This window comes from Rhododendron vialii, chromosome 9a (assembly GCF_030253575.1).
Source record: "Rhododendron vialii isolate Sample 1 chromosome 9a, ASM3025357v1".
Classification (NCBI taxonomy): domain Eukaryota; kingdom Viridiplantae; phylum Streptophyta; class Magnoliopsida; order Ericales; family Ericaceae; genus Rhododendron; species Rhododendron vialii.
Window position 1 is genome coordinate 29,812,992 of NC_080565.1, and position 70,572 is coordinate 29,883,563.

A 70,572-nucleotide genomic window follows, 5' to 3' on the forward strand; every position below is an offset into this window, starting at 1 on the left:
TGATGTGAGACCTATTTCGGGGCCCAAACAAACAATCTGAGTTGTTCATTAAATTTTAAACATTTTTTAAGGGCTCTCGCAAAAAATCAGCTCAATCCGATATCTTTAGGTGCTCGATCCAATCATCTAACTTTTCATTTAGATTTTAGGATCCTGAAAAAGTTAAATGATTGGATCGAACGCTTATAGGTATCTGATTGAGCTGATTTTTGGCGAGGGCTTTCAAATTTTTTTTTTAGATTTAACGAACGGCTCGGATCTTTTGTGTGAAACCCAAAGTGGGCCTCCCATAGTGATCTGTGCACAATTGTTGTGCACAAAATTTGTTTGAGTAGACTTTCTGTAATTTGATGATTGATGTAACGAATTAATAGGCTCTGTTCAAAAAACAGGGCAAGGGTCCCTGCAGTGCTTTCCGATTTTTCTTTGTTATTAAGTACTGTAGTTTATAAATCACTTTTCAGTTAAAAAACAACTAATGTAATAGTGATGTTGAATCATTAATTCTTTTACAGTATGGAGTTAAGTAATGGATGATTTTCTGGTTTCAACGTCAGAAATTTTCGTTTTGATGCTTTTCCATTTTTTTTTCTCACTTACTGGTAAAATAAGATGGTGCAAGCTCAAAAAAGACAACTCAAAGTTATGAATTTCTGTAGTGTTATTTATGAATTTTTGTGGTTTAATACCAATTTTTTGGATTTGCATTTACGAGATTTTGTGGTGATTTTCGAATTTTTGTGGCTCAATATACAAATGGGCATGTTGACCAATTTTTAGGGGTTTTTATCCTAGCCTTGTCCTCTACTTTAATTGGAACGAAGTACTAATTAGATCCCTAGTTGTACGTTGGATTCAACACATTTGGCCAGCTCTCATACCAATTGATAAGTCGCCAGAAATGGAGTAAGCTGAATTACACCTTAGCTCTTGAGCTACAAACACTTCACACTAGTTAGTCTTGGTAACACTTTTTTTTTGGTTATGTAGGGTGTCTTGAGCCAACTTGCGCGCACCTCGAACTAATCCCTATAGGCCCTCCCACAGCCGTTTTACATGCTTACGCGTGGGGGTGACATGACCCTAAGAGTTGTTGGCCAGAAGAATTGAACCTAAGACTTTAGGATGGAGCTCCTATCAGCTTCCCATACTTACTACACTGCAATTGCATGTGTCAAAGTTACCAATATGAGGTGGAGACTAAACCTTAATTCGTATTAAACCAACCATGTTCCTTTAAATAGAACTTAGAAAAAGACCTTGACTTTTTAAGCAGGAGAAAACCTAAGGTGGGTGCAGTATATGCATGTGAAGCCAAGTGCGATTACAGGGATCTCATGTAAGATTGGTGGTCCTTAATTGATAGTTTTGATAGAGGGATAAATTTTGAGTATTAGTCCTAAGACTTCTTTGTATAACAAAATTGCGTGGTTAGACGGGAAAAAATGATAAATAGTAGATGGCCACCAAAATATTTTGTGCATTTTAGTCACATGAAGATTGTTAAACCATACACAAACCACTTACGCTACAAGTTGACATGTTTGTGCGGCCCCCCATCATGTGAGTGTGTGTATTAGTGTTTTCGTGTGATGTTAGCAAAATTGTTTAGTCCATTCCTCCTATCATCACCTAATTAACTAAAGATCCGCGTAAGTGAAATAAGGGTCTTACTTTGAAATAAAGGGTTAGCCTGGTGGTCAAGACTTGGAAGATAGAGGTTTGTTTCTACTAATGTTTCAGGTTTGATACCTCTCATGTGCTACCAATTATGATGGGACCTCTCTATAAGGAGCCTTTTCCTAACTTTATGTGAATTACTGCCAGTGGACGGCGAGATTTGAGTCATCGGAAATTTATTAAGATGGGCGTAAGTTAATTCGGGCACCCTAATTAATTAAGTTGTAAAAAGGAATAGGAGGCTTAATTTGATAGGATGACAACAATCTCACCTTTGAAATTACAGACCCAATAACGGGAGAACTTAATAAATTGATCTTGAAATCGTCTCATCCTCAGAGAAAACGTGACTTTAATCCATTGGTTGATGAGTCTTATAGAGAGATCAGAATACTATTGTGGTCATTCATGAAGAAATAAATTAGGAGATCCCAAAAAAGAAAAAGAAAAAGAAAAGATAGAACCAGTCACATGCATGCTCTGGCTCTTCTCTTTAAAGCCACAGGTCAATTGGCAGTAACATCAACAATTACTAATGCAAAGGGTTTTCAAATTTTCACGGTCTAAGTCACCTATAGTACTCACCTATAAATATGGGCACGGAAGCAAAAGAAATGAGAAACAAAGAGAGATAAAAGAAAGGCTTGATGAGTACTACTCAAGAAACAATGAGACTCCTCATGATATTGATCATCTGTATACTAGTCTTGATCCCATTTGGGACTCCGCAAGATAATGTTCCAATTGTGCCGGCCGTTTATGTTTTTGGGGACTCAACCGTAGATCCTGGCAACATGATTGGCATCCGTGATCCGATTTATGGCAACAATATAGCTGACTCCATGGGTATTCGTTTCTAAAATCCTGTATTTTATTTTTCCTTTGATCTCATCTTAAAAAGCCTAATTAGATTTGCAAGATTTCTTTTCCGAAATTAAATCATTTCTTCTTGTCGTTGCAGCTTCTTATCTCGGAATTCCAATAGTTCCGGGTTACATCAGTATATACCGAGATCACTCCAAAATGAGTAACGCGACTGGAGTCAATTACGCCTACCCGGATGCGGGCATTCTTCCCGAAACTCCATACCCGGGCAAGAATATTGTAAGGAGCAAGAATCAACTTCATTTTCCGCCATCTTGTGTATGCTAGTTGAACTAAAATATTGTTTCGCTTTACAGTTTGAGGAGGACTGGAGCTTCGATGGACAGTTGTCCAAGTTTAACCAAACTTTGCGGAATGATCTGCCCCAGATCATGGACCAAGAGGATCTTCTTTACCACATGTCCCATTCCATATTCATCGTTTCCTTTGGAAACAATGATTTTATGGCTAACTACCTACCCCCGAGCAACGGCACGTTCAGCACTTTGTTGCCGGAAACATTTGGGAAAGTGCTTCTGGATGCATTCTCAATTCGGCTAACGGTAGTTCACCTCTGAAATGAATAATTTAAACATCTTGCAGGTATAAAAACATCTATCGGTTTTATGAATTAATGCATCATTTTTAAACTTGCAGGCTCTCTACAAGTTGGGAGCGAGGAAGATGGTCGTAAACAACGTTTGGCCACTTGGATGCACACCACATTACATCAAATCATCAGACGCCTTGGACAGCTGCAACATGACAGTGAATCGATATCTGCTACCTTATAGCACCGGTATTCCCGGAATGCTTAGCGGTCTGGCCTCCTCTCTCGCCGGTTCGTCTTTCTCAAACTCGGATAATTTCGAGTTTGTGAGAGATTTGAAGAAAAACCCGGCAACCTACGGTAATCAGTCTAACAATGATCAAATCTGATATATGCTTAGTTAAGTTTTTGCCTCATAACCTTTATGGCACGCGTAACATATGTGTGTTTATTTTTGTATGCAGGCATAACAGACACTACGGGACAATGTAGGGGGACAAATTGTGAACACTTTTTGTACATCGATGATGTACGAACAACAGGGGCAGCGAACCGTGTGTTCGCCGAAAAGTGCTTCAAGGGGAGTCTGTGCTCCCCGGTGAACCTGATTGGGTTGGTGAATGGGCCTCCCACGCCTAGCTGATTAATCATTCGAGGAATAACTTCAGTGGTCTACTGCCGGTCGTGCTGTTTTTGTGTTTTCTAGTGTTGGTTGTTAATAAGGGTCATTAAGGAGTGTTTAGTTTACAGTTAGCTGGGAAAAATAGTCAGTTGTTTATTCTGTTGCAGAGCTGCATGTAGCTTGTGTGGTTAGACCTTAGTGGCCTTGATTAAAAGTTTGTTAAGAAGATGTGAGCTGAGCCTGGCCTTATAATGTGGCAGTTGTACCATTGTAACTCAAGCAGTTAAGAAATCAATGAGAAGAGATCTCCGTTTCTGTTACTCATTCATTCTTTGATCTACATTGACATTGCTTTTTTGCCTGATGTGGTACGTAGTTATAAATGCTTTTAGTCTTAACTGGAGTTAAGAAATATTTTCTCACGCTTTGTATTGATCTATACAATCCATTAAATAGGCTACAGGAGATGCAGATTACAAGTGATGCATGCAATACATTTGAAAAACTATCCTTAGCTATATCTACATCTAGTTGAAAGGGTTTGTTATGAAGGAGGGTTTCTTTTATATCCTTACCATTTACACGCCCCCCGGCCCAAGATGGTGCTCCCATTGGAGACACCAATATTGGACCTCAGAAGAGAAAGGTGGTGGTCGAGACGATGGTTTGGTGAGGGCATCAGCGAGCTGGTCCGTGGTGGCCGGCCACATGCGACACATGAAGTAGTCCCTTGGAAACCAAATCACGCATGAAATGGAAGTCGATAGAAATATGTTTCATGTGAGTTGCACAGACATAAGTGGCCCCAAATAGATCACCGGAGCTTTGGTGAGAGAGACCCCAAGCTCACCAAGTAAAAGACAGTAGCCAAAATAGCTCAGCAGCGGTGGCTGCCACGGCGCGATATTCAGCCTCGGTAGATGATCGAGCAACAGAACGTTGTTTGCAAGAGCTCCACCAAGATAAACAATAATGAGCTGTAGTGGAAGTGTGATCGTCATGATTTTCGGCCCAATTGGCATCTGAGTAGGCATGTAAAAATGGAGTAGTTTGACGTCTTAGAAAAATTTTGCTCTGAGATAACAGAGGAGTCTTTCGGCCGCTGTCCAATGCTTTTTAGATGGTTTGTGCATAAACTGCACGCCAAGAAAGATAATTTATTGGTGTTGGCTTTATGGGGTTGGGCTAACACAAGGATTTCTGAATGTCATGCTTGTGCTACTGAACTTGAAGGACTCAATAACATCACTTATATATGATGGTTTGTCCCATAAAACAGTGGGCTTGAGGAAAACTGGGACTTCTCAACTGAGAATTTTTAAAGAGATTATAAGGTTGGACCCTTTTCCATAGGTAATTTTAGGCACCAAAAAAAAAAAAACTGCCAGCTTCTCTTGACCCTTAAAATGGGCTTGATTAGTCCAGTTGGAAGCTTGATTTAGCTCCAGCTGCAATATGAACAAATGTAAGATGCAGTTTGCATTACTTTTTTCCTGCTCTGTAGGATGTTGACATGCACTTGAAACAAATCAACTTAGAAGGATGAAAATGGAAACAAATCAAGTAGGTCTTGACCATTTTCTGCTATTCTTGGAACGCTCTTCAACTTCCATGAAGATTTCTAAACCCGAAAACCACTCTAAGTAGGATGAAAAGGTAATTAATATATACAAGTCCTGCGTGCTGTCTGGAATGATAATCCGATATTTTTACTGAACTTTGGACCACAACAATTTTATCAAATCTCAACTATTTTGGGTGATTCTTGTGTTGAAATTGAAGCACTCGATGCCCTCTATAACTTCTATGAATAAACCGAAGCCTAAAAACGACTTTGGCTAGGAAGAAACCGAAATCCAAGAGTCTACTGCCTTTACCTTATTGTATGGTGAAAATCATATGGCCATAACACTAAGTAAATGTCGTGAAAAAACGTACTGGCATGGCTAGTCGTCATTAATTTAGGACGTTAATTTTTGCACTCCAAAATTTACCATCTGCACTATATAAGAGGAGTGTGAAAATCAATCCACATATGCAATTGATTTTCGTACTCCACTTTCGAAGTATTGATGATACATTTTCGAGTGCAAAAATCAATTTTCTTTTATACATCTGTTAATTTTTATCATTGGATTTTAGGATAGCTGGTGATAATATGAATCCAAGTTAAGGGTTTGATGGTAAAAACTAAAACATCACGGTAAATTGGTGATCTGGTCCAGTAGTGCCTCCATGCATCAACGGAGAGACGATCGAACAAAAATATACCAATGAGATGTAATTGAAAGAAGAAAGAAAAAAAAAAACGAAAAAACAAAGCTGGCACAAAATAAGCCTAGCTAGTACTAACCAGGGAGACAGATGGCAATAAATGAAGGGCGCTGCTATTCGCAGCTCTCTATTTTCTCCCATAACCCGTTAAAAATTTTCAATTATACTCGACAGTTAGTTACCGAAATTGAGATATATTTTCAGTATCCAATTACCGAAATATAATTTTTTTTTCAACAGCTATTTACCGAAAATGTATGTTTGGCAGTTGTTTAATTACGAAAGTTGAACATATTTTCGCCATGTAGTAACCGAAATATAATCTTGTTTTCAACAGCAATTTACCGAAATGTTATTTATGATTTTCAACAACCATTTACTGAAATGTAGTGGGCTATGGGAGAAATAAAGGGCGGCGAATAGCAGCGCCCTAAATGAAATACCCTTGTATTTATTTGCGGGGAAATTACAATAACCCCCCTTTAACTACCACTCGGCAACACATTGCCCCCTTCACCTATAAAATCCAACACTTAACCCCCTTTCAACTACCATTTCGATGAAATCATGAGGATGTCGTTTGAAGTCTGTTAATTATTTCGAAGGAACTCAAATAGTGGACTGCTTTGCCCTCATCTCCCCTTTCATATTAAAAACCCATCTCTCTCTCATCAACTCACCAACTCCCCCTTCAAACCCCACCTTAAGCTGCGCAAACAAAACACGCCCTCGGTAAAAGCGGCGGCACCATCGAGAAAACCTACCTGTCTGACCGGCCCCTGCTGCTACTCCCTTCCCCCATCCTCCTCTCCTTGAACTCCCTTCTGACGTCGACAAAATGACGACGTAGCTAATCGTCCGTTTCAATCTTCCACCGGACCGACGACTCATCTCTCTCTCTCTACGGAGGACCTGCTTGATCTTCCACAACTTGCGTGAGCCCAAGCACTGTTCTAGCATTTTGGGAGCTGAATCGAAGGAGCGAAGCTCGTACAGACCTCGCTGGGTGTGGCGAGGTTTTTGAGCATCGTTAGACCATCTCTCTCTCTCTCTCTCTCTCTCTCTCTCTCTCTCTCTCGTTGCTATGGAGGCTAATTCGAACGGTTCTACATCGTCACAGTTCTACCTCGTCGGCGTCATCATCATCGCCGTTGTCGACATCATCAACGTTTATGGGTTTGTGCTTCAATTTCTGATTGGGTTTTGTTGTAGTGTTTCCGATTGGTTTCCAATGGGGCGGGATTCAGATTGGGCTGGTTTCAGCCTTTCATGGATGGTTATTTTTTTTATCAAAAGAATTTTGTGATTTGAATAGTCATTTGGTTAGGCTGTTGGGTGGTGAAATTATTTGGAGTCTAGACAAAGGAAAAATTTGCACTTTTTCTTGCCAATTTGCTTAGAATCTAATTGAAATCTGCGTCTCATCTTGTATTTGATTTCGTGCTCCATCCGAGTCACTTGATTGAGTCGATTCATGTCCTGGTCTTCACAATACCAAACAACTGCAGCGGATTCTCCCCTCTCCTTCTCACTCCCCGCTTAGTAAACCCTAATTTCACAAACCCTAGCTGTCAAATTAGAACACACATTGATAAACTATCGTAGTCTATCACAGCTGATTTCTTCACGTTTGTGAAATCCGTGTTTCCTTATGCCTTTGACATGTGAGAGTTTTCGGAGAGTGGTGAGGTTGAAATCCTGCGCATTCCCCAGTTTGTACAATGCAGAGTAGGTATATGTAATGCAAAAGAAAATGGGTAATAAGGTAAATCCAACACTTCTGTTAACGGCATCCTCACGATTTCAACGAAATGGTAGTTAAAGGGGGTTAAATGTTGGATTTTATAGTTGAAGGGGGCAATGTGTGGCCAAATGGTAGTTAAAGGGGGGTTATTGTAATTTCCCCTTTATCTGCACGTGGACTACAAAAACTAAATTAGCAATATGATCGATGGTACTAATGTATTTCGTGAAATTTTCTCCATATTTAAGAGATCATTTCTCTTTAAGGTAGTCACTCAATTTTGCATCATTTCTCGGCACAACCAAGGTGATCAGCCTGCATCCCATTAGATATGTGTAAAGGAGAAGGAGAAGGACACAGCTGCAGCTGATCTCAACTCTTCTTCAATTGATAAAGAGGTGTCCACGTCAGCTGGTCCTAGTGGGTCTGTTTTGTAGTTAACAAAGTTGGTTAAGTGAGGTTGGTTAGTGAGTGAGTGGAGAGGAGAGTTGGTTAGTGGAGAAAATAGTTTGTTAGCTTTATATTGGTTGTAATCAGTTGCCGAGAACATCAAAGCAGATATGAATTGGGAAAACCCTGAGATTCCTCTTCTCTCTTTACGTTTACTTTGTTCTCTCTTGTTTCTCAAACCTCCTTTGTCCAAGATCCTGTTTTTCAGCTTTCTACTTTTTCTATCCCTCTTACTAGTTTTTTAGACATCATATAGACTGTAAATCCAATTATTCCATCATCTCCTGTTCATAATTCTTTTGTTCCTACTCCTGTTCCTGTGTTTGATTCTGTACCCTTTACAGTTAGTGTTGGTACTGATCTTCTTAGTTTACCTCCTCCTTGTTCTGTTCCTGTTTCTTCCCATTCAGTTCTACCTTCTTCTTCTCTTTCTTTGAGTATTCCTTCTCCTCCTGAGTCTCTTCCTTCTGTAGGTCCATCTCATTCTATGAGAACACGGTCTCAAAATGGTATCTTTAAGCCTCGACAGCCTCTTACCTTACTTACTTCAACTTCTTCATCTTCTTCTTTACCTACTATTGAACCTACACATTTTTATGAGGCAATACGTCACTATGTGTGGCAAAAGGCTATGGCAGAGGAATATAAGGCCTTAGTTAAGCAGGGAACCCGGGTTCTTGTTCCTCCACCTTCACATGGGAATGTTATAGGGTGTCAATGGATTTTTAAAATCAAGAAACACTCAAATGGCACAGTGGCACGATATAAAGCTCGGCTTGTAGCTAATGGAAACCAACAAACAGAGGGCATGGATTTCTCTGAGACTTTTAGTCCTGTTATTAAATAGCCCACACAGCGAGTTATCCTTAGTCTAGCTGTACATCATCAGTGGCCTCTTAGACAATTGGATGTTTCTAATGCATTTTTACATGGGATGATTTATGAGGATGTTTATATGAAACAACCACTGGGGTACAAAGATTCAGTCCATCCTGATTATGTCTGTAAGCTTTCCAAAGCTCTTTATGGTCTACAACAGGCACCTAGAGCATGGTATTCTATGTTCTCTAGTTATCTGGTTCAACTTGGTTTTCAGTCAAGCAAAGCAGCCACTTCTCTGTTTATTTTCACTCAAGGGATACATATTACTTTAGTATTGATCTATTTAGATGACATAGTCATCACAGGAAGCGATTCTTCTTACATCACATCTCTTATTAACAAGCTCAGTCAAAGGTTTGTTATGAAGGACTTGGGACCAGTTCATTATTTTCTGGGTATTGAAGTTACCACTTTACCTTATGGTCTTTTTCTTTCCCAAGCTAAATATGCCTCTGATGTTCTTAGAGCTGGCATGATAGACTGTAAAGTTGTTGGTTCTCCTGCCTCAGTTAAGCCTAGCATACCAGATTGTGATTCTTTTTTTCAAGACGTTTCCTTATATAGACCTTTGGTGGGTTCTTTACAATATTTGACATTGACTAGGCCTAAAATATCCTTTTCTGTGAATGTGGCTTGTCAACATATGCATGCTCTTAAGCTGAATCACTTTAAGGCTGTCAAACGCATACTTCGATACATAGAAGGGTCTGTTCATCAAGGGTTGCACTTTGTTCCAGGGCCCTTAACCCTCACAGCTTTTGCAGATGCTGACTGGGCAAGGGATCCAGTCGATAGAAGGTCCACAACAGGTTTTGGGGTTTTCATGGGGCATAATTTAGTCTCTTGGTGTGCCAAGAAACAGCACACCGTGGCTCGCTCTTCTACTAAGGCCGAGTATAGAGCCATGGCACAAACGGCCAGTGATTTGGTTTGGTTGCAACAGTTATTTTCTGAATTGCATATTCCATCTTCTACTCCACATGTCTTATGGTGTGATAACAAGTCTGCCATTGCATTAGCTTGCAATCCCGTTTACCATGCTAGGACTAAACACATAGAGATTGATTATCATTTCATTCGTGAACAAGTGCTGAATAGGCAGATTGTGTTATATCACATTAGTTCCGAAGCTCAACTAGCTGACATTTTCACCAAGGCTTTGTCTGTATCCAGGTTTCAGCTTCTAAAGTCCAAACTCATGGTAGCTAATCTTCCCATTCGTTTGCGGGGAGGTGTAAAGGAGAAGGAGAAGGACACAGCTGCAGCTGATCTCAACTCTTCTTCAACTGATAAAGAGGTGTCCACGTCAGCTGGTCCTAGTGGGTCTATTTTGTAGTTAACAAAGTTGGTTAAGTGAGGTTGGTTAGTGAGTGAGTGGAGAGGAGAGTTGGTTAGTGGAGAAAATAGTTTGTTAGCTTTATATTGGTTGTAATCAGTTGCCGAGAACATCAAAACAGAAATGAATTGGGAAAATCCTGAGATTCCTCTTCTCTCTCTACATTTACTTTGTTCTCTCTTTCTTGATCTTGATTTGATTTCTTAAAGGTGAAACCCTAACAATTTCACAAATTCTTCAATATGATCACCCGATTCAAAACCGTTCCATCTTGCATAAATACAAACTACGAATTCCCCAAATTAATCTGAAGTCTAGTAGTCCAATTTGTTTTCCACTCTGTAAACGACAAGCCGGGAACATGCCAATTAAGCCAATTGCTTGCATTATTTCTGATTTGCCAAGATCAAGAGGGAAATCATATGTTGGCCAGTTGATTGATATCGTACGGAGAACAAATGCCCCCTGAAGTAGGATGAACACATTTATCAACTATGATTTTGTTAGCAGCTTTGGTCAGGTGGAGCTCGTCCCAGAAGAGATAAGATGTCCGGTCCTCACACAAACCTTCTGTGGTCTTTCCGCTCGAGCTCTTTGGCTGGATAAATTCGGGCGGAGTAGGAGCGTTTTCTGGACAAAAAGGATTCCTGGGGGGCAACAACCCTGTTTTATCGACTTTGCATAGCCCGTTTTCTTGAGTTGCACAACATGGCCATCTCGTTTCTTTTAGCCCTGAAGATTGACAATATAACACTAGCTTGAAGACTTATTCTATTCATGTAGTTAACGAACACAATCATTTAAATTGGAAAGGTCCAAACTAGGGTGACTATTAATTGCTTTTGTTGATATTGTCTTGTGTTTATTCTTTCTTAAAAATAGGAAATAATTACAAAATGACATGGTGCTATACTATTTCAATGTTAAATGAATAGTACTGGTAAATGGTAATGAAGACATTACTATCTTTTGACTTAAGCGGGGATGGATTGGACAGGTTAGTCCTATTTCACATTTCTCTTATTCGATCTCTTTCAAAAGGAAATCTTTTGATTGCGAATGAGAGATGGAAAATAGGATTAACCAAAAGAACAACAAATTAGAGGTTGACTTACTTACCGTAACCGATAGGATTTTCAATCATGCTCTTAATGAGATCAAAGATTCTGGTTATCACAAAAGTTGATCCTTTCAGCATGTCACCCAATTCTTTAACCTTAACCTTCAGCTTGTTGTTGAAAATGGAAGCCAACTTGTTTGCATCGTCGACGCATGATCTGCTTCTTGGTTTAAGGCCGTTTATTACGTACGGGAAACAACCTAGTGGACCAAGTTCAGAAATAACCATCTTCCTTGCACCAAGGTTGTATAGATCCTGCACCAGTATATGGAAATTTGAAGTACAACAAAGAGGAAGCTGCAAAACATTACTATTTACTACTGTATTATCTTTACCCTTGGAAAACATCCTAAAGAAAACAAAAAAAAAAAAAAAAATGAAAACATCCTAAAGAATTTGGAGGTACCTTTAAGTTGTTTCCAAGCTTGTTTATAAGAAGGTCAGCAAAAGCTTCACCATTGTACTGACGACTGCTATTATAGTCTTCAGGCTGAAGATAGTTGTGGCTGTAATCTCTACTACCTATATTAATGAAAAATACCGCATTCGACAAGTATTCGGATAGGTTTTGCTTGGATTGAAATTTTGGCCGCAAATATTTTTCCAACGTCTCGTTGAAAAAACCCACTTGTTTCTCCATACAATGGTTCTTTCCCTACACAATTAAGCCGATTAATTTGTAACCCACACCTTGAAAACATTTATGTAGCAGACTTGCGCTTAAGGTGTCGCAATAAGTCGCTGGTCGAAGGTTTAGACGTTGTTTAAAAGAATAAAAGCTAAAATTTACCACACTTTATCTCCACGTTTTTAGTTTTTCTCCTTCATTTTTCTATACGATGGAGATAAAGTGTAGGTGGCAACGACAGATAGTAGAGGTGTACTTTTGGTTGATAAACAAGGAGGATGTGCTAGCTGGTGGATGTGGTGGAGAAATGGTGGTGGGATGGTGGCAGTGGTGCATAACTGGTGGATGTGGTGGCATATATTTTGCTGGCAGCTAGCTGCATGTGGTGGCGAAAATGATGGTGGTAGTGCTGCTTTGGGGCACAACTGCTGTGGTGGAGGTGGAGGTATTTAGTGAACATGGTGTGATGTCCAAAATAAATTTTGAACCTGCCGTTTATATTGTTAATATCAAATTTTAGAATGAAGGGGATCAACTTACTAATGCACTTTCGGTCTCAGGAAGAATGCCTGCTGATGGAGATGCATAGGTAACTCCGAATTTAGGATATAACCCCGATTCATCAAATGATTTTGGCATCCTTAAATATTCGAATGAGTTAGCTGCAAAATGTTGTTAATTATGACATTGTTTAGTCCCAAAATATGAAGAGATGTCTGTGGCGCACAAAGGGTATTAAAGAATTATCTATTTTATTTTACGAATATCGTTGTTAATTACTTGAAATGGGTCAAAAGGAAACTGTGTAATATTCTTTCCCACGACTAAGCAATATATAGTATCTACTTCCTTTTTGAAAAAAAATAAAATCAATGGAAGACTAAGATGTTGGTGATAGTTACCTATCATTTCCGGAACTGTCCTTCCATTTGAGTATCTGCAAGGGGTGTACCATATGCATTCCATGCCATAAGGCCCATAACATGTATTCATTCCGGATAATTCATCACTCCATTGGACGCCGTTGTCAACCGTTGAATCTCCAAATACATATATATTCGAGATATTCTTCGCATGGCATGTCTTGATGAAGAGCAGAAAATGCACAGTAAGCAGTACACATTGGAAAACAACTAATATGGAGAACGCCCTCGCCCTCGCCCGCGCCATCTTAATTTGCTTCAATTTATTCCTACAAAAAGTACAGTATTTCAATGCATGATACAGAAACCTCCGTTGTTGTTTTTCTAACTGGGAACTTGCTATTTTATCAGATGGCAGGCAGCAAACAGAGGATTATTACGCAAGTTGTTTACTTTTTCATGATCCTAGGCCTAGCTAGCAAGCAAAAAGATGTAAAAGTCCCTTGGAAGTATAGTCATGATAGTAGATTTTTAGATTGAATGTAAAAACTTAACGGTCAAAATATTCATGCCTAGAAAGAAAAACAGAGATGTAAGGAACAAATTAATAAGATGAAAAAAACTTAACTGAAAAGAATGATAGAAGATGATTTTTATTTTTATTTTTTTTTGGGGGTGGGGGCATATTTTATAGTTAACTGAAATCCCAAACCCCGCCCCTCATGGGGATTGGGCCTTGGTTTCCACCGAGGGGAGACATGAGCAAACCATCTCACTAAGCATGGTTTCTCGATAGAAAAAAACTTACCTTAAAAGAATGATAGAAGATGAAATTAACCTGGTTGTTCACGTACAATCTCTAAAATGAATGTGGGAAACCTATCTTATAAATAGTTACTATAAGCTAAGTTTCTGCCATTGTGCTTAGTTAAAACTGTCATCTTCAATTTTAGAGATTTAATTAATTTAATTCTGAGATTAAATGTAATTAAGGAGAATTCCTAGTGGTATTGGTTCTATTCAAATCGACTTCTTCTGTTACATACTTAGAATTAACTTCACGTAACTATAGTTTTAAACTTTTAATATTGAAGAATTCTCACCTGGTCTTTATAGCAATATTCTAATTCCTCGGCTAATAAAAATTGCAAACAACTCCAAATATTGTGCGAGGAGCAACATGAAAAATGAAAATGAAAACGTCTATGCCATCCATAGGATACAATGTATCGTCGGTTGTTTAATATCTTTTAGAGCTTAAAATTAACAGCCAGATATTCTTTGAGGAATTTATCAAAAGCGAAAGTTTTTAAGTTCGTGATGAGCATTTACTTAGTAAGAAATTAGTAGATGTCAAGACTTCTGAATTCTATAGGTAAATATTTTACGACAGATATAAATAATGAATTGCAAAATCTTAATACACATATAAAATAGTTCTTAATTAGTTATTATGTCACGTATTTCTGGATAAAAAGATATGAAAAATCGGGAGTTCTCCTCTTAGATGTTGTGGGCCTGTTTTCTCGGCAGGCTTACAGGTTACAAGGTAGATCAAACAATAGCCCATCTAGAAGGCCCAAGTTTTGTAAAATATATACCGGATTGCAGACTTGGTTCAGGAATGTTGGGCCAATCTCACTGCACGTAAAAATTTTACTTTGTTATCAAAAGGGCTGCAAATGAGTCGAGCTGTTCGTGAACTGTTTGAGGCTTGACTCGGCAAAAACTCGTTTGAATTCAATTTGGGTGCTAAACAAGATGAACCTGAACCTCAATTTTAGGCTCATTTAATAAATGAGCATAACTTAAACCAGACAGTATTCGGTTTGATTAAGCTCGCGAACCTGGAGTATATGTTACTCTTTAGCAGAGTCATTAGGATGCTATAACTTAGTAAGTAAGAAAACTAGATAGATAATCCATTGAGCTTTTACTATGTGATGGAAACTGTCGCAATATGTTTTGTTAATTGGAAGACATTTAGAATCCCTACCTCTATTTCTATTAATCACCATGAATGTCTCTTAGGGTTCCTTCTTATATTTAATTAATCGTTGGATTGGATCTAATCAATTTTATTAATCTGTAATTGATGTGGCAGTTTAATTTACATAGAGAGATGCTACATACACTACTATTCATCTACTACACCGTCCATATACCCATCAACCAATACCGTCAACCAATATACCCATCAACCAATACCGTCACATAAATACCGGACCTGAAATAACTCATGATCATTTAAGACTCAAAAAATCATAATCACCACACATATACCCATCAATCAATACCGTCACATGCACTACTGTTGCACACATCCCTCAGCCAAATCTTCTCTCTATTTCGCTTTCCTACATAGTTTAAGAGGCATTCCACTTTCTTTCTAAAAGTGCTTTTGAAAAATAAAGTAATTTCAAGTTTAAAAATTATGTATTTACACAAATAATTTTTTTACCAATATGTATTTTATTTGATAGATTTTATTAAGATTTTTTAAACGGTGCAAAAAAATCAAAAAATTATTTTTCATTTTCATAATATGTGAGTTTGAAATTACCTTCTTTTTAAAAAAGATGGTTTAGAAAGAAAGCAAAACGGACTCTAAATACCTCGAATCAACTCATCATCATTTAAGGCTCAAACAATCATAGTCGCCAAACAATGCCATCACATGCACTGTTGCTTGCACCTCACACCCTACGTACTCTCTCTCTATCTCATCAACCAATACCATCACATGCACTGTTCTTTTCTCCCTCTAAGTTCGTTTACATGTCATTGTTGCATTTATATATGCATGACCAATGTATAACTCTTTGATTAAGAATTCAACTTGAGCCCTGTATCCCGGAGTTCCCATTTTGTCCCTCAATCCATAAATGATACTACTCAAAACACCAAAGAAACTCATGTGCCACTATTAAAGTACATACCATGTTGCTTGACGTCGAAATAAAAAAGAGAGTACATACCATGTAATTGAATTTAAATTTCTGCATCATTTTTTAAATTGACAAATATAAACACATAAATCAGAGTCCTATTGTTCAGGGATGTACTACATCGAGCGCTGTAGAACATCATCCAAATTGTCCAAAAGTGTTTCAATATCCGAATTTAAATTTAAAAAAAAATCCTTCTTTTTAAAATCGTAAGAAAAATATTTTGTTTCATTACTTCCTTACTAGCAAAAACCCGTGCTATGCACGAAATGAATTTGTATATGTGCAACTAATATAAATTCATGAAGCACATGTATTTGCTTTATATAATCATCAAAACATAAAAAATTATTCACAACAACATGCTAATTGTCATAAATGGTTAATGAATTTTTTTTTTATCACTCATGATGAATGAAATTTTTTAGTGTCTCTCCCGTGCATTGTCCCCAATTACCATCTAAACAAAGCAAACGTGTTTGGTTGATGGTCAACAAACTTGCATTCAGTGAATGGTTTTGTATTTCGAAGCAGTTTTTGACAAGGGTTAAGAACTCATTTTGAGAACAACCAAACGTTACCCACATAGATTGTTAGCCCATTGATTCATTTCAAACCTTTGCGAACATTCCCAAATGTACCAAGTAAGGATAGAACATACCAAAATGTACCAAATAATACCAAGTAAAGCAACAAATAGTCAATATAATTTTATTGGAATCCTAGAAGCCAAACCAAAAAAATCATGAAATACCAAACCGAGCAGCAGAGAGGCAAGCAAAAATCTCAGTTCACGAAGTTAACTAGCCCCTCAAAATTAAGAAATTGGGTACTATTTCATTTGATAAACAAAAACGACTAGCTTAATGCCATTTATAATAAAACAATTATATGATGTACGTTAATAAACTTGAGCACCAACAAGGTTTATAATGTTTCTAGGATAGCATAGTGTGCCATTGAAGCAGTTCAACAAAAACACGTAGTTTGCGGCTTGGGTGGCGTGAACCACATCAAAATAGAGGTATCTATTCCTATCGGTGCATGGTATCCCACCAAAATATTATGAAAGGCAACTTCATGTGGTGTTGCTTATCCCTGGAAGCACCTAACAACAAACACATGAAGTTAGCCTATAAACAATAGAATGATGAGACACCAAAATATAATAAAGCTTCAAAAATGGTGCTAACAATGATTATAATTCACTTACAACCCTTACCATATCTTCCGACATTTCACTACAAGAAAAATGAAAATTAGTAACGAAAAAGTGGCGACGAAATTTAATTTTGTCACTAAAAGAGTATATTTGGCGACGAAAAAATAAATTCGTCACTATTTTGATAACTTTCGTGACGAAATAATTTCGTCACAAATTATGCCTGTTTAGCGACGAAAAAAATATTTTCGTCACTAAAGGTACCCATTTAGCGATAAAATACATTTTTCGTCGCCGAAAGCTTAAAAAAGGTGACAAAATTATTTTTTGTCGCCAAAGATAATCATTTGGTGACAAAAAATATATTTCGTCGCCAAATGTGAGCAATTTAGTAACGAAATATTTTTTTTGTCACCAAATGCTTAACTTTGGTGACGAAAAATAATTTCGTCACCATTTTAACGCTTTCAGCGACAAAAAACATATTTCGTTGTCAAATGGGTACCTTTCGTGACGAAATTTATGAATTGCGCTTTGTCACTAAATGTATTTCGGACATAACTCTTTACTAAAATTTCCGATTGAGATAATTCAAATTGGGTTTGAACAATAACTCAATTGCCTACAACTTTCATGTTTATCAAAATTGCTAATTTTAATATTTAAAGGTCCAAAATTACATTCGAAATATATTTTCATGTTAAGCATATGTGTTATATATTAGATATTTCAAATATTTACTGAAAAGTGTGTGTAGTGCAGTTGGTTGGAGCTTGCGCGAAAAACTCAAGGGACTCGGGTTCGAAACCCAGCAGGAGCAAGAAAGATAGATTTCTTTTCTCATATGAAAACATCTTTCGCAACGAAAAATTTCGTCACCGATTTCCTATATTAGTGACAAAAAATTTCGTCACCAATTTGACCCATCGGTGACGAATTTTTTCGTCGTCAAAAAGCACAATAAGTGAGGAAAAAAATTTCGTCACCAATTATTCACTTTTTGGTGACGAAATATTTCGTCATCAAAAGGCACTATAGGTGACGAAAAATAGATTTCGTCACCAGGTAGGAATCCTCGACAACCGTTAGTCGACAAATTTTTTTTCGTCACCTATATTATTTGTGACGAAAAACATGCAATTTGTGACGATTTTCATTCGTCACCCAATTGAATTTTTCTTGTAGTGTTTGACTTCAAGTCGGAAACAAAACGGAAGTCATTGGAGTTTGAAAAAACGGACTCAGGTAGATTAGATTGTAACTTCATCAGAGTGGTGGGGAGGCTATTGTTGTACATCATCAGCAGTAGCTTGATGCTCTTGTTGTAGCAAATAGCCAATGGGTCAGACTGATTCGTGTACATTGGTGTGCACCCCATGGGGACAAATATTGTCCACTACAAACTTTTTCGCTCCCAATTTGTACAAGGTCTATCCAAACAGAAAATGTTTGTTAATCCATTTACTTATATGCAATAAACTAATCATGTACAAGACAAATGATTTGGGAGGAGAGCTCGCTAGTCGATTACCGTCACACGAAAGTTCATTCAATAGAAACTGCGCAAAGACCTCAGGCGTCAATGTCCATAGTGTTCCATTATTGGGTTGAATGTAGTTCAGGTTGTAGCCATTGACAAACTAAAATTAGGAAGATGAAATGTTGTAGATATTGTTGAAGCTCTACTTGGTTGAACATTTTGCTCAAATCATTACTCAAGGTGGGATTGATTTTACTGATTTGGACATCAAATATATCCAACTGCCCTGAAAAAATTAAAAAATGTAAAAGTCAAAAGCAATTTGAAAACACATGTATATTTGGAGAAGACGAGATAAAGTACTACTAACACTTATATTTTCAATTCGTGGTAGAATCCTACACCCAGCATACCCGTAGTTCACTCCAATTGTGGAACTGCTAGCTTGTGGAAGGTTCTTGTACGAAGGGACAAGTGGAAGCCCAAAAGAGTGGCTGCTAATTTAACACAAGTTATTACTGTTTTGTTAGGAAGATTTTACATCAGTACATTAAATGGCCAAAAAATGAATGATGGGAACAACATTTACCAATATTGTAGTTGGGCTGTCGGCAATGCTTTCCATTACTACACCGTCTAGGGACCGAGGAATTGGGCCCAAAAATACTCTATGGTATACTTGTAAATTTGAGAACTAAATGGTCCATTTTGATCAGCAAATTTATCTTACTAATTCGAATCAAGTTTTCCACAGCAAAGACCATTGACTAAGAAGGTTTTTGTTTTGCTCGGCAAAACAAAATTATTAATCGTTGAAAGTAATTTACACAAAATATCAAAAAATAAATATGACAACTTGTCCCATTATATTAATTTACTCATGTTGTTCCGTGCCCGTGCTTTTTTTGTGCTCGTGCTTATTCCGTGCCTTTGTTGTGCTTGTTCCGTGCCTTTGTCGTGCTTTTTTCGTGCCCGTGCGTGTTCCATGCCGTTGTCTTGCACGTGCCATGTTTTTCAAAACAACACATTAACCACATCCACCTAGAGTTATTGGTGACACGCTTTATTCACTGACTTCATCGAGTAAGTTCTTGATATAATATTTCAATATCTCATTTTAAATTTAGGATCCTAATTTTCAATAAAAATTTATATAACTAAATAAAGCAGTATAGTTACTGATTGAGTTGATTTTTTTAATGTCATTCAAAAAAATATTCTAACATTAATAAACACCTCGAAAAATTATTCAAACATTAATTAACGCCTCGATGTGCATGAGATGAGGTTTTACAGCGCTTCCAAAGATTCTCATCATAATCCCAAAGCCTAAATTAGGTTAATTGTATTTACTACTTGTCCAAGGAATTAGCTTACCATATGCATTGTTTGAAATTTTAGGAGGGAATTCAATTTAATTAGTACCTCAGACAGGCATGCATGTGCTTTTCGTTTCTTGAGCCATTTTTACCACCCTAGTTATATAGCTCTCAAATGCATATTTGTGTGCATTAATTTGCAATATTGATATAGCTAGGAACAAACAGCTCACACGCACATTTGTGTGCATTAATTAATTTGTTTTAATGGTTGATGTTGATATATAGTGAATGAGATCGGTGATAAACTCTGAGAATGTTATTGATAAAAAGTTAATCACAAAATTAGGTTACAACCCCTTTTATAAGGCCTAACCCTAAAAACAGACTGAAAAATAAAGAATCCCGAAAATAGGAAAACTACCAAAATTGAAAAATAAAAACAAAAATAAGACTTTCCCAACTGAAACCAACCTTTACAGAATTATACACTAAGGGTTATTAACAACAGATTAAATTCTTTTCACTGGCTGTGAAAAATCCCCCTTTTCCACCACCACTTTTTTTTCGGTCCTACAGTGTGGGGTTGATGTGAACTGCTCATCTTGTAGACCCCACATAGTAGTATGTCTATGTAAAAAATAAACTTCATCGGACATCTATAAGAGTATCAAAAATTGAATTTTGTTTTGTAAAATGGACAATTTATCTTTATTATTATTGATAGAAATCAGATTATTCATTTTATAAACCAAAATTCAACCTTCAACCGTAGATAGTTCCTGTAGTTTGTTGCAATCCTATGTAATATTTCGAACCTGACTATAGGTAGCGAAAATAGAGGTAGCGAAAATGAACATATGGCACACGGGGCCCATTTTTTGGGTCCAACCCGAATAATCAGAACCGTTTATTAATTTAAAAATATTTTATGAGTGGTCTTGTAAAAATCAGCTGAACTTGATGTGTTTAAGTTTGTTGATCTTATCTTCAAACTTTTCAATCAAAATTCAAGAAATGAAACTTGGATCTGCAGCTTCGTTTATCAATAATTTGTAATAATTTTCCACCCCAATTAAAAGAACTCAATTAAATCTTTTAAAAAAGAGTAACAAATGTAAAATAAATATCAGTGCAATATATATTTTGTAAATTTGGGTGAGTTCACACTATTGTATAAACGGTATTTTTGTCCAAAATACTCACTAGTATCCATGACAACTCATTTTTCTTAGCTTTATTCTTTGAATGATATTTTTTTGCAAAAACAAGTGGTATATTTGAAGACAAAAATACGTATAGCGTGAACTGAATCACTATTACACGTTCTATATTACGCATTAGTAAATCAATCTAACACCTCACCGTTTGCAACTACACACCTCGTAGCTACCACAACAACATATTATTTGTATATATAAGAGAGCTCATATAGTTGGAAAAGCATGAGAAGGCTATAGGCTTAAGGCCTTATTAATATCTTTCCAGATATCGTAAGTCGACCGTACCCTTTATTTTTGGGAAGTGTAAGAAATTTTGTTGTTATTTAGTGTTGAACCCAAGCCCCTTTAAGACCCTTTTGGACTAATTATGCACACATTAATGCATTGGGAGAGCGATATATTCAAGTTTTGGGTACAATAATAAATTGTAGTTTTCCCACAATAGTTCTGTCGAACTTCAACTTTTCAAATAACAGACCATCTTAATCAACAGTACAGGATAAACGCCTAGGAGAGGAAATTGAACATCTAAAACATTTAACCACCATAAATACTAGTTGGGGCCTTAACATGCATGCAACGGCCTAACACAGGCAAAGTTCTTGGAAAACAAATTAAATAAAATTACCCTATTCAAGAGTACTTAAAAGGAACCCTGTACAACGACACCTCCTTTTGGCAAAAAGCCTAGGCTGCTCCAACAACAAGTCCCAACACATTTGGCAAGCACATTGTGCGGTTGAAGCATGCGAACGGGAACACCCGGCTTGCGGCCTCGGTGAGATGCAACGAGTCAACGTACAGGTAGTGATCCACCTCCACGCCACACTGCCAATTACATGCATCCCTGGTGTTCGTTATCCCTACGCATGAAGGGAAAAAAACCAAAGTGATCAAGTTTTTTCTTTGGATGGAATTACGCAAATCAAGTTGAAGAATAAAATCTTGTGCAATTTCATAAGTGAATGTTTAAACTTACCAGAAGTTGGGCTTTGCTTAAGGTTTGCCATGAAGGCAAATTAACTTATCCAAGAAAGAGAACGATGTGCCAGTTATGTTTGACTTCAGCCCGTTTAGCAGTTGTGGGAGCCCCGTGCTATATGGGAGCACCTTTTGATTGACAATTTCGTTATAGCAAGCGGAGGAATTAAAAAATATCGGGTTGCATCCCAAGGGCCATATATTGTTGATCAGCATTTTGCGGGCTCCAAGCCCGTGCAACATCTTTCCGAAAGCAAAAAAACAAAACAAAAATAGTTGTTAGAATAACAGAAAACAAAAAATTATCCTTGTTAGTTTTCTCTGCTTTTCAAAAAATAAAAAACAAATAGAAAATAATACCTTCTTTTTGTACCTTCAAGCGTTGAGCAAGAGCTTCCAAGAGGAGTTCGGAAAACACTTGGGGACCCAATTGGTTTAACGTCCCCTTGCTTGGTGGGAGAAAATTCAAGTTAAAGTCGTTTATACCGAATGACACAAAAATAATCAATTTGGATAGATGATTCCCAATCTGCTGTTGATTCAAGAGTTTGGACAAATGCATCGTCATTGTGACATTGAACAACTCGATTTGACTGTCGAAGTCCTAGTAACTCGTCTGATTGGGGGGGGGGGGGGGGGGGATTGTACGAAAATGTTATTTTCAGTAGACCGAAAAGAGAAGGAAAAAAACAACCAGAGAGTAAAAGCTAATGTAACAAATTATCCCTGATTACATACATTGTTTCTGTAGTAGATCTCAGTTTCACGCAAAATTCCAGTTCCAGCCATGGTGTAGTTGATTCCAGTTATGGTCGTAGCATTCAACGAAATGGTAATTAAAGGGGGTTAGGTGTTGGATTTTATAGTTGAAGGGGGCAATGTGTGGCCGAATGGTAGTTAAAGGGGGTTTACTGTAATTTCCCCTTTATCTGCACATGGACTACAAAAACTAAATTAGCAATATGATCGATGGTACTAATGTATTTCGTGAATTTTTCTCCATATTTAAGAGATCATTTCTCTTTAAGGTAGTCACTCAATTTTGCATCATTTCTCGGCACAGCCAAGGTGATCAGCCTGCATCCCATTAGACATGTATAAAGGAGAAGGAGAAGGAGAAGGACATAGCTGCAGCTGATCTCAACTCTTTTTCAACTGATAAAGAGGTGTCCACGTCAGCTGGTCCTAGTGGGTCTGTTTTGTAGTTAACAGAGTTGGTTAAGTGAGGTACGTTAGTGAGTGAGTAGAGAGGAGAGTTGGTTAGTGGAGAAAATAGTTTGTTAGCTTTATCTTGGTTGTAATCAGTTGCCGAGAACATCAAAACAGAAATGAATTGGGAAAACCCTGAGATTCCTCTTCTCTATCTACGTTTACTTTGTTCTTTCTTGTTTCTCAAACCTCCTCTGTCCAAGATCCTGTTTTTCAGCTTTCTACTTTTTCTATCCCGCTTACTAGTTTTTCAGACATCATAGTGACTGTAAATCCAATTATTCCATCATCTCCTGTTCAGAATTCTTTTGTTCCTACTCCTGTTCCTGTGTTTTATTCTGTACCCTTTACAGTTAGTGTTGGTACTGATCTTCTTAGTTTACCTCATCCTTGTTCTATTCCTATTTCTTCCCATTCAGTTCTACCTTCTTTTTCTCCTTCTTTGAGTATTCCTTCTCCTCCTGAGTCTCTTCCTTCTGCAAGTCCATCTCATTCTATGAGAACACGGTCTCAAAATGGTATCTTTAAGCCTCGACAGCCTCTTACCTTACTTCAACTTCTTCTTCATCTTCTTCTTTACCTACTATTGAACCTACACATTTTTCTGAGGTAATACGTCACTATGTGTGGCAAAAGGCTATGGCAGAGGAATATGAGGCCTTAGTTAAGCAGGCAACCTGGGTTCTTATTCCTCCACCTTCACATGGGAATGTTATAGGGTGTCAATGGATTTTTAAAATCAAGAAACACTCAAATGGCACAGTGGCACGATATAAAGCTCGGCTTGTAGCTAATGGAAACCAACAAACAGAGGGCATGGATTTCTCTGAGACTTTTAGTCTTGTTATTAAATAGCCCACACTACGAGTTATCCTTAGACTAGCTGTACATCATCAGTGGCCTCTTAGACAATTGGATGTTTCTAATGCATTTTTACATGGGATGATTTATGAGGATGTTTATATGAAACAACCACTGGGGTACAAAGATTCAGTCCATCCTGATTATGCCTGCAAGCTTTCCAAAGCTCTTTATGGTCTACGACAGGCACCTAGAGCATGGTATTCTATGTTCTCTAGTTATCTGGTTCAACTTGGTTTTCAATCAAGCAAAGCAGACACTTCTCTGTTTATTTTCACTCAAGGGATACATATTACTTTAGTATTGATCTATGTAGATGACATAGTCATCACAGGAAGCGATTCTTCTTACATCACATCTCTTATTAACAAGCTCAGTCAAAGGTTTGTTATGAAGGACTTGGGACCACTTCATTATTTTCTGGGTATTGAAGTTACCACTTTACTTTCTGGTCTTTTTCTTTCCCAAGCTAAATATGCTTCTGATGTTCTCTTTAGAGCTGGCATGATAGACTGTAAAGCTGTTGATTCTCCTGCCTAAGTTAAGCCTAACATACCAGATTGTGATTCTTTTTTTCAAGACGTTTCCTTATATAGACCTTTGGTGGGTTCTTTACAATATTTGACATTGACTAGGCCGGAAATATCCTTTTCTGTGAATGTGGCATGTCAACATATGCATGCTCCTAAGCTGAGTCACTTTATGGTTGTCAAACGCATACTTCGATACATCGAAGAGTCTGTTCATCAAGGGTTGCACTTTGTTTCAGGGCCCTTAACCCTCACAGCTTTTGCAGATACTGACTGGGCAGGGGATCCAGTCGATAAAAGGTCCACAACAGGTTTTGGGGTTTTCATGGGGCATAATTTAGTCTCTTGGTGTGCCAAGAAACAGCACACCGTGGCTCGCTCTTCTACTGAGGCCGAGTATAGAGCCATGGCACAAATGGCCAGTGATTTGGTTTGGTTGCAATAGTTATTTTCTGAATTGCATATTCCATCTTCTACTCCACATGTCTTATGGTGTGACAACAAGTTTGCCATTGCATTAGCTTGCAATCCCATTTTCCATGCTAGGACTAATTAAACACATAGAGATTGATTATCATTTCATTCGTGAACAAGTGCTGAATAGGCAGATTGTGTTATATCACATTAGTTCCGAAGCTCAACTAGCTGACATTTTCACCAAGGCTTTGTCTGTATCCAGGTTTCAGCTTCTAAAGTCCAAACTCATGGTAGCTAATCCTCCCATTCGTATGCGGGGAGGTGTAAAGGAGAAGGAGAAGGACACAGCTGCAGCTGATCTCAACTCTTCTTCAACTGATAAAGAGGTGTCCACGTCAGCTGGTCCTAGTGGGTCTGTTTTGTAGTTAACAAAGTTGGTTAAGTGAGGTTGGTTAGTGAGTGAGTGGAGAGGAGAGTTGGTTAGTGGAGAAAATAGTTTGTTAGCTTTATATTGGTTGTAATCAGTTGCCGAGAACATCAAAACAGAAATGAATTGGGAAAACCCTGAGATTCCTCTTCTCTCTCTACATTTACTTTGTTCTCTCTTTCTTGATCTTGATTTGATTTCTTAAAGGTGAAACCCTAACAATTTCACAAATTCTTCAATATGATCACCCCATTCAAAACTGTTCCATCTTGCATAAATACAAACTACGAATTCCCCAGATTAATCTGAAGTCTAGTAGTCCAATTTGTTTTCCACTCTGTAAACGGCAAGCCGGGAACACGCCAATTAAGCCAATTGCTTGCATTATTTCTGATTTGCCAAGATCAAGATGGAAATCATATGTTGGCCAGTTGATTGATATCGTACGGAGAACAAATGCCCCCTGAAGTAGGATGAACACATTTATCAACTATGATTTTGTTAGCAGCTTTGGTCAGGTGGAGCTCGTCCCAGAAGAGATAAGATGTCCGGTCCTCACACAAACCTTCTGTGGTCTTTCCGCTCGAGCTCTTTGGCTGGATAAATTCGGGCGGAGTAGGAGCGTTTTCTGGACAAAAAGGATTCCTGGGGGGCAACAGCCCTGTTTTATCGACTTTGCATAGCCCGTTTTCTTGAGTTGCACAACATGGCCATCTCGTTTCTTTTAGCCCTGAAGATTGACAATATAACACTAGCTTGAAGACTTATTCTATTCATGTAGTTAACGAACACAATCATTTAAATTGGAAAGGTCCAAACTAGGGTGACTATTAATTGCTTTTGTTGATATTGTCTTGTGTTTATTCTTTCTTAAAAATAGGAAATAATTACAAAATGACATGGTGCTATACTATTTCAATGTTAAATGAATAGTACTGGTAAATGGTAATGAAGACATTACTATCTTTTGACTTAAGCGGGGATGGATTGGACAGGTTAGTCCTATTTCACATTTCTCTTATTCGATCTCTTTCAAAAGGAAATCTTTTGATTGCGAATGAGAGATGGAAAATAGGATTAACCAAAAGAACAACAAATTAGAGGTTGACTTACTTACCGTAAGCGATAGGATTTTCAATCATGCTCTTAATGAGATCAAAGATTCTGGTTATCAAAGTTGATCCTTTCAGCATGTCACCCAATTCTTTAATCTTAACCTTCAGCTTGTCGTTGAAAATGAAAGCCAACTTGTTTGCATCGTCGACGCATGATCTGCTTCTTGGTTTAAGGCCGTTTATTACGTACGGGAAACAACCTAGTGGACCAAGTTCAGAAATAACCATCTTCCTTGCACCAAGGTTGTATAGATCCTGCACCAGTATATGGAAATTTGAAGTACAACAAAGAGGAAGCTGCAAAACATTACTATTTACTACTGTATTTTCTTTACCCTTGGAAAACATCCTAAAGAAAACAAAAAAAAAAAATGAAAACATCCTAAAGAATTTGGAGGTACCTTTAAGTTGTTTCCAAGCTTGTTTATAAGAAGGTCAGCAAAAACTTCACCATTGTGCTGACGACTGCTATTATAGTCTTGTTTCTCCACAAAAAGTGTCAAAACCAAATTGGCTTGGAATGCGAGGGCGTGCCAGGACAAGTCTGTCCGAATTGCTTTTAAGGCCTTCGTGCCTCAAAGTTTGACTTCTATCGAGTGATCGTGCTCGGCCTAAAGGGTAAGGCCTCGTGATGGTTCGTTGGTTGCCTTGTCGGGCTAAGGACTTAAAGTATTTCTCCCTTGTTGTTAGAACAATGGAAAGAAAGACAATGCAGTAAAAAGGATCAAACGAACTCCATTAATCGATTCAATGAAGCTTGGGTACAAGAAATGTGATAAAACTTAAACTACTTTGAAGTGAATACATGAAATGCTTGAAAGAAATGGGAATATAGGTGCATAAGCTGTGAGCTTTTGAGGTCGTGGACCCTTTGCAAGGCCTCAAAAACTGAGAATTATAGGGACTACAGGCCTTGAGCTGCTTCAAAATGCTCCACTGCATGGCTGCCAAGTGGCCTTCTAGCAAAGGCTTGGGTTTGAGCAGCTTCAAAATGCTCCAATGAGGGGGTTGCCTCCTGAACAAAACGTGCCTTACACTCCAAGAATATGGCAAAGGCCTGAGGAGTCCTCCTTCTCTGTGCAAATCTTCTGAAAAAGCAAAAAGAATTTCAGACCCTGCAGTACCCAGACCATGTTGAGCTGCTTGGACACTCAAGCTAATGCTTGTATGGCTATCTTCCGGGCCCACCATAGCTGCAGGGCAAAAAATACCCCAGGCCCCCCTTTATTTCATTGGGCCTTCAACTCCTCGTGGGTCCCAAAAAACCCTTTGAACCTAATTCTTTACGGAAGAAGGATCGGGAAAAAGATTAAGCAGGCCTGGGAGAGCTGCTTGTGAGCAGCTTGCTTAGGTCTGCAGGAGTCACTCACTAGAATCTCCAAGGGCTGACTGCATGCCACTTGTTGCTGGTCTCTGCATCATCCTGAAGAATGGGGTCCCACCACTACAGACCTTGAGCTGCTTGTGAGTAGCTTACCCAGTCTTGTCCAGCAAGAATATTCTAGGCCACAAGCAGCTTCGAGGCCTTTGAGCTGCTTGTGAGCAGCTTCAAGGCCTTAGAGCTCCTTGTGAGCAGCTTCGAGGCCTTAGAGCTCCTAGTGAGCAGCTTCGAGGCCTTTGAGCTCCTTGTGAGCAGCTTCGAGGCCTTAGAGCTCCTTGTGAGCAGCTTCGAGGCCTTTGAGCTGCTTGTGAGCAGCTTGAGGCCTTCAAGCCGCTTGTTGAGGGCTTTTAACGATGTTTTCTTGAAGTAATGGGCCTATTTCCTGGTCAAGCCTGAACTTGTTTGGTAAGTCATGGGCTTTTTGCCCATTGTAAGCCTTCTGAGCCCAAGTCCGGCGAGCATGAACCAGGGTTTTTATCGATTCGGGCTTATTTCGTGGGCTTTGCTACTCTTAGGCACTTGGATTAGGCCTGGATGAAACATCCAAGCAAGTTATTTTAATCCTTGGACCCTTTAACTAATTTGGGCCATGATGGGAGGCCCATCATTTTTTAAGAGACAACCTTAATTCGTGAGCGGCCGGTCGTAAGGCCTTTCAAGGCTAGAGCTGCGACCTTCAAGGCCACCTTTTAACCAGTAAATCTACTTCCTGATTTTTGGCCAAAAATGGGTGTAAACAAGTCTTCAGGCTGAAGATAGTTGTGGCTGTAATCTCTACTACCTATATTAATGAAAAATACCGCATTCGACAAGTATTCGGATAGGTTTTGCTCGGATTGAAATTTTGGCCGCAAATATTTTTCCAACGTCCCCTTGAAAAAACCCACTTGTTTCTCCATACAATGGTTCTTTCCCTGCACAATTAAGCCGATTAATTTGTAACCAACACCTTGAAAACATTTATGTAGCAGACTTGCGCTTAAGGTGTCATAATAAGTCGCTGGTCGAAGGTTTAGACATTGTTTAAAAGAATAAAAGCTAAAATTTACCACACTTTATCTCCACGTTTTTAGTTTTTCTCCTTCATTTTTCTATACGATGGAGATAAAGTGTAGGTGGCAACGACAGATAGTAGAGGTGTACTTTTGGTTGATAAACAAGGAGGATGTGCTAGCAATGTGGTGGAGAAATGGTGGTGGGATGGTGGCAGTGGTGCATAACTGGTGGATGTGGTGGCATATATTTTGCTAGCAGCTAGCTGCATGTGGTGGCGAAAATGGTGGTGGTAGTGCTGCTTTGGGGCACAACTGCTGTGGTGGAGGTGGAGGTATTTAGTGAACATGGTGTGATGTCCAAAATAAATTTTGAACCTGCCGTTTATATTATTAATATCAAACTTTAGAATGAAGGGGATCAACTTACTAATGCACTTCCGGTGTCACGCCCCAAATCCGGGAGCATGACCGGCCGTGTACCATGAAGCAATCATGGGACACGAAGCCTAATTAAAAAATAGTTTTAGCAACTTAAACCAAATAAAGTAAAAATTGGATATTTTATTAAAGCAAAATGTGCAAACCCAAAATCAATATTTTTCCATAACAAGATGGCCACAATATCCGATATTCGAATCTCCAAATTCCCCAAGAATTGCCAAGAAATAAAAGTGCGGAAGTTAATAAATAAACGTTCGAAAGTATTTAGACACGATAAAAGAAATAAAAATGCAAACACCCTAGAGGTCCAATCACAAGGTCCCGACAACGCCGCAGAGTCCACTATAATGCTCCATGAACTAACCTGAAAAATAATGTGGAATAAATCCGTCAGCTGACGAGCTCAGTGAGTAGTTAAGCATGCTAAGGGTAATAATATAAAGCAAAGTTGTCAATACCGTACCGGCCAGCGTACCGTTTTCACTACTGGAATGGTACGTACCGGTACCGGGCTGTATCCCGGTACCGTTCCGGATTTACCGCAATTAATATTTTATATATATATTTAATATATATCTACCATATTTTAAGTATAAACATAAATAAAATGTAAAAAAAAAAAAAGAGGGTAATTTTGTACCGGCTGGAACACCGGAATATGTCCGGAACAGGCCGGTATTGTCCGGTACACCCGGTATTGGCCGGAACAGGCCGGTATTTCAACCGGAACGGAACATGACTTTTTGCGTTCCGTTTACGCACCGGTACGGTACGTACCGGCCGGTACCGGCCGGTACGGAACGGATTTGACAACTTTGATATAAAGTGACATACTTTTGAATGAACGATAATGAGGGTTCCAAAGAAATGGTGTCAAATTAAGGAGGGTCGACGGTTCAACGAAGAATACCAACAAACTAACGAAGTCAATGGCTCAACAAATAGTATCCACAAGACGAATACAGATTAATGAATAATATGAACAATAATCAAATCACCACAATAATTATACCAAACAATGAGTCCAATAATATCCGAATGATGAACGACGATAACCGGGAGTTTAAACCAAAGTGGGAACCATAATCACCAAGTATCAAATGCCAAATATTTTCTCAGGGCTTCGCCCGTTGGATCCAACACCTTACTTAGAGTCACCACAGGATGGTGCCTGGGACCTTTTCCCTAAGCCGATCCGGAATAGGGTCACAGGGTATTTCACAAGTCTTTTCCCTATCCGTTGAGCACTAGAGTCACAGGGTATTTCACAAGTCTTTTCCCTAGTGGCCAAAGTCACCACGATATCTCACGGGTCTTTTCCTTGGACTTTAATAAATATCAACACAGTCTATGGTCCCCAACACAAATAGAACAACGGCGAGCCGGAGGCACCTGCACCAGAATTATTCTCCGTGCCGTTGCAGAGTCACAATAATATTATGGAGCAACAAGAAAAATATGGGCAATCCAACAATCCTATTAATTTTTATCAATGAACCTTGTATGCCAAAGGGTACGTCAATTGCCAATAACTATGAGAGCAACGAGTAGGAATAATTATCATCGAATCACAACCAATAACAAACTGTAAAGAATCGATAGGCTCAAGAGAATTTCAAAAGAAGGGATCACATGCTTAACCACTCACCTGGGCCCAAAGATAATACAACTCGAACGCGCAAAAAGAATTAACCTGTACAAAATTGCAACGTACGTATGAAGTCACTGCCTATGTGAAATATAATAATAATGTCTATACAAACCTAGCAATACCATTTATTATGTACATGAACCTAGATCTAAACCAAGTCAGTAGAACCTCCCGCATCTAACCACGTAGCAGCATCACACCATTTGTCCACCACCAATTTCTCCTTCCTAATTCACACACGGCACACACACATGCACGCACACCTCTCTCTCTCTTTCTCATACAGTAACCCAATCCTCATAAACAAGTAATCCTACTGTCATGGATACTCATTCACCACCAAACGAAAAAAAAAGAGATGAAACAGGATGAATATTGATTACCTGATTAGCAGTCAAACTCGATCAAACCACGCGGCTTCTACCTCGCCGTCTAAGCAAAAGAAAACCTATCTCAATTTTCTCTTTAAGCTGTAGCACCCACTTCACAAATATAATCCTACCTTAAACGTTTCCTCACTCCAATAACTACTATCCACGTTCAAACTTAAAACTTATCTAGTCTAATTACACAATCAACCCAACATTATTCTTTACGTTAACTAATCACTTGCGGGGACCCATTCCCAGTTTAACCAAACTTAGCATTTTAATCGATACGTGTAACTAATGCCAAAAAAATAAGCAGCCAACATATTTTTTTTTAGCAAAAAAGTTTGAAAAGAAAAATAAAAGATTTAATTATTTGCGTTAAAAAATAATAATAATAATATTATTATTTTAACTGAAAAAGTGGAACGTCACATCCGGTCTCAGGAAGAATGCCTGCTGATGGAGATGCATAGGTAACTCCGAATTTAGGATATAACCCCGATTCATCAAATGATTTTGGCATCCTTAAATATTCGAATGAGTTAGCTGCAAAATGTTGTTAATTATGACATTGTTTAGTCCCAAAATATGAAGAGATGTCTGTGGCGCACAAAGGGTATTAAAGAATTATCTATTTTATTTTACGAATATCGTTGTTAATTACTTGAAATGGGTCAAAAGGAAACTGTGTAATATTCTTTCCCACGACTAAGCAATATATAGTATCTACTTCCTTTTTGAAAAAAAATAAAATCAATGGAAGACTAAGATGTTGGTGATAGTTACCTATCATTTCCGGAACTGTCCTTCCATTTGAGTATCTGCAAGGGGTATACCATATGCATTCCATGCCATAAGGCCCGTAACATGTATTCATTCCTGATAATTCATCACTCCATTGGACGCCATTGTCAACTGTTGAGTCTCCAAATACATATATATTCGAGATATTCTTCGCATGGCATGTCTTGATGAAGAGCAGAAAATGCACAGTAAGCAGTACACATTGGAAAACAACTAATATGGAGAACGCCCTCGCCCTCGCCCTCGCCATCTTAATTTGCTTCAATTTATTCCTACAAAAAGTACAGTATTTCAATGCATGATACAAAAACCTCCATTGTTGTTTTCTAACAGGAAACTTAATATTTTATCAGATGGTAGCAAACAGAGGATTATTACACAAGTTATTTACTTTTTCATGGTCCTAGGCCTAGCTAGCAATTACGCAAAAATATGTACAAGTCCCTCGGAAGTATAGTCATGATAGTAGATTGGTAGAATTATTTTTGGGAGATCTGATTATACCTCAAATAATCCCTCCGCGAATTCGAAACACAGTTGATTTTTAGATTGAATGTAAAAACTTAACTGTCAAAATATTCATGCCTAGAAAGAAAAACAGAGATGTAAGGAACAAATTAATAAGATGAAGAAAACTAAACTGAAAAGAATTATAGAAGAGGAATTTTTTATTTTTTTTGGCCATATTTTATAGTTAGTGGGAAGTTAGTCAACGAGGGGCTCAGAAGTTATCCATAGCCCTAAATCCCCAAACCCCGCCCCTCGTGGGATTCCAACCTTGGTCTCCACAGAGGAGGGATATGAGCAAACCATCTCACTAAGTATGGTTTCTCGATAGAAGAAAACTTACCTGAAAAGAATGATAGAAGATGAAATTAACTTGGTTGTTCCCGTACAATTTCTAAAATGAATGTGCGAAACCTATCTTATAAATAGTTACTATAAGCTAAGTTTCTGCCATTGTGCTTAGTTAAAACTGTCATCTTCAATTTTAGAGATTTAATTAATTTAATTCGGAGATTAAATGTAATTAAGGAAAATTCCTAGTGGTATTGGTTCTATTCAAATCGACTTCTTCTGTTACATACTTAGAATTAACTTCACGTAGCTATAGTTTTAATATTGAAGAATTCTCGCCTGGTCTTTATAGCATTCTAGTTCCTCAGCTAATAAAAATTGCAAAGAACTCCAGATATTGTGAGAGGAGCAACATGAAAAATGAAAATGAAAACGTCTATGCCATCCAAAGGATACAATGTATCGGCCATTGTTTAATATCTTTGGAGCTTAAAATTAACAGCCAGATATTTTTTGAAGAATTTATCGAAAGCGAAAGTTTTTAAGTTCGTGATGAGCATTTACTTAGTAAGAAATTAGGAGATGTCAAGACTTCTGAATTCTATAGGTAAATATTTTACGACAGATATAAATAATGAATTGCAAAATCTTAATACACATATAAAATAGTTCTAATTAGTTAGTATACATGTCACATATTTCCTGGATAAAAAGATATGAAAAATCGGGAGTTCTACTCTTAGACTGGCCTTCTCATGGAAGCTAGTATGTTGGATCCGTTCTCTGAAGCTAAAGGGCGTGTGGCTGGCCCGGAACAGCCACCCCCCCAATGCTAATCCTAACTTGGAAATGTCAAGGAGTTGGGCGTACTTTGACAATTCAGGCTTTAGGTGATATAGTGCGTAAAAATCGCCCCTCCATTGTCTTCCTGATGGAGACAAAAAATAATAAGGTCACTTTGGAGACCATCCGCCGGAGGTTAGGCTTTGATTTTGGTAGTTATGTTGATCCGGTCAGGCTTTCAGGGGGTCTGGCCTTATGGTGGAAAACTGAAGTGGAGATTGATATCGAGACTTCAACCAAAAATATTGTTCATACAGTAATTTCGGATAAGCTTAATTCCAATGTCTGGGCAGCCTCTTTCATCTGTGGTTGCCCTAATAGAGAGGGGAGGGAACAAGTTTGGGAAGATCTCATGTATATTGGTCGATCAGAACTACTCCAATGGCTGTGTATGGGAGATTTCAACGAAATTCTGAGTACTAGGGACAAGATGGGAGGGATTATTCCCAACCCGTGAAGATTGGCCTCTTTTCAGGGGAATGTCAGCTGCTTGTGGCCTTGTAGACCTGGAATTTAAGGGCCAAGGTTTACCTGGAGAAATAATAGAGGAAGTGGGGATTTTATAATGGAAAGGATAGATATCGCCTTTGCAAATGCTAAATGGTGGGAGCTGTACCCCCAAGCCATCGTTTTGGTAGAAGCTGCAATTGGTTCAGACCACAACCCTCTCTTACTGAATACTGTCTTCCCTTTGAAGAAAGTAGAGGAACCATTTCGTTTCGAGTCTTTTTGGACAACTGAGGAGAGCTGTAAACCAGTAATAGAACAAGCCTGGGCCTTAGAGTGTACAGGGTCTGGTCAGGAAAAGGTGTGCAAGAAGTTAAGGGGCTGCAAAGATAAGTTGAAGATTTGGCATCACCAGAATTTCGGGGATATTCGTCTTCAAATTGCGGTTCTCAAGGATCAGTTGGTGGAGATTCAGAAAAGGATTGAGGCTGGGCCTAACCCTGGCTTTATAGTGGAAGAGAAAGTGATCAAGAGTAAGCTGGAGGATCTTTGGCAAAAAGATGCCATGTATTGGCACCAGCGTTCAAGAATAAAATGGGTGCAAATGGGGGACAAGAACTCTCGCTTTTTCCATCTCACTACTATTCATCGGTGGCATAGAATCCAACTTGTGAAGCTCAAAGAAGGAAATGGTGATTGGAAAACGGAGGAGAAGGATATCTCAGGTATCATTAAATCTCATTTTCAAGCCCTTTATTCTGCCCCTCCCTCTAGAAATTTTGATGACATGCTAAGTTTAATTGATCCTATTGTTACTCCTGCCATTAATGCTTCTCTAACTAGCCCTATCTTTGATGATGAAATTCGTTTGGCTACCTTCCAACTGGGCCCTCTTAAAGCCCCAGGATCTGATGGTTTTCCAGGCCTTTTCTTTCAAAAGTATTGGGAAATTGTGGGTACTGATATCACCAAGGCTGTGAATTCTTTTTTTCAGAATGGTGTGTTGCATAAAGAGCTTAATCATACAAATGACACCTTGATTCCTAAAGTGAACAATCCTGAATCTATGACTCATCTTCGCCCTATCAGTCTTTGCCGCTTTGTTTACAAAATTGTTTCAAAAATTTTAACAAATCGTCTTCAGCCTTTTATTCATGGTTTGATATCGAAGCAATAGTCTGCTTTTATCCCTGGTTGTCAAATCCAAGATAATATCATTGTCGCTCACGAAGTCTTTCATTACCTTAAGCATAATAAGGTTGGGCCTACAGCTTACGTTGCCATTAAACTTGATTTAAACAAGGCGTATGATCGAGTTTGCTTAGATTTCCTTTTCAAAGTCCTGGATCGTTTGGGTTTTGATAGTGTCTGGATTGATTGGGTTAAACAATGTGTGTGCACTGTAAAATATTCTATCTATGCGAATGGGGCTCAAGTTTGCAATGTGATCCCTTATCGTGGCCTTAGACAGGGGGATCCTTTATCCCCATATCTCTTCCTCTTTGTGGCGGATGTGCTTTCTATCATAATTCAAAAAGCCATTCAAAACAAGTCCTTGAGAGGTATACAAATGAAGAGAGAATGCCTTGTGGTTTCTCATCTCCTTTTTGTAGATGACTCTATGGTCTTCCTGGAAGCTGAAGTTCCCTTCTGTTCCAATTTCAAGTATTTGGCCTCATGCTTCAGTGAAGCTTCTGGCTTGTCCATCAATGTTCATAAGTCAAGCCTTTACTTCTCAGCAAATGCCAATGATAATGTGAAGGATGCAATTAAGGGGATTCTTGGCATGCAAGAGATGGACCCTAAAGCAAAGTATCTTGGTCTGCCTGCGGATTGGGGGAAATCAAAGAAGGAAGCTATGGGTTTTATCAACGATAAAGTTACATGAAAAGTCCAAGGATGGGGAGGTAAAAGTCTTAATCATGCAAGCAAGGAAACTCTTATTAAATCTGTTATTCAGAATATTCCTGCCTATCCTTTCATGTGTTTCAAAGCCCCACTTTCACTTTGCTCCAGTCTAAATTCTATTGTTAGCAACTTCTGGTGGAAAAATTCTGAGTCAAAGTCTGGTATTCACTGGGGAGCTTGGAGTAAATTGAATGCCCCAAAATGAGAGGTTGGGCTAGGATTCAAAGATTTTGCAACTTTCAATAATGCTCTCCTTGCTAAACAGTTCTGGAGAATTAGTGAGAACCCAAATGCTCTTTGGGCCAAGATTCTGAAAGGGAAATAATTCCCCAAAACCTCATGCTGGGAGGCAAAGAAAGGGCATTCCCCATCTTGGGTTTGGTGCAGCTTGTTGGTTGGAAAAAAAGCTGTGGAGGAAGGTTTAAGATGGAGTATTGACAATGGAAAGTCTGTTCAATTCTGGACTGATGTTTGGGTCTGCAACCTCCCCCAGTGCAGAATTCAAAGTATCCCTCCCCCAAATTGTAATTGGAACAAATTGGCAGACTTTATCAATCAAGACACTCAAGCGTGGGATTTGGGAAGGCTATCTGTATGTGTTTCGGCAGAAGAAATGAAAGCAATATCCTTAATTCCAATAAACTTGATGAAGAAAGAGGACAAACGCATTTGGTCTCATAATAAGTCAGGGCAATACACAGTGAAATCTGGCTACAATCAAGAATATAAGAACAATGTCTCAGCAAATCCAGAACAGGCCTCAACCTCTCATTCTCCTTCCAAATCTATGTGGAAGAAACTTTGGTCTGTCCCCACAATGCCTAAGGTCTGTCATTTCATGTGGAAAGTGGTTAAGAATTGGGTTGCATGCAAAGCCAATCTGTTCAAGCGAAAATGTGCCCCTTCCCCAATTTGTCCTATCTGTGAGAGTGAACCTGAAACTATTGAGCACACCCTTTTTCATTGTCCTTAGACAAGGGCGGTGTGGTTCGGGAGTGGGAAAACATACTGGACTACGGACCATGATACATCTTCTGCTATCAAATGGATGGAGGAGCTACTTTGTGGCAATATGGCTAAGGAAACAACTTTGGAAACCATGGCTGCCATCTTTCAGGTGTGTTGGGCCATTTGGAAGGCTAGGACTGCTTACATTTTCTCTGCAAAGTATCCCAATCCTGTGGAGATCATTGAATTAGCAACAAAGGCGAATCGTGATTACTTATTAGCAATTTTCAGGAGTCCAAAGGTCAGCCCTCCCCAGCAAATCTTGGAAAGGAATTGGTCCCCACCTCCTTCTTCTGTGCTGAAGTTCAATTGTGACGGAGAGTACAAATCCTCCTGCAGCCTAGCTGCCTTTGGCGTGATCGCCAGAGACTATGGTGGAGTAGCTCAACACTGGAGGTCCGGAAAAACGATGGCTGCTTCAGCAATTGCAATAGAGGCATGGGCTTTAAGAATTGCTTGTGGAGCTGCTTTGAATTTGGGCCTCTTTCAAGTTATTTTTGAATCAGATTGCTTGGAATTGGTCAATTGTTTCAATCATCCCAATGTCAGTGGTCCTTGGGACATTCGAGCTATGGTTGAAGATATCAGAGGCTGGGCTAGTACCAGGAAGTGGTCTTTCTTGTGGTGTCCTAGGAAAAAAAATAGAGTAGCACATTGGTTGGCAACAAATTGTCTCAATAGGAACTTTGTTTTTTCAGGTTGTATTCCGCCTGAGCTCCAATGTCTTCTTGACTTTGATGTTCCTACTTAACTGTTTTTTTTTGTATATATTATGATGTTTTCAAAAAAAAAAAACTCTTAGATGTTGTGGGCCTGTTTTCTCGGCAGGCTTACAGGTTACAAGGTAGATCAAGCAATAGCCCATCTAGAAGGCCCAAGTTTGGTAATATATACCGGATTGCAGACTTGGTTCAGGAATGTTGGGCCAATCTCACTGCAAATAAAAGTTTTACTGTTATCAAAAGGGCTGCAAATGAGTCGAGCCGTTCGTGAACTGTTTGAGGCTTGACTCGGCAAAGACTCGTTTGAATTCGATTCGGGTGCTAAACAAGATGAACCTGAACCTCAATTTTAGGCTCATTTAATAAATGAGCATAACCTAAACCAGACAGTATTCGGTTTGATTAAGCTCGCGAACCCGAAGTATATGTTACTCTTTAGCAGAGTCATTAGGATGTTATAAATTAGTAAGTGAGAAAACTAGATAGATAGATAGTCCATTGAGGTTTTACTATGTGATGGAAACTGTCGCAATATGTTTTGTTAGTTGGAAGACATTTAGAATCCCTACCTCTATCTCTATTAATCACCATGAATGTCTCTTAATTAGAGTTCCTTCTTATATTTAATTAATCGTTGGATTTGATCTAATCAATTTTATTAATCTTTAATTGATGTGACAGTTTAATTTACATAAGCACAAGGTTAATACGTAATTAAGGAACCTCTGCCTGTAGCCTATATCTAGCTGTAAGAGGACAATAAGGTTTATCTTATCTTTCTACTAACATTTCAGGTGCATCTCCTTTCTCATGTTAATTTGTTTCTGACATTTCTTTTTGTCTCTCAATCACTCAAAAAATTTGTTTATATTTTATTCGGAATTGTCTGTGTTTTTTTTGGTGAACTGTAGCAAAACTAACATCAAATAAATATATGTCATCATTACATCTTCTTCAGAAGGCCAGTTTTTCTTTTGCAGTTTAATTATAACAATGCGGTGATTTGTACAAAGGTTATGGACTAAAGATATTCACACGTTTTTTTACAGCCGTCTCACTCAAATTGAAGTTGCCAGCATCATTTGATGAATCGGCATTTTATCCTGAGCACGGAGTTACTTACGCATCTGCATCAGCAGGCATGCTTCCAAACACAGGGAGTACATTCGTAAATTTATTTATACAGGATTAAACAACAACAAAAATATGCATAAAACAAATGTAGTGGACAAAAGCATGGTAGCGCTTTCAATTTGTAGACATTAATTAGAACCAAATAAATTTTGAAATTGTTTTATATTGTTAATTTTGTTTGTGTGTTGTATACAATAACCATATTTCTGTAGAACTAATTAGTTGAAACTACTTAATTGGAAAGGGAACGAAACTATTGTTTCGAGGAACAAATTGGATTTTTCAAGGAAACTTTGGAAAAATACCTGCAACCCAAGTATCAATCCGCCGAGAAGCTCTCCAAATACTTGTCGGATTCAATCTTTCTCATCAATATTGGCAGCAGCGACTATATTCACAATTGGGAATGACTTCGGTGTCCCCGGTCATTTTGGGGACACCATAACTTTTAGCACAACAAAACCATTATGAGTATAACCAAAATCCATTACAAGCATAACAGAACCATAACAAAGCATAACCAAAACCACAGTAAGGCATAACTTGTTTGTTATGCCTTAGTTGGGTTTGGTTATGCCTTGGTTGCTTTTTTGGATACTCCTTAGTTATGCCTTGTTTGGATTCTGTTATGTTTGTAATTAGTTTTAGTTATACTCATAATGGTAAAATTATGCCAAAAATTACAGTGTCCCCAAAATGACCGGGGACACCATAGCATCATCCTTCACAATTATTGTGACGACCCGAATTTACAATGCCTCAAAATTAATACATCTCCAATAATTACAAGTCCTCAAGATAAATATACATGGTGGGCCCTAAAAACCTCCAAAATGTTACAGATTTCTAAAGCTAAATCTTTCAAATACTCCAACTCGGGTCCTCACTAACTTTCTCTGCACCTGAAAAATATAAAACGCCCGGGTAGTATATGCAATACGAGGACAATAAACATGGCTAGCAATAAGATTATGCTCAATAACCGAGGATAACAAATCAAGTAGGATCATTCTGAACGTTTTCATTTGTAGCCTCATACCCGGCTCATCTCGGTAACATGCCAAGCACCACCCAGGTCAAACTCTGAATTGGGCTCATGGGCCCCATAAACATTTTGGACTCCCCGTGGGTCAGTCCATCGTACATCTTTCATAACTCTACGACCTCGTGGGCTTAAACATATACCAATCTGTTCCATGGCTTTCAGCCAAATACTTTCTGTGTCACGATACAAGAAGTGACAATAACTGAATCAATAAGCTTAGACATCAAATGAGTACGAATATGAGAGAATCAAAGAACACTCTTTGCAAAGAGATTTAACTTGGAATGTATTGCACACTACCCGGTACCTTAAAATTGTGATCGGGCCGTTAAACATGTGACACAAATATCTCAGCCAAAACTCATTGCCATGCACCCACAGCCGGAAACCTCACTTGCTAAAAGCCTACATGATCAGTACGTTGATTTTCCACATGTTTTTAATAGCTTGCTGATCAAAATCTAATGGCCTGTTAGAAAATCCCTGGCTGTACGTATATATATGGACAAAGATCAAGACCCAAAGTGATGAGTCTTCCCCTCTCACTTCACCTAGAAACTCCACATGGCAATACAGAGCTCTAGAAGTCATAAGGCTAAGACACCCATTCGGTTATAACTCCACTGCCGACAATAATCCATTAAATAGTATTTTGCTTATCAACCCTTTTTTTTCCAGCCTACACGTTGCACACAAGGCACCGAGTGGCCCTTTTTTTTCCTTTCCTGTGTTAGTCCAATTACCCAACTCAAATAAATACTATTTAGAAAAATACGGGATATTACAATTATCTCCAGCCACATGACTATAATAGTAGCCGGCAACACAACGGTGAAGATTTTGCTCAACTCCTTACAACCAAACTTGGAGACCATTTAAAGGTATATATATAACTAGTCCCTAGATGATCTTCTAATTACGTACGATCCTATTTAGTTTCCATCAAACTACTTGTAGCCTTCTATCATCTTGATATTGCTCGATGTTAGAGATTTTCAAAATAAAAAAGTTGTCGTTTTGGTTTTGTAAAATTTTCTTGTTTCCTTAGAATGCTTGTTTTTCTTCTTTGTGAGCTTTGTCCCACATTGGTTAGTTGAGAGATGTTGGAGTGGTATATATTAGGAAACATTCCTAATATGATTAAATAATGATCTAGTGTGGTGCAGCCCGAAGCACCATATCGGTGGAGCTGGTGCTTTGCGCCAGTACACACTCACATTCGCGCGCAGCGTGGGCTGTGGCGCTTTAGCGGTGCTCTTTGCACGTCAGCGCTAGGCACCTTGTAGGCGCCATTTCTCTTATTGCGAGTTGGCAGTAAAGTGGCGCTGACGTGGATACCGCGTGTCACAGCGCTAGGCGCCATTTCTTATTGTGAGTTGGGTGCATTGTGGCGCTTTAGCGGTGCACTTTGCACGTCAGCGCTAGACGCCTTGTAGGCGCCATTTCTCTTATTGCGAGTTGGCAGTAAGGTGGCGCTGACGTGAATACCGCGTGTCACAGAGCTAGGCGCCATTTCTTATTGTGAGTTGGGTGCATTGTGGCACTTTAGCGGTGCACTTTGCACGTCAGCGCTATCTCTTATTGCGAGTTGGCAGTAAGGTGGCGCTGACATGGATACCGCGTGTCACAGCGCTAGGCGCCATTTCTTATTGTGAGTTGGTAGTAAAGTGGCGCTGACGTGGATACCACGTGTCACACACGTGGCAGGTGAGTCACACAGAGCGGTTCCGATCGGGTGCGTATGAGTGCGCTGGTTCGTGGAGTTGCGATCGCAGCCGTCGGCCGCAAATGGGCATGATCGAACGGATTGGGTCAAATCCGATTGGGTGTGAATGAAACAGTACACCAGTTCGGTGTGACTGGACGATCAAGACCGTATGATCTGATCCAACGGTCAAACTAGATCGGGTATGTACCCATTCATAATGGGTGCGTAGTTGCCTATAAATAAACCACTACTTGACAGAATCCAGTGTTCATATACACATATTCCGAATTTCTCCCATATCTCTCTCTATATTTCCTAGCATTCATTCTGCATTCTGTTTTGCTGCAGAAAACAGAATTCAATGGTTCTCGGTTCTTATATCCGTTTAGTAGCAGGTATTCTGTCTATTTCGTTAGTGCAAACGCAAACAGAAAGAATTTCGAGTTCGGGCTTTGATTTATCTTGAAGACAGATTTGCTGTAACCCTTTACATACCATTTGGTGGGGGCAAATACTATCTTTAGGAAAGCGACATAGTCGTGACTCGAAGCGTGTTTTAGGTTTGGTGGAGATGTCGTCAATAGTTTAGAATTTGCAGCACCGTTTTTTTCCAACACTCGAGCTATTGATCTGTCTTTACTATGTATGCTACATGGTGTTGTTTTATACACTAGTTAAATCTGAAATGACGATGATAACTTGTAACATGATTTTGAGGAGTGCGCAAGGTGGTCTGGGACACCTTGTATTACCTTGAAAAAAAAGCTTATTGCATGCATTTATGGTCTCCTGGGTGCAAAGAAAGTTTGTTCTTTTGTTTGTTTTTTTTTTTTTCATGTAAGTTTGTATGGTTTGTGTAGGAAGTAGGAAGTAGGAAGTAGGAACTGTACAACCTCGGGGCAAGGAAGATGGTAGTTTTTGAAATTGGCCCACTCGGTTGCTTGCCATACATAATAAACTAGAGAAAACCAAGAACCAGATGTGATGAGGATGCTAACAAGTTGGCCTCAATTTTCAATGAAAATCTTAAAGTTAAGCTCAAAGAGTTGGGTGAGAAGCTAGACGGTTCAATTTTCGCGACAGCTAGAATGTTCAATCTCATTAAGAGCATGGTTGAAAAACCCGGTGATTACGGTGAGTTATTTATAAATATTTGGCGCAAATTGTAGCACTGGGACACACAAACACTTTCCCGTTAGTTGTTGTCCTATAGTTTGTACTTTGCTCAACCATCGTCTCTATGTCCTCGATCTCCAGGGTTTGAGAGAAACTAGATTTCAATGTTGTGCAACTCAAGAAAACAGAACAGGGCTATGCGAACCGACTAAAGATACATTTACTTTCTCCCAAGGAGATGGCGGAAAATCGACCCAAAGATAGATTTGAAGGATATAAAAGGGACTATCTTTGCATAGAAAGCTCTCTTCCTCCGGCATTGACGGTGCAACCAGAGGGTTCGACTGGGAAACCTACCGGAGATCTATGCGAGGACAGAGGATCATTTCTCTATTGGGATGAACTTCACCTGACCAAAGCAGCTAATGGAATCATCGTAGATAAATGTGCTAATGCTAATTCGGATGGCATTTGTGCGCCATATAGCATCAATCAACTAGTGAATCAGAGGTGACCCTTCGTGGGTGCAATACAAATTGTTTTCCCTCGATCGTTTTTGACTTAATGGAAAACGATTTCAATTCCGAAATTCAACTGTATTGTTTCAGTTTTGATTTGAAAGGATTTCTTCAAATAATGAACGTCGCATTGGTTTAAAATACCTTATGTCGGAGTGGGATGTTTCTTTTGTACCGATAGGCGGCTTTGCTTAAACACATTGGTGTGGGCTTCATCTCCAAGTGTGTAACTCCTACACTGACTATTGACTAATGTATGATTAAAAAGGGTCAAGTGGTGCTCTAGGAACTCTCTGAATAATCACTTGCTTCTACAACTATCTTTGCATTTGCTTTGTTTCTACTGATATTTCCCACTGCACACTCTATAGACGGTAGTTGATTCGAAGCATGGACTTTTTTGGAAATAAAAGGAAGTCCAAATCCTTAGTACCTTCTCCTTCATTTTTTTTTGAAAAAAGATGGAAATGATCAGAATGATATGATAGAGTTAGACGACCCGATACTTAAGGACTTGACGTTACCAGAAGATTAAGCACCATATATACTCTACATACCACGTTTACTTAGGCTTTGGTTTCCAATTTTCCAGAATCACTCTGGAATGATAAATTTATACAAAACTGCACGATTGTGCCGTCTGCCCCAGTTGTCAAAGAAACCCTCAGTCTCTCCCTTTCTAAACCCTATCAAAAGGTCCCAATTTTTTAAATTCCAAAATCCACAAAAGCCCACGTTTTTTTCAAATTTCAAATGACCCAAGTACGCTACAGAAAGGAGAAGCGATGCGCAAGGAATGCTTCGAGGGGAGAATACTACTACTTCAAGCCTGTCAGTGATCCTCAAAGATACTACTGGTCTTTCATAATCATTCCATGAATTTTCTTTTTCTTTTGTTTCTCAGGATTGTAATAGGACGGCTCACGCCGTGGTCAAATATGCTCTATCCATCGAGCTACCTACAGAAGGAGATGGGAATTTTCCAGACTGTGTTAATAGGGAAGCTCTCGTTGACGTTTCAGTTTTGCAGTAATGAATAAATTCGATACCGATTGCCAAAAAATAAAAGAAATGACCCAAGTACCATGCCCAACATCAGTAGAAAACACAGGAACACATTCAGCAACAGAAGCCGAAACAGTAACAATTCCGAATCTAGCTAGCACATCCATATTAATTAGACAGCACTACATGCATTTCTTACATTGGATCTTCAGCAGCAAGAAATTAACACTAACAAACACCCCTGCTCCACTCACATCCTAGCACCTCACAGTCACACCCCAGGCCTCCTGCAAACAAACCCACCTTACTAATACTAACTCACACACAACCTGGGGCCAAAGGACTTATTACTGGTACTCCAGTAATACCCCAACAAGCCACTTGACACACTAAGAACTGGAAGCTCCAACAAAGCTCTATGATGTTCTTTGGAGAGCAAATTGTACCATTGAAACAATTAATCGCCAATACAGGGTTAGCCGCTTCCGTGGTTTGAACCCAGTCCCAGTAGAGGTACCGGTCTGGACTATCGCAACGACTGGTATCATTCTTGAAGCATGGATCCACGGTGTTTGTGATTCCTTCAAAAGCAAAAACACACACACAACAACAAAAAATCAATAAAGCAAGTTTCAATATTTGAATATGGAAAATATTTCAACATCGATTCTGGGCACTCAAACTGGAAGTCATTCGACACAGAGAAACTGGCCCCACTCAGATTGGATTTAACTGATTCAGAATCGATGGAAGGCCCTCACTGAATGGACGAACCATTTTGTTGATGCTTTCGTTACATGATGCTTTCGTTACAGCATAACCCTATGGGGTCTGATGGGTTTGCAAATGCCGGAGTGCATCCCATTGGCCATAGGTTATTGAGAACCATCTTTCCGGCTCCGAGTTTGTCCTTGATTAATTGACTAATTTCTAGGCAAACTCTTTCTTCTTTTTTCTTCTTTTTTTAGATACCGTGAGACGAACAGCCAACCCATCTATCAGTAGTTCGGCGAAAATGTCAGGGGTCAAGTGGCTCAGGGTTCCATTACTCGGAGGAAGATAATTCCAGACATAATCTTTGATTCCAAATGAGATTAAGAATATAGAATGAGCCAGATGGTCCATGAGACGTTCAGCGAGCAGATTGGGTAAGTAGGTCTTGACGGCCTCATTGAAAAGCCCGATTTGGCAATAGAAGCTCCAGTATGTTGTCTGTAAATCAAAAGTTCATACATGATCAGTTGAATAGTATTAATTTAAACAAATCGAAGCTCCAGTATGTTGACTAGGATTTTGGGCTCCACTTCTCGCTGTTCTCAGCGTGAAAAAAACCAAAATCCCCCTTTTGCATTTCTTTCATGACAACTCCAGTAACCGTGACAACCTACGTTAGTCCAACAATGCCATAGAACTTGGTAGTGTAATAAATTAATCCACCTCGATTAGTCCAAGTTGTCCATAGACCACTACCACTAGTCTCAATTCGAAAAAGCACATGTCTTAGCTCTCTGTATTAATTAATATCTTGTGTAAATTTTATTTGTGTGGAATTGTTCTAACTTGTATGTCATTTCCGTTAAACTTATGTGCTTGTGATAATTGGAGTTGGCACTGTTTTATTTAATTAAGTACTGTTGCCTGTTGGTATTGAATGATGATGATGTTGTTTATGAAACTCTAATTGGAAAAATTTTCTAGGGTACATGTGGAATTCATACGTGTCCTTGCCCTCCCATTCCACTTCGCTTCAATTGAAGGTCAACATGTGGTCCCATGCTCTGGGACTGGGCATTGGCCCACAAGACCACCCCTTTTTCTCCGAAATGCTACTGGTACATACAATCTGTGCACAGATTGTGCAGAGATTTTGTGGTGGAGTCCACCATGGGTCTCACATAAATAATCCGAGCCGTTCATTAAATGTAAAATACTTTTACAAGGTTTCTTGTAAAAAATCAGCTTAATCCAATACCTATAGATGCTTGATCTAATCATTTAACTATTCATTACCCGAAAATCTGAATGAAAATTTAGATGATTGGATCGAGTACTTATAGGTATTAAATTGAGCTTATTTTTTACGAGGATTCTTAAAAAAATATTTTACATTTAATGAATGACTCGAATTATTTGTGTGGAATCCATGATGGACCCCACCATAAAATCTGTACACAATCTGTGCACAAATTGTCTGTACCAATAGCATGGTTCCCTTTTTCTGCCCCCAAAATAAGGCCCCCAGTTTAAAAACTAGTAGTAGTGTAGTAGAAGTAATTAGTTGGTTGAGATAATTTTAACCGAGTGGTTTACCCCTCCAGGATTCGAATTTCATTGCTTTTGTTTTTTACTTCGTAAATAGTACGGATTTGCATTTTAATGGCAAACTTCATTTATTCCCCATGGTTCGTTGATGACTTGATGTACACACCCCTCACTTTTTTTTTTTGGTAAGTACCCCTCAGTTTTGTTTCTTAGCACATAACTCCCCATAGTTTTGTGGACTTATGGAGCTCTAGCGTCCAACGACTTCCTGGAGGCGACGGTGGTGGAGTTTTGCCAGCAGTGGTAATGGCGATGGCAGCGACCACAGTGCGACGACGGAGGGTTTGGTGCTTTTCACAAGATGCAGATCTGGTTCTCCCAAAATTCAGTCTTGAGTGGACTCGTGGGTTTTCCACCACTATTATTACAATTTTGTTAGGCTTTTCTATTTTGTTTTTTCTGTTGCTTTTCTATTTTGTTTTTCGTATGGATGTCGGCCCGAAATCTTTTTATGAATGTTGAAGGATACAATATGTTGAGATTTGTGTACGTATTTACTAAGTGAGAATTTCAAGATTTATGCTTGTGATTGGTGAAAATCATAATATAAATTCCAATTTCATAGAGACAAAATATGATGAATTAATCCAACGAAGGATATAGGAGAAGTTGATGGCACACATAATCTCTTTCCTAAATTCCTGCTTCCATTCTTTTATGTGTGTGTGTGTGTTTGAAAACACTTTTTTTTTTTTTTGAAAATGACGTTGGACTACAAGCCCGTTGACGTCTGAAAACACATTCAAATGCTGAAATATGGCTTCAAATAGAGATTTTTATCATGTTGTGCCTTCATAGTGTATTCTTGACAAAAGAACAAATAAATTTAGAGACGAGAATCATATGCACATTAATTTAACAGAATCTCTTTCCCAAATTGATCACATATTGTCGACAAGTCATATGCACCTTAATTTTGAGATATGAAAATCCATCATATGATTAATACGAACTTTTATTTATTCGGCATTTCGGCTTTTAGCTTTGTTGAGCCACAATTTCTTACTTCCAAATCATAGAATTGTTTGTATATATGTACTAGGGAAGTTGAAAAATATTCTGAGACCATACGTCTCAGATCAGTGCAAAAGGAAAACAAAAAGAAGGCTGTTGCAAATTAATTTTACTTCATTACTTTTGACGACAACTCTTATTCAAATTACTTTAATTATAAAACATATTGTCAAGTATTAGACCACACTTGAGGCGCTCTATATCCCGTAGATTAACGCCAGAAAGTCAGAAACCCTTGTCCATGTTAATGAGCATGCATATTTTGGGTGAACGAAGATTGGATCAAAATCAATTGTTTCAAACTTTTACCGTTCCTATGAAAACAACATTTCTATTGTTTCCTATTGTGACTAGACCCAAAGATTTCCGTCAAACTACGCACGTACCCCATGAAACTTGCAGAGAAGCCATGCCATTTAAAATTAATTCTAGGAATTTTACTTCTAACTTTTCGTTATAATTTGAGCTCTGAAAGAGGAGTGTGGTAGCCTTCAAACATATATAAGATCGAGGATTAGTTGTATTTACTACTTGTCCAAGGAATTAGCTTACCATATGCATTGTTTGAAATTAATTCTAGGAATTCAATTTAATTACTTCTCGATCAGACAGGCATGCATGTGCGCGCTTTTCGTTTCTTGAGCCATTTTTACCACCCTAGTTATATAGCTGAGCTCTCAAATGCATATTTGTGTGCATATATTAATTTGCGATATTGATATAGCTTGCATGTGTGCATTATTTAATTTGTTTTAATGGTTGATGTTGATACATAGTGGATGAGATACGTCGAGTGGTCTCCGTTAGGGATGAGATTGAACACGTGTTTATAGATTGAACGAGATTCAAGCCCGGAAAATGGTGGAATATAGGAACCCAAATAGCTCACATGCATGGATTTTCATCAATCATTTTGGAAAGCACTCATAAGAACTACTATATACTTCGCAGAATATCTGCTAACGGGCTTTTAATTCAACAACACTTTTCCAACTTTTCTACATGGAAGATGAGAGTTCAATTCTCGCCAAGAGCACGAGTGCTTGATATGGTGGTTGATGCTCTTTGGACTTGCCCTACCCGTTTGTTGCTGAGCTGTACCCCATCCTTATTAATTCCCTTAGGAATAGGCTAAACATCTATCAAGTGTAAAGAAAATATCCGAAATCCTAATCACATGTGAAATTGGTGCGATTAAAGCATGCTAGCTGCTTAGTAAACATATGATAGTACTATTTAAGTAAGACAATAAAATACATCACTTAATTAATTAAGGCTGTGTTCTCTTGGACTTAATTAAACTTAATTTAAATCTGAAAATTGTCTTTTTTTAAATTTTTTTCGCATTTGTTAGTTTTGTGCCAAACTTTTGTGGGTTATTGATTCGTCTCGATGAGAGAAATCGGAAAAATAATTTTTTTAAAACTTTTACCCAACTATTTTGAGAAAAAAAAGAGGTTATTTCTCAAAATAACTCACAAAAGTTTGGGGCAAAACTAACAAATGCGAAAAAAATTCAAATAATAACAAAATTTTCAAATTTAAGTTAAATCCAAGAGAACGTAACCTAAGTAATTCTGAAGTGTTCCGAATTTGCCATTAATGTCAAGCAGACAAATCCAAACTTGCCATGAATATGAACTTTGTGAAGCAGACAAGTCAAGTGCGTGTTCATTATTTACGTTGAGCCACACCAAGCAAAAGTTCAAACTACTAATGTTTTCCTCTCTGAAAGGTACATAATTTTGAGTTTGGGGGAAATTTATGTACGTTCTCGTAGCTCAATACAACATACATGTGACGTGTATGTTTATCACATGAGAAGAAGAAATATAAAGGTTTGAGTTTATAAAGACGCAACAAAATGTTCAATTGTGTTAATCTAACACACTAATTAACTTGCATCTTTTTGCAAGTGAGACGTCAGTGTAGTCGGCACAGACTCCTTGCCCTCATGCATGAGGTGTATACAATGTTGAGGAAGAAAAAAAACTCACATTTTTTCATACAAAAAATGACTGATCTCACCACTGTTTTCTCTGTTAATTTGCTGGAACAATAATTCGAGTGCTACCCTATATAAAATCACGACAACTGATTTTTTTCAAAACAAAGTATTTTATGCATGGGTCGATTTGGATCTCAAATTTTGAAAACAATGAACCATGCATGATTGATGGTTCGATTATTGGTTTCCTTTGAAACCGCAACAATCTGATCCATGTCCACCCTTTCCCTTATATATAGTGCCTAATCACAAACACATTAATAGGCCACCATAGCTCTTATTCATCACATGAGAAGAAGACAAGCAGAAGCAGTTATATTGAAGGAGAAGAAAAATGCTCCAGAGAAAAAGACTAATCCCTTACGCCTATCAGCTTCCCATATTTAATTGTCTGTCTCAGAGTAGAGGTGGAGTACTAATTCCTTGCTACTAGTCTACATCCATTAATATTTGGCTTAAAACAGATCTTAGAGAAAAAGACCTCCTTCACTTTTTAAGCAGGAGAAAAACCCATTGAAGATGGGTGCAGCAATTGCATGTGAAACCAAGTGTGATTGCGTACAGGGCTCTCATTGTTAAACCAATTGGTGGTCCTTGATAGTTTTGAATCCCCGGGGGCAGATAAACTTCGAGTGAAAGAGGACAAATGGGATCCATCAGAATATTATTAATTTGTATTTTCATCCCACAAAAAATCTAAAACTGCACACAAACACTTACCCACGTGGCAAGGTGATGCATGTATGTGTTTTTCTTTTTTTGTTTTGTCACTCGATAGATGTCTAGCCTACTCCTAAAGGAATAGGGAAGGGTTATCGCTAACCGGCATATGGGGTGGGACAAGCCAAAAGGCATCAACCACCACTCAAAGCACTTGCGCTTCAATCGAGAATCGAATTCTCATCTTTCATGTGGAAGAGATGGGAAGTATCGTTGGGTCACAAGCCCGTTGGCAAGGTGATATATGTGTGAGCCCACTATTAGAATAATGAAAATATTGTGATTGATTATAATTTATTAGGATCAAGGATTTGTTTACCTTTCCATAGTATAGGATTTGATTTTGTTTCTATAGTTTAGCATTTCACTCTTATATAAATACAAGACCCTATGTATATGTTATTTATCGAATTCAATAAAATATCTCTTCTCTCATATTTAACATGGTATCAGAGCTATAAGATCTAGGCGCTGTGGATATTCGCTCCTTCGCTCCTAACGGGTGGCCTAAGCCTCGTTGCCGTCCATCGGGCACTTAGTTACTTTGTCAATCTCCTCCACGCTTTCTGGTTGCCTGCACCCACCATACCTCTTCACCACCAGCGCTCGTGGCTTTTCGATTACTGGCTTCTTCGTTTTTTAGCTTTTCTTGGTTTCTCCTAGTTTTCTTCTTGGCTATTCTCTTGGCTCCTGGCTCTCAGCTTTTGGCTCAACTGACCGTTTCTCTCTCCTGGCTTCTCTGGGTTTGGCTTGGCTTGTCTGTTCTTAGTTTCTTTCTCTCTTTTGGCTACTCTTGGCTTGGCTTGGCTGTTTGTGATTTCTCTGAGTTTTTTCAAACTCAAGTTGGTAGACCTACTTGAGTTTGATGGGGGATGTTTGAATAATGAAAATATTGTGATTGATTATAGTTGATTAGAATCAAGGATTTGATTATCTTTCCATAGTATATGATTTTATTTTATTTCTATATTTTAGCATTCCACTCTTGTATAAGAGAAATTTACCTAGGAAGGAATGTAGAATATGATGTAGAGAAAGGAATGAAAGCTGACAAGTATAATTGGACCCTGTTGATCATGATCATGATAATGAAAGATGAAATTTGCTAACAAAGATCGAGCAGGGAATATCAAGCTTCCCCAAAAAGAATCAAACTCAGAGCCCGGTGATAATTTTCGGGGCCAGAAGTAAATTCTTTGAATGAAGCTCATTCTATATTTTCATTCAAAAATTGGTCTACAAAGAGTTTCATAAAAAAAATCCATTAATTACACAAGATTTACCATTTCAAAATTTGAATTGGGCATATTTTGTATAGAGAAAGCTTAGATTAAATATATATTTGGGGCCTAATATACATAGAGGTCCTAAGAATTTGAAAGCCCCATTTTTAGTTTGTTTTTGGAGGCCCAAAGCCTAGGCTTCCTTGGCCTTCTCCCATAAACCAGCTCTAATCAATCCCCCAATTTAATTTCCTCAATCTTGTTGCCTCAAATGACATTTTATGAGAAATTTTTTTTTTGTAGGCTCTAGAACCCAACTTATAATGATAACAATTTCATACCAAATTGGTCCAATCGATGACGTTTGCCCTCAATCTGATTTTTTAGAGAACCAGACTAATCTGGCCCGTGTGCACCCTTGACTATAACCACATTCGCCTAAACTTGAGTTTCTGGATGCAAAATGATGCCGTAAATAGGGGTAACAATTCACGAAAGAAATTACAGTTCATTGCCTGTTTAGTTATTGCAGTAATGCAGTGCATGTGCAAATTGAATGGGATTTCCCTTCATTGCCATCTTAAATTCAATGCCCCGTTTATCGATCATACTAGCTAGGTAGGTTTCTTTTTTGCCAGAGATTCCTTTGTTGCCCACTTAATTACATTGCTATATATAGTCGGCCTCTCTGGTCCTCTTTATAAAACGAAAAAGAACTCGTTTGGGATCCTAATTTGGTCCAATTATTCTTGCATTCTAACCCAAGTTTCATTTTTTGATTTATGTGCACGTAAAATTTATAATATCACTTGTACCCAAAAAAAATCGATTAAAAAATCAATTGTCGTGATTTGATAAAGGGTGGCACTTGAATTATAGTTACAGCAAACAGAGAAAACAGTGGTGACCAATCATTTTTTGTATGAAAAAATTTGAGGTTTTTTTTTTTCTTTTCCCAACATTGTATACATCTGTAAGGAATTAGTAGTTAGGAGTTAGGAGGGGGTGGGGGGAACCACACCTTATGCATGGGGCAAGGAGTATGTGCAAACTACATTGGCACCCCACTTGCAAAAAGATGTTTAGATTAACGCAATCGAACATTTTGTTGTGTCTTTACATACTCGAACCTTTATATTTCTTCCGAAAGGCAAAGGTACAAGTATGACCCCACATGTATGTTGTATTGAGCTACGAGAATGTACATAAATTTCCCCTAACTTAATTTCTCAAAATTCACTACAAGAAAAATGAAAATTGGTGACGAAAAAGTAGCAACGAAATTTAATTTCATCACTAAATGAGTATATTTGGCGAAGAAAAATTAAATTCGTCACTGTTTTGACAACTTCCGTGATAAAATAATTTCGTCACCAAAGGTACGCATTTGGCGACGAAATACATTTTTCGTCGTCGAAAGCTTAAAAAAGGTGATGAAATTATTTTTCGTCGCCAAAGATAATAATTTGGAGACAAAAAATATATTTCGTCACCAAATGCTTAACTTTGGTGATGAAATTATATTTCGTCACTATTTTAACGCTTTCAGCGACGAAAAATGTATTTCGTCGTCAAATGGGTACCTTTCGTGATGAAATTTATGAATTGTGCTTTGTCATTAAATGTATTTCAGACATAACTTTTTACTAAAAACTCCGATTGAGATAATTCAAATTGGGTTTGAACAATAACTCAATTGCCTACAACTTTCATGTTTATCAAAATTTCTAATTTTAATGTTTAAAGGTTCAAAATTACATTCGAAATATATTTTCATGTTAAACATGTGTTATATATTAGATATTTCAACTATTTATTGAAAAGTGTGTGTGGTGTAGTTGGTCGGAACTTACGCGAAAAACTTGAGGGACTCGGGCTTGAAACCCAACAGGAGCAAGAAAGAAGGATTTTTTTCTCCATATGAAAACATCTTTTGCAACGAAAAATTTCGTCACCAATGTGACCTATCAGTGACGAATTTTTTCGTCACCAAAAGGAATAATTGATAGACAAAAAATTTCGTCATCAAAAAGCACAATAAGCGAGGAAAAAAATTTCGTCACCAATTATTCACTTTTTAGTGACGAAATATTTCGTTATCAAAAGACACTATAGGTGACGAAAAATAAATTTCGTCACCAGGTAGGAATTCTCGACAACCTTTAGTCGACAAATTTTTTTTCGTCACCTATATTATTTGTGATGAAAAATATGCAATTTGTGATGATTTTCATTTGTCACCCAATTGAATTTTTCTTGTAGTGATTGGGTACCTCTCATTCAGAAAGAAAAAAACACACTTCTGCGATAATGTTGTCGTACCAAAATTGTAACAAAACTCTCTTTTGTTTGGAAGAAATAAGTTGATAATTTCAACCAAACACCGGAAATTAATTGGTGTGAAATTATCAACCGTGAAACAATCGGAGCCTAAATTGTACTATTTGGACTACCCCGACATTGAGGACTTGGGCAACTTCTCCGATTAGGATGATGTGTCAACTCTGGATTGGAGAAAAGGAGACTAGCATCAATCTGACAAATGGTTTCTTCTTTTCAATATGTTCTTTTTTCAAGTGTGTATTTATTTTTATTTTTATAAGCCTTTTTCATAGCTTGTTAAGATCATGCTCTGGTTGGTTGCGGTGAAAAAATTGCTAAAGCGGCTTGGTTAGGAAAATGCCTGGACTGAACCGTTTACATCCTTAGTCGAGCAAATTGTATGCGAAAGATGATCCAAAAAAAAAAAACAATTGTATGTGAAACATGCAATCAAATAAGGGATATCGCCCACTTCACTATGGGGTCTAACAATACAGAACCCTTGAAAACATAGCAAACTACCAGGAGACAAATGAAGGGAACCAAAAAGTGAAGGAGTTAAAAATTTATTTTCCATCAAAGCAAGTTTGAGGAATCTCATCAACACCACCAGTCTTATTTGACTTCAACCAAGTCACTGATGCCATATGGAGAACCAATGCCACCTGAAGTGGTACTGTTGAGGCACTGGTTAGCTATAACTTTGTAAGAGCTCTGGGTCAGGTGAAGTTCGTCGAAGAAAAGATACAGCTTCCTTTCTGGACAGAAAGCAGCTAGTGCTTTTCCATCCTTCATTCGAGGTAATGTAATGTTAAGAGGTGGAAGATCCAAACACTGAAATTGAATTTGGGCTACCCTTTGGTCTACATTCAAGCCGGGAGGCATCATCGCTTTCACAACTTCAGGAGATACTTCGCCCTTAAATTTGTTAGGTTGTATGCATAACCCGGTTCCGTTTTCTTTAGTTGCACAACATGGCCATCTTATTTCTTGAAACCCTGGAGAAGAAAAGAGGCTATGTGGGTATGGCTAAGCATAAAATTACTTTGGAATAAAAAAATATTAGCTAGCTGAGATTGACTCACCATAATCCTTCGGATTTTGGATCATGCTTTTAATGAGATCGAATATTCTTGCTGTCACAAATGATGACCCCTCTAGTTTTTCACTTAGTTCTTTGACCTTGGCACCGAGCTTGTCATTGAACGTAGATACCAACTTATTTACATCTTCAGCACAGTTGCTTGCTGGTTTTACCATGTTTAGAACGTATGGCCAACAACCTAGTGGCCCAAGTTGAAAAACTACCTTCTTTTTGGCACCAAGCTTGTATAGGTCCTACAACATCACAAAAAATTGAAACAACAGAGAGGAAAAGGGAAAACCATTTTTGCTTTGTATTGAGGAGAACATCAATGGAAGAAAGTATATCTACCACCATGGTTGCAAGTGTGTATCCCCAACCACTTAACAGAAAGTAAAGCAACACTTTTGAAATGTTAGAATGCAATGATTAGTTGTCAAGGTTAAGGCGGCGACAAGAACAATCTAAACACCGGGATTTTATGATTACCTCCAATTGGTTTCCGAGCTTGGTTGTGAGAAGTGCAGCAAAATCTTCACCATTATGTTGTCGACTTCTGTTACACTTGTTGGGCTGGAGACAATTGTAAATGTAGTCGCTGCTACCTATATTAATCAAAAATATCGAATCCGACAAGTATTTTGTGACTCTATGTGCATATTGCAATTTAGGTCGCAAGCTATTTTCGATAGTGTCTTTGAAAAGGCCAACTTGTTTCTCCATATCGTAGTTCTCACCCTGCACATTATGCCAACAGAAGGGGAGAAAGAGGGAAACTCATTATACCTAGAAGAGGCAAGAAATTTTTTATAGATGAACATGAATAGTGCAGACGTAAAACGACACTCCATTCACAAGATAAAAACAAACAATTGCAGTTCTAGAACAAGATTTGTCAACTTACAAATGTTTTTCCTGTCTCAGGAAGAATACCAGCTGATGCAGAAGCATAAATAACTCCAGTTTCAGGAACCATATTAGCTTCATCGATTGATACAGGTTTCGTTGAATTGAGTTCCGAAGCTGTATATAGAGGTTTTTGACAAGAAAACTAGCGTGTCATTCAAGAATCAACTAAATAATGCAATGGTGTATATATGGTATCTTTAGGAGAGGCAACTAAATGTATATGAGCCGACGGTATCTGTAAGTAATTTTCAAAAGAAATGACAAACAACTCTTGTTAATTTGTTGTAACCTATAAGTTCCGGAATTGTCTTCCCATTTGTGAATCTGAACTGGCCATTCCAAATACATTCTATGCCATAGGGCATGTAACCTGCCTTCAAACCAGATGCATGAGCACTCTTGCGGCCACTGTCAAATATCGAATCACCAAATACGTACAAATTGGGCCCGTCACTTTCTGCTAGGCATGTCATGGAAAACATACCACTCAAATGCAAGAGAAGGTAACTAAATAGAACTAACATGGTCAACCTTTGCTTACGCGATCCTGATATCGATTTTCCTGCGTAAGACAATATCAGAATTACCTAAATTACTGGATTAGAATGTATGATGAATAGTGTCTATTGTTGGGGTACTGGTCCCTAAGTAGCTTGCTGGACCACTAGCTGATCCCTGTTGTTCCCTTAAATTTTCATTCACATATAATTAACATAACCTGTTAATAGGCTATGCAAAACTGCTGTATTAAATTGTAAGAGCAATGGCCTTATCTACAGGAAACTGCCATATTCAATTTAGGGTAAAATTTTCTTATATCCCTTCGACTTTAATGTGAATTTCACTTCAGTCCTTCTGTTTTCAATTGAACAATTATAACCTTGCCATTTCGATTGCGTATCAATGTGATCCTTCTGCAGCATGCCGTCCAAAATTTGGAAGGAAAATAGTCATGTGTCATCCATGTGACATCTTGAAAGGGCATATTAGACATTCCCCTCCTCATGCTTGTTAAATCCCCAACAAATTTAAAAAAAGAAGAAGAAGAAGCAATAGCTAAATTCCCAAATCGGTTTCTCCAATTATCTGATCACTTCCCACCATTTGCATAATTGTATGGTTTCAGTCAAACCACCCACACCGAAAAATCCGATTTTGACAATAACATTTGAGAATAATTAACATAATTTAGTTTTTCCATGTCATCTCTGATTTCTTCTCTCATCATCATCTTCTTCTTCTTCTCAATTGATTCAAATTTTTTTTTTTTTTGAAGAGAGCAATTGCTTCAACTGAAATCTGTGTTTTACACCATTAATGGAAGTCTTCTCTCTTTCTCCCTCCATTGTACAATGATTAACCTATAAGAGATTTCTTGGGTTCGTGTTCTTCTGCGTTACTACTCACCACAACGTGGCAACTGATGCCAACAAATTAACCCAAACTAATTAAAACAATAGCACACATTCAACTCCCCAAAAAGGGATTTAGAGGCTTCCCCATGTCATTACATGGCGCAACACATTTCTTCGCACAGGAGTTGTCCATCTTCGTCCCAACAACCATGTCTGCCGCTGTCGCCTATGTTCATCTCTCTCTCTCCATACCTAAATCAGATCACGCCCGCACTTTCAAAAAAAAAAAAATTCAAATCACGCCCTCCTAAAACTAAAAAAATTGCTCTCACACAGCGCCCTCAATTCCTAGGTACCAAACACCTCCCCTTGCAACGGCAAAGATCTATGGATAGGCATGTGTAATGACCAATCTCCATCTCGCCCATATCGATTCTTCTAGGAAACTTGGCGTCCTCAACCCCCACCCCTCAAACTGATTTGGGGATTTCGTGGGGAAGAGGGTGGAAGCAAATGGCCAATATACCCTTGTAAAATTATCACGTGGATGGCACACGGTTACTTTCAGTTCAAATGTTGGACGGAAGGTCACAGATGGGTCACATTGAAATGCAATCGAAATTGCAAGGTTATTATTGTTCAAATTGAAAATAGAAGGATTGAAGTGAAATCCGCATGAAAGTCGAAGGGATATACGAGAAATCTAACCTTTGTTCCTTGTCATTTTTTTTGTGCTGACGCTATCTATAAAAATTAAACTTTATGACATGTTCTTTTGTGAATTTTGACTTTTCTCGTTTAGTCTTTTTACTGTAATATTTATTTTTGAAAAAATTAATTAAAATTTTTAAGAGAAAATCACTGATTTTATTTTATTAAAAAAACTTTTTCGAGAGATGAACCGGTCAGGGCCTTGGTAATTTTTCTAAAATTATTTCTTCTACTTGAATTTTTACATTTCAAAATCCAGTATGAAAGAATTTTAGTTTCGTCACTGCACTTAAATCCCTTGCGCCTATCAGCTTCCCATATTTAATTGTCTGTATCAGAGTAGAGGTGGAGTACTAATTCCTTGCTACTAGTCTACATCCATTAATATTTGGCTTAAAATTGATCTTAGAGAAAAAGACCACCTTCACTTTTTAAGCAGGAAAACCCATATTGAAGATGGGTGCAGCATTTGCTTATGAAACCAACTGTGATTGCGTACAGGGCTCTATAATTGCTCCTTCTTTATTATTCCGTGGTTAGACGTTTATTGAGGATAAATAGGATCCATCAGAATATTTTTAATTTGTATTTTAAACCCACAAAAAATCTAAAACTGCACACAAACATTTATACCCACGTGCCACGGGGCAAGGTGGTGTATGTGGTCTTTTTTTTCTTTTCACTCGATATATGCCTAGCTTACTTCTAATGGGATCGGAAAAAGGTTCGCTAAGCAACATATGGGTGGAGCAAGTCCAAAGGGCATCAACCATTACACCAAGTACTTGCACTTTAGTCAAGAATCGAACTCTCAACTTTCAAGTGGAAGAGATGGGAAGTGCCGTTAGGCTACAAGCCCGTTGGCAAGGTGATGTATGTGCGAGCCCACCTATCATTTGAGTGTGTAGTAAGTGTTTGTGTCTGGTGCTAGCAAATTTGTTTAGTCCCATTACTCTCATCATGGCTTAAGTAATTAAAGACCCTCGTAAGTGAAACAAGGGAGCTTATTTGGAATATACATAGGATCCTGATTTCTAAACGAACAATTGAAAGATTGAATAGATACTTGCATTTGTCCGATTGAGCTAATTCTTAATACAAGAGAATCCAAAAAAATAGAATATCAAAGAACGACTGGTATCGTTTGTTTGAGACCCCATACCAGGCAAACCCCATCGACCCATCGATACCCTCGTGGTCAGTACCCATAGTATTTTGGCCTCACGTACCATTGCCAAAATTTAATTTTGTTTTGTTTTTTAGTTTACTTATTTTACTTGACGAATCAATAATTTAGAAAGGAAAAAAAGTGGCTCAAAACTTATAAAGGGGGAAACTATTTCAATTAACTCAAATTAAAAATCCAAAAGAAGTATTAAGCCAAGAAACTGACCCTATTTCGTAATCGTAGTCATGCAACTTTACTTTTTTTCTAAACTAGAAGCTCTTTAATTAATTACCATATTTGTTACCACTCCATCTTTCTTGAGTTATAACCTTACTGCTCTTCTTCATTTGGACCGTTGATTTGGAACTCGTCCGTTGAGACAACAAAAACATACCAACTTGCTTATAAACAGCGTTTGTGAAGGCAAACATGCGTAAGAGAGAGAGAGAGAGAGAGAGAGAGAGAGAGAGAGAGAGAGAGAGAGAGAGAGAGTATTCAGAATTCACTCTCTATAAATTCCCTCCCCCTCCCCTCTTTTAATTTCTCTACTGAGAACCCAAACTCACTCTCTCTCTCTCTCTCTCTCTCTCTCTCTCTCTCTCTCTCTCTCTCTCTCTCTCTCTCTCTCTCCATGGCAACTCTGCTTTTGGCACTTTGTTTTCTCATTTTTACTACACCGGCCTCTCAAACTCAAAGTGAAGCAAATGTGCAGTTGGTCCCGGCACTCTACGTCTTTGGCGACTCAACCATTGACGGCGGAAACTTCCATGTGCCATTTCCGTATGGAGTCGATCTCACTGGACCTCTCCGTGGCACACCCAATCGCTGTTGCAATGGCCAAACAGTAGCTGATTTCATAGGTAATTAAACCATGTGGTTCCAGTTTTGATTTTTGCTTTGTATCTATTCCTCTTTTCTTTGTCGAAGTACGTACGTACATGTGAGTGAATGTCGCTGTTCAAACTCTTGCTTGAAAATTATGAAGCTAATCACTTTACACTTTCGCAGAAAAAGCATCCCCCTACTATTGGGTTTTTCAACCTTACACTATCGTATATTATATATTATTAGAGGCCAGTCGAATTGTGCTTCTGTTTATTGTTTGTTTGATCAACTTTTGTCAGAACATACAAAATTCAATTTGCACCCGGCCTCTAGTTAGAATAGATATTCTTGGACACGCGGTTTTAGACTTTAGGCTTTGCTTCAAGTTTTGTACAAAAATAAGTCCTGACTGTCTTTTAGATTTTTTGTAATATCTTACCTAGTTTTATTTTTTTTTTAGAAAACTGTACATTGAACCAAGTGCGGTACTACTTAAAATTCAGATAACATATTAGATAGTAGTACTAAATTTAATGTCATGAAGTTACCGGGCTAATTAAACTCCTAAGGTCTCAGTTCTAAGGTATTTTCCTGCAATATTAATTTATATTATGAAATTTGAAAGTATGTAAAACAGATTTACCAATTAAATTCCGTGTCTTATTGCGAGTCACAATTCCTTCCGTTCCTTATCCCATTACTTCACAAAAACAGAGGAATTTAAGAGTGAGGAACAGGCTGATTCATATTATATACTATATACTCTTTTAATGTATACATGATGAATTTACAAAAGGAGGGTTTGAAGCTAGGATCGTACCTGGGTGACCCTGCAGAACAGAGAAGAGAAAAGTTACAGGATTCAAGAATCAAGTAATACTTCATCCGCACAAACAGAAAACTTGAGTGGGACGTGGGTGGCTATCAGAGAGTTGAAGCAGTTTACCAAATTTATCGCAACATTTTTTTATTTTTTATTTTGGCAAAACTGGTACTTACATATGCTAAAAACAGTACTCGATATCTCACCGGTACTGGGCACAATATGGGACTAATCACTAACTTCTCTCAAATCTTCGGTACTGTATTACCATAGCATCCGCAATTAATTACAATTTGCTGTTATGAATGGGAAGTTGAGAACAAAAACTTTAGTTCCAATGGAAAGTGAATTTGTCCTGTTCTCTTTAGTTATCTGCACAACCTGAGAGAGAGAGAGAGAGAGAGAGAGAGAGAGAGAGAGAGAGGAATCATGAAATGAAATTAAGAAAAAGAAATACAGTTGTTAAGAGGAGTTTGCCATTGTTGTACCTCTGTGATTCGCAGGTTTGTAGTTTGCAGTATAATGTTTGACAGTTTTCGTGGAAAAAGAAGGAAAATCTCTGGATCGTGCCAGTACCTCTAAGGAAAATCACACCAAAAGTTCCTCTCCATTAGATAGATTGGCCCCTAAGTGACTCCAGAATAAAAAATTTATGTCGAGAGACACAGAGTGTGTATGAGACTCTTAAGTTTATGGGCCCAGTTTAATTAATTTATTTTTTGTTATTTAACTCAGTCTCATAATAGTTATGTAAATTTCTTTTTCTTGAAGCTGTTTACATTATTTTTCCAATTCGAGAAAAAAAAATAGTGAGTATAACACAAAATATTAAGTTTGTGAAGCTTTTCGGAGAAAGGAAAAAATTCAAGAACTATATCATGGAACAAGTTACTACAGTTTAAATTCTTGAAAAGAAAACGTTATTTGTGATGTCTTGATTTAACTTACCACTGTATTCCTAATTGAAAGAGCGATTCTAGTTCAGTTGTGAAAATGCATACTTAACTTACCACTGTGTGTGTATCATTACAGCCACGTTTTTGGGCCTTCCAATCGTGCCGCCTTCTACCAATGTGACCCAAGCTGGAACATCCACAAATGGTGTAAACTTTGGTTATGCCGGGACAGGCATATTGAAGGAAACCGGAACGGTATTCCTGTTCTATAAATTTCAATTTTACCAATATCTTGTTTGAGCTTTTTTCCTTACAATATATGTATATATCATAAGCGCTTCTCATTTCAAATTCTTCCTTCTTTTTTCCTTGTCAACTCTTAGGTTGATTGGGCATTTGCAGATCAAATTAACAAGTTCAACTCAACTGTTGCCAACAACCTCGCAAAAATGTTTGACGAACCACGGTTAACCCAACACCTAAAGGACTCCATCTTTCTGGTTTCCTTTGGGATCAATGATTACAATGTCAATCTCTTCTTCCCGACTAACAGTACACTAAGTACTTTAAGCCCTGATGTATTCTCTCAGTTCCTCCTTAATGAACTAACGAACCGGCTCAAGGTACATGTTTGGGATTATTTTACAAATTAAGTAGTTTAAGTCCTAATGTATTCTCTCAGTTGCTACTGTATTGTATTTGGTGATTAATTACAAATTTTGTTAAAACTGTTTTGTAGACTTTGTACAGCTTTGGGGCTCGAAAGTTCTTCGTGAACAACATTTGGCCATTGGGGTGCAGCCCAATGTTCATGTTGAACCTTCCTGCTCCTCTAATCAATTGTTGCAATGAGACGGTAAACCAGATTGTACTTCCTTACAGCAACGCCCTTCCTCTAGTTTTGGACAAACTAGAGTCAAGTCTCCCGGGGTCCTTTTTCTCTTACTCCGACAATTTCAAATTTGTTAGGGAGTTGAAGGAAAATGTGGGGAACTATGGTAAAAAGACACTACTCTGTTTCATTAACCCATAAATCCTTGAATTTTTTGTCTTTTTGTTTATTTCATGATGCTTGTGGCCTAATCTATAGTTTTTATTTCCAGGGATAACTAATACAACCGGGAAGTGTCTTAGCGGCTGGTTCAATGGAACTTTGTGTGAGAACCGAGACGAATATTTGTATTTCGACCCTCTACACACCACAGAGGCCGCAAATAGGATATTTGCTCTGGAATGCTTCAACGGAACCTTATGTGGACCAAAAAACATTTTCCATCTTGCTGCAGCCTAGAACATATGCTGCGTGTAGGCTTCTAGGGTGGTTTCCTAAATAATTATGTCAAGAACAATTCTAAATACTTAATGGTCTGTAATTTCAATACACTTTTAATGCTTCTGAATATTTAATAGTTTGTGAGAGATTGGGGTTAATTACTTCTCTATTAAACCAAGTGTGATTGCGTACAGGGCTCTCATTGTTAAGCAATTGCTAGCTAGCTAGCTCCTTCTTTATTATGCCTAACTTAGAATTGGTGGTACTTGATAGAGTGATAGAAGAATGTGCTGAGAATGAGAGTATTAATCCCAAGACTATTGCTAAAAAACTTACCCCAAGAAAAAAGACTACTACGTACTTAAAAACTTATTCCCGGGTTAGACGTAATAGAGGATAAATAGGATCCATCAGAATATTTTTAATTTGTATTTTACCCACGAGGCAAGGTGATGTATATGGGGTTTTTTTTTTTCACTTGATATATGCCTAACTTACTTCTTATGGGATGGGGAAGAGGATCGCTAAGCGGCATACAGGTGGGGCAAGTCCAAAGGGCATCAGCCACCGCACCAAGGGCGCTTTAGTTGAGAATTGAACCCTCACCTTTCATGTTGAAGAGACAGGAAGTGTCATTGGGCTACAAGCCCGTTGGCAAGGTAATGTACGTGTGAGCCCACCTATCATTTGAGTGTGTGTAGTAAGTGTTTATGTGTGGTGCTAGCAAAATTGTTTAGTCCCATTTTTAAAGACCCTCATAATTGGTGAAATAAGGGAGCTTGTTTGGAATATACATAGGATCCTGAATTCTAAACGAACAATTGAGAAAGATTGAACTAGACACATGCATTTTTCTGATTGAACTGATTCTTAAGACAAGAGCATCCAAAAAATTATCAAAGGATCAATGAATGACTCGTATCATTAATTTGTTTGTGACCCATAGAAGGCAAACCCCATTGACCCATCGGTACCCTGTAGTTAGTACCCATAGTATTTTGCCCATACGTAGTACTATTGCCAAAATTCAATTTTGGTTTTTTTTAAAAATTTTCTTATTTCACCCTCGTCGAGACAAATCAATAATTTTATAAAAAATTGGCGCAAAACTAATAAAGTCGGAAACAATTTCAATCAACTCAAATGAATAATCCAAAAAACATTTATTTAAGCCAAGAAATTAAAATGGCATATTTGTAACCACTCCATCTTTCTTGAGTTATAACCTTATTGCTCTTCTTCATTTGGAACTCGTCCGTTGAGATCACCCTGGACCTTTTTATATTTCATTCGATGTTAGACTAAAATTTATATCTCAAAATTAACTCTCTATAAATTCACTTTTGCAGAAAAACGTCCCCGGCCTTACTATTGGGTATTTTAACCTTACGCTACCGAATAGTATTATATACCATTGGCCCCTAAGTGACTCTAGTATAAAAATTAACGTCGAGAAACAGAGTGTAAGTTGTGACTCTTAAGTTTATGGGCCCAGTTTAATAGTTTCTTTAACTCAATCTCGTAATGTTGGCTATGTTACGTAAATTTCTTTTTCAGAAACTGTTTGCATTGTTTTTTGCAATTCCAGAAAAAAAAAAATATCGAGTATAAAACAGAATATAAAGTTTGTGAAGCTTTTCGGAGAGAGGAAAAGGTTCAAGAACTATATCACGGAGCAAGTTACTACAGTTGTCTTAAAAAGAAAACGTTATTTCAGATGTCTTGATTTATTATTTACTTAAACTACTAATTTCGATGATGCCGCCTTATAGTAATGTGACTCAAGCTGGAACATCCACCAATGGTGTGAACTTTGGTTATGTTGGGACGGGCATATTGAAGGAAACTGGAATGGTATTCCAGTTGTACAATTTCAATATTTTCCAATATCGATCATGTTTGGGTTTTTTTTCTTAAAAAATATATATCCGAATCGCTTCTCATTCCAAATTCTTCCTTCATTTTTCCTGTCAACTCTTTAGGTTGGTTGGACATTTGCTTATCAGATTAACAAGTTCAACTCGACTGTAGCCAACAACCTCACAAAGAAGTTTGACGAATCACAGTTAACCCAACACCTAAATGACTCCATCTTTCTGGTGTCCTTTGGGATTAATGGCTACAATTTCAATTTCCTCCTCCCGACTAACAGCACATTAAGTAGTTTAAGCCCTGATGTATTCTCCCAGTTCCTCCTAAATGAACTAACAAACTGGCTCAAGGTACATGTACGGGATTATTTTATTTAGAATGCTACCGTATTTTATTTGGTGATCAATTACAAATCTTTTACTGTTTTGTACTTTGTACAGCTTTGGGGCTCGAAAGTTCTTCGTGAACAACATTTGGCCATTGGGGTGCAGCCCAATGTTCATGTCGAACCTTCCCACTCCTCTAATCAATTGTTGCAATGAGACGGTAAACCAGATTGTACTTTCTTACAACACCCTTCCTCTAGTTTTGGACAAACTAGAGTCTCACAGGGTCCTTCTTCTCTTACTCCGATAATTTCAAATTTGTTAGGGAGTTGAAGGAAAATGTGGGGAACTATGGTAAAAAGACACTATTCTGTTTCATTAACCCACATAACCTTGAAATTTTTTTTCTCTTGGTTTGTTTCATGATGCGTGTGGCCTAATCTATAGTTTTTGTTTCCAGGGATAACTAATACAACTGGGAAGAGTCTTAGCGGCTGGTTCAATGGAACTTTGTGTGAGAACCGAGACCAATATTTGTAGTTCGACCTTGTGCACACCATAGAGGCCGCTGCACACCATAGAGGCCGCAAATAGGATATTCACTCTGGAATGCTTCAACGGAACCTTGTGTGGACCAAAAAACATTTTCCGTCTTGCTGCAGCATAGAACATATGCTGCGTGCAGGCTTCTATGGGGGCCGGGGTTGCTAAATAATTATGTCAAGAACTATTCGGAATACTTGATGGTTTGTAATTTGTATGCACTTTTAATGCTTCTGAATATTTAATGGTTTGGAAGAGATTGGGGTTAATTACTTCTCTATTAAACTGTAGAAACGTGAATTCCTCTATGAACTATTTCAACATAGAATGTTAAATTTTTGGTAAATTCAATATGGCAGTTTTCTATAGATAAGGCCATTTGTTCTGAAAATTTAATACAGCAGTTTTGCATAGCCTGTTAACAGGTTATGTTATATATTAATGAAAATTTAAGGGAACAACTTGGATCAACTTATGGTCCAGCAAGCTGCTTAAGGATCAGTCCCGTAACAATTGATTCATTTCAGGAATATAGGTCTTTTCAGTTTCTTGCTCTCATAGAAAATCGATATCGGGATCGAGTAAGCAAAGGTTGACCATGTTAGTTCTATTTAGTTACCTTCTCTTGCATTTGAGTGGTATGTTTTCCATGACATGCCTAGCAGAAAGTGACGGGCCCAATTTGTACGTCTTTGGAGATTCGATGTTTGACAGTGGCTACAAGAGTGCTCATGCATCTAGTTTGAAGGCAGGTTACATGCCCTATGGCATAGAATGTTTTTGGAATGGCCAGTCCAGATTCACAAATGGGAAGACAATTCCAGAACTTATAGGTTAGAACAAACAAAAGTCATTCGTCATTTCTTCCTGAAATTACTTACAGATACCGTCGGCCCATATACATGTAGTTGCCTCTCCTAAAGATACCATATGAGGCATAGTTATATGCACCATTGCTTTATTTAGTTGATTTTTGAATGACACACTATTTTTCTTGTCAAACACCTCTATATACAGCTGCGGAACTCAATTCAACGAAACCTGTATCAATTGATGAAGCTGATATGGCTCCTGAAACTGGAGTTATTTATGCTTCTGCATCAGCTGGTATTCTTCCTGAGACAGGAAAAACATTTGTAAGTCAACAAATGTTGTTCTAGAACTGCAATTGTCTATTTTTATCTTGTGAATGGAGTGTTTTGTTTCTGCACTATTCATGTTAATCTATAAAAAATTTCTTGCCTCTTCTAGGTATAACGAGTTTCCCTTTTCTTCCCTTCTGTTGGCTTAATGTGCAGGGTGAGAACTACGATATGGAGAAACAAGTTGGCCTTTTCAAAGACACTATCGAAAATAGCTTGCGACCTAGATTGCAATCTGCACATAGACTCACAAAATACTTGTCGGATTCAATATTTTTGATTAATATAGGTAGCAGCGACTACATGTACAATTATCTCCAGTCCGACAAGTATAACAGTAGTCGACAACATAATGGTGAAGAGTTTGCTGCACTTCTCACAACCAAGCTCGGAAACCAATTGGAGGTAATCATAAAATCCCGGTGTTTAGATTGTTCCTGTCGCCGCCTTAACCTTGAGAACTAATCATTGCATTCTAACATTTCAAAAGTATTTCTTTACTTTCTATTAAGTGGTTGGGTGTATACACACATGCAAGTTGCAACCATGGTGGTAGATTTTACTGTCTTCCGTTGATGTTCTCCTCAATGCAAAGCAAAAATGGTTTTTCCTTTCCCACTCTGTTGTTTCAATTTTTTGTGATCTTGTAGGATCTTTACAAGCTTGGTGCCAGAAAGATGGTAGTTTTTCAACTTGGGCCACTAGGTTGTTGGCCGTACGTTCTAAACAAGGTAAAATCAACAAACAACTGTGCTGAAGATGTAAATAAATTGGTTTCTACGTTCAATGAGAAGCTCGGTGCCGAGGTCAAAGAACTAAGTGAAAAACTAGAGGGATCATCATTTGTGACAGCAAGAATATTCGATCTCATTAGAAGCATGATCCAAAATCCGAAGGATTATGGTGAGTCAATCTCATCTAGCTAATTTTCTTTTTTTTATTCCAAAGTAATTTTATGCTTAGCCATATAGCTTCTTTTCTTCTCCAGGCTTTCAAGAAATAAGATGGCCATGTTGTGCAACTGAAGAAAACGGAACCGGGTTATGCATAGAAGCTAACAAATTTAAGGGCGAAGTATCTCCTGAAGTTGTGAAAGCGATGATGCCTCCCGGCTTGGATGTAGACCAAAGGGTAGCCCAAATTCAATTTCGGTGTTTGGATCTTCCACCTCTTAACATTACATTACCTCGAACGAAGGATGGAAAAGCACTAGCCGCTTTCTGTCCAGAAAGGAAGCTGTATCTTTTCTTCGACGAACTTCACCTGACCCAGGGCGCTTACAAAGTTATAGCAAACCAGTGCCTCAACAGTACTACTTCAGGCGGCATTGGTTCTCCATATGGCATCAACGACTTGGTTGAAGTCAAATAAGACTGGTGTTGTAGATGAGATTCCTCAAACTTGCTTTGATGGAAATAAATTTTTGACTCCTTGAATTTCACCTTTTGGTTTCCTTCACTTGTCTCCTAGTAGTTTGCTATGTCGTTTTCAAGGGTTCTGTATTGTTAGACCCCGTAATGAAGTGGGAGCTAGAGATATCCCTTATTTGATCGCATGTTTCTCATACAAATTTTTTTTTTTTTGGATCGTGTTTCGTGTACAATTTGCTCGACTAGGGATGTAAACGGTTCAGTCGGGAAAGGTTGGCAGGCATTTCCTAACCAAGCTGCTTTGACAACTCTTTTTACCTTAACCAAGAGGGCATGATCGTAAAACACTGTTAAAAAAAAAAATTGAAAAGAAGAACGAAACATGGATCGGACCGCCAGTTAAACCGTTGACCACTCATGGCTCCGGCCAGCCCGGATCACCCAAAAAAAATGTTTGAAGCTAATACCCGGATAGCAGCCGAAAACCAATGGTTGAACTCCAGACCGGTGACCCATGGCTGGATTCCAAGAACCGTCAGGTTCTTCATAAGTATAAAATACTGTAAAATCTTTTGACTAGGATTTTGGACTCCACTTCTCGCTGTTCTCAGCGTGAAAAAAACCATAATCCCCCTTTTGCATTTCTTTCATGACAACTCCAGTAATCGTGACAACCTACTAACCTCCAACAACGCCATAGAACTTGGTAGTGTAATAAATTAATCCTCCTCGATTAGTCCAAGTTGTCCATAGACACTACCACTAGTCTCAATTCGAAAACACATGTCTTAGCTCCCTGTGATAATATCTTGTGTAAATTTTATTTGTGTCGAACTGTTCTAACTTGTATGTCATTTCCGTTAAACTTATGTGCTTGGAAAGGGAGAATTTTTGATAGGTCCACTATAACATATTTCTAACACATCCAGTCCACTTCTAAAGTTCTTAACACCTCTAATCCCCTAATAATTCCAATGACAAAAATAACCTATATAAAATAAATAAGAGCATTGTTTGGCTAATACAAAAAATATATTTTTTCATTTTTTTCAATCTTATTGCGACCACATAACTACCACCACATTGCCGCCGCCGCCGCCGCCACTCCACCACCACCACCACTCCCCCACCACCACCACCACCACCACTCCACCACCGTCACCACCGCCAACACCACCACCACCTCCACCACCACCACTATGCCCCCACCACCTCCTCCACCACCATGCCGCCACCGCTAGCACCACCACCACGCCGCCGCCGCCCCCACCACCACCACCACAACGCCGCCACTTCCACCACAATTGCCACCACCACCAAGCCGCCACCACTCCATCGCCACCGCCACCGCCACCGCCATCACTCCACCACCACCACCACCACAATTATCACCACCACAACCACCACCGCCACCGCCATCACTCCACCACCACCACCGAAATGACAACCACCACGCCGCCAACACAACCACCACCACCACCACGCTGCCACAACCACCACCACCACCACCACCACCATAACGTCGCCACCACCAGCGTAATGACCACCACCATGCCGCCGCCACGACCACCACCACCGCCACCGCAATGACGACTACCATGCCGCCGCCACCACTCCATCATCACCAACACTGCCACCACTCCACCACCACCACTTCTTCTTTAGTAATTCACCTTCCTTTTGGGTCACATTTGCTTTTCTCATGTCTCATTAGCGTTAGTCTTTTAAGAAAATAATTTGCAATCTAAAAGTGCAAATTTGCAGTCTAAATTCTCATTGGTGTTAGTATTTATTTAATAATTTGTAGTCTAAATTTATGTGTAGACTGCAAATTTGCACTTTTAGACTGCAAAGTTTACGAAAGTGCCTTTATTTGCAGTCTAAATTTTCTCTGATATTGGTGTTCAATTAACAAATTTGCAGTTTACAGTCTAAATCTCATTGGCGTTAGTGTTCATTTAATAATTTGCAGTCTAAATTTTTGTGTAGACTGCAAATTTACACTTTTAGACTGCAAAGTTTACGAAAATGTCATTATTTGCAGTCTAAATTTTCTCTAGCGTTGGTGTTCATTTAACAAATTTGT

The 70,572-nt window shown here is 38.3% G+C and overlaps 8 protein-coding genes across 8 annotated transcripts; 6 read left to right on the top strand and 2 right to left on the bottom strand.

The window, feature by feature from the left end:
• The first annotated feature begins 2,306 nt into the window (after positions 1-2,306).
• On the top strand, positions 2,307-3,589 carry LOC131301674 (GDSL esterase/lipase At4g16230-like). Its single transcript, XM_058328055.1, has 3 exons — positions 2,307-2,526; positions 2,642-3,107; positions 3,202-3,589. The coding sequence occupies exons 2-3, from the start codon at positions 2,826-2,828 to the stop codon at positions 3,481-3,483; spliced, it is 564 nt and encodes a 187-aa protein (XP_058184038.1). The 5' UTR covers positions 2,307-2,526; positions 2,642-2,825; the 3' UTR covers positions 3,484-3,589.
• A 5,529-nt stretch (positions 3,590-9,118) lies between these two features.
• LOC131299776 (uncharacterized mitochondrial protein AtMg00810-like) lies at positions 9,119-10,402 on the top strand. Its single transcript, XM_058325353.1, has one exon. It carries the CDS (start codon positions 9,119-9,121, stop codon positions 10,400-10,402), a length of 1,284 nt encoding a protein of 427 aa, XP_058181336.1.
• Positions 10,403-25,986: 15,584 nt separating this feature from the next.
• Positions 25,987-27,876, bottom strand: LOC131299777 (GDSL esterase/lipase At4g16230-like). The gene is made up of 3 exons (XM_058325354.1): positions 27,721-27,876; positions 26,688-26,940; positions 25,987-26,300 (listed from the first exon to the last, which is right to left on the bottom strand). Exons 1-3 carry the CDS (start codon positions 27,874-27,876, stop codon positions 25,987-25,989), a joined length of 723 nt encoding a protein of 240 aa, XP_058181337.1.
• Positions 27,877-36,315: 8,439 nt separating this feature from the next.
• Positions 36,316-38,083, top strand: LOC131299778 (uncharacterized). Its single transcript, XM_058325356.1, has 3 exons — positions 36,316-36,323; positions 36,712-37,150; positions 37,298-38,083. Exons 1-3 carry the CDS (start codon positions 36,316-36,318, stop codon positions 38,081-38,083), a joined length of 1,233 nt encoding a protein of 410 aa, XP_058181339.1.
• Positions 38,084-54,804: 16,721 nt separating this feature from the next.
• Positions 54,805-59,847, bottom strand: LOC131299779 (GDSL esterase/lipase 7-like). Its single transcript, XM_058325357.1, has 6 exons — positions 59,709-59,847; positions 56,472-56,744; positions 56,178-56,296; positions 55,763-56,011; positions 55,275-55,527; positions 54,805-55,187 (listed from the first exon to the last, which is right to left on the bottom strand). The coding sequence occupies exons 1-6, from the start codon at positions 59,845-59,847 to the stop codon at positions 54,805-54,807; spliced, it is 1,416 nt and encodes a 471-aa protein (XP_058181340.1).
• Positions 59,848-59,994: 147 nt separating this feature from the next.
• LOC131301346 (GDSL esterase/lipase 7-like) lies at positions 59,995-63,424 on the top strand. Its single transcript, XM_058327566.1, has 5 exons — positions 59,995-60,276; positions 62,097-62,215; positions 62,344-62,583; positions 62,700-62,958; positions 63,064-63,424. The coding sequence occupies exons 1-5, from the start codon at positions 60,048-60,050 to the stop codon at positions 63,249-63,251; spliced, it is 1,035 nt and encodes a 344-aa protein (XP_058183549.1). The 5' UTR covers positions 59,995-60,047; the 3' UTR covers positions 63,252-63,424.
• A 3,578-nt stretch (positions 63,425-67,002) lies between these two features.
• LOC131301350 (GDSL esterase/lipase 7-like) lies at positions 67,003-67,768 on the top strand. Its single transcript, XM_058327570.1, has 2 exons — positions 67,003-67,110; positions 67,273-67,768. The coding sequence occupies exons 1-2, from the start codon at positions 67,039-67,041 to the stop codon at positions 67,579-67,581; spliced, it is 381 nt and encodes a 126-aa protein (XP_058183553.1). The 5' UTR covers positions 67,003-67,038; the 3' UTR covers positions 67,582-67,768.
• Positions 67,769-67,770: 2 nt separating this feature from the next.
• LOC131301348 (GDSL esterase/lipase At4g16230-like) lies at positions 67,771-68,624 on the top strand. The gene is made up of 2 exons (XM_058327568.1): positions 67,771-68,019; positions 68,105-68,624. The coding sequence occupies exons 1-2, from the start codon at positions 67,794-67,796 to the stop codon at positions 68,485-68,487; spliced, it is 609 nt and encodes a 202-aa protein (XP_058183551.1). The 5' UTR covers positions 67,771-67,793; the 3' UTR covers positions 68,488-68,624.
• The last annotated feature ends 1,948 nt before the right edge of the window (positions 68,625-70,572 follow it).

What these genes read in the sequence shown, in the direction of transcription:
- LOC131301674 (XM_058328055.1), top strand. Translation starts at nt 2,826, where the DNA reads ATGCTAGTTGAACTAAAATATTGTTTCGCTTTACAGTTTGAGGAGGAC. An exon ending in CATTCTCAATTCGGCTAACG is followed by an intron (nt 3,108 to 3,201) that starts GTAGTTCACCTC and finishes TTAAACTTGCAG; the next exon opens with GCTCTCTACAAGTTGGGAGC.
- LOC131299776 (XM_058325353.1), top strand. Translation starts at nt 9,119, where the DNA reads ATGATTTATGAGGATGTTTATATGAAACAACCACTGGGGTACAAAGAT.
- LOC131299777 (XM_058325354.1), bottom strand. Translation starts at nt 27,876, where the DNA reads ATGGTGGGCCCGGAAGATAGCCATACAAGCATTAGCTTGAGTGTCCAA. An exon ending in CTTTGCCATATTCTTGGAGT is followed by an intron (nt 26,941 to 27,720) that starts GTAAGGCACGTT and finishes ATACTGGTGCAG; the next exon opens with GATCTATACAACCTTGGTGC. An exon ending in TGAAAATCCTATCGCTTACG is followed by an intron (nt 26,301 to 26,687) that starts GTAAGTAAGTCA and finishes GTCAATCTTCAG; the next exon opens with GGCTAAAAGAAACGAGATGG.
- LOC131299778 (XM_058325356.1), top strand. An exon ending in CTGTCCCCACAATGCCTAAG is followed by an intron (nt 37,151 to 37,297) that starts GTCTGTCATTTC and finishes CATTGTCCTTAG; the next exon opens with ACAAGGGCGGTGTGGTTCGG.
- LOC131299779 (XM_058325357.1), bottom strand. Translation starts at nt 59,847, where the DNA reads ATGTTTGCCTTCACAAACGCTGTTTATAAGCAAGTTGGTATGTTTTTG. An exon ending in GACAATTCCGGAACTTATAG is followed by an intron (nt 56,297 to 56,471) that starts GTTACAACAAAT and finishes CTCTATATACAG; the next exon opens with CTTCGGAACTCAATTCAACG. An exon ending in CCAAAATCCGAAGGATTATG is followed by an intron (nt 55,188 to 55,274) that starts GTGAGTCAATCT and finishes TTTCTTCTCCAG; the next exon opens with GGTTTCAAGAAATAAGATGG.
- LOC131301346 (XM_058327566.1), top strand. Translation starts at nt 60,048, where the DNA reads ATGGCAACTCTGCTTTTGGCACTTTGTTTTCTCATTTTTACTACACCG. An exon ending in AACAGTAGCTGATTTCATAG is followed by an intron (nt 60,277 to 62,096) that starts GTAATTAAACCA and finishes GTATCATTACAG; the next exon opens with CCACGTTTTTGGGCCTTCCA. An exon ending in GGAAAATGTGGGGAACTATG is followed by an intron (nt 62,959 to 63,063) that starts GTAAAAAGACAC and finishes TTTTATTTCCAG; the next exon opens with GGATAACTAATACAACCGGG.
- LOC131301350 (XM_058327570.1), top strand. Translation starts at nt 67,039, where the DNA reads ATGGCTCCTGAAACTGGAGTTATTTATGCTTCTGCATCAGCTGGTATT. An exon ending in CTGAGACAGGAAAAACATTT is followed by an intron (nt 67,111 to 67,272) that starts GTAAGTCAACAA and finishes CTTAATGTGCAG; the next exon opens with GGTGAGAACTACGATATGGA.
- LOC131301348 (XM_058327568.1), top strand. Translation starts at nt 67,794, where the DNA reads ATGGTAGTTTTTCAACTTGGGCCACTAGGTTGTTGGCCGTACGTTCTA. An exon ending in CCAAAATCCGAAGGATTATG is followed by an intron (nt 68,020 to 68,104) that starts GTGAGTCAATCT and finishes TTTCTTCTCCAG; the next exon opens with GCTTTCAAGAAATAAGATGG.